Source organism: Pinus tabuliformis, chromosome 9 (genome assembly GCF_031772625.1).
Source record: "Pinus tabuliformis cultivar Carrire ecotype Pingquan chromosome 9, CPIR1, whole genome shotgun sequence".
NCBI classification, from domain to species: domain Eukaryota; kingdom Viridiplantae; phylum Streptophyta; class Pinopsida; order Pinales; family Pinaceae; genus Pinus; species Pinus tabuliformis.
In genome coordinates, this window is record NC_142307.1 from 2,005,688,896 (window position 1) to 2,005,760,984 (window position 72,089).

Genomic DNA, 72,089 nt, shown 5'->3' on the forward strand with positions numbered 1-72,089 from the left:
AATACATAAGGCTGCCAACTATGCTCTTGTACAAGCTAGGATCAAAATTCTTGCTGCTATCCTCTTTGCTGAGTTTTAATCCCATTACTGTGGGAGTGATTGTTGTCTTGCACTCTTGCATATTAAATCTGCCCAACACTTCATTTACATATTTAGCTTGTGAGATGAAAATTCCATTTTCATTTTGATCTACTTCTATTCCTAAGAAGTATCTCAGCAAGCCCATGTCAGTCATTTCAAATTCTTCCTTCATGACTGATTTGAAATTCTCAATGAGATAAACATCATTGCCTGTGAAAATAACATCATCAACATACAACACAACAATTAAAATTTTACCATATTTTTCTTTGATGTAGAGGGTGGGTTCTCCCTCACACTTTTCAAATTCTTTTTCCAGTAGATAGGAATCTATTCTACTGTACCATGCTCTTGGCGCTTGCTTCAGTCCATAAAGAGCTTTCTTCAATCTGCACACTTTGTGCTCTTCACCTTTCTTCTCATAGCCTGGAGGTTGTTCAATGTAAACCTCTTCCATTAACACTCCATTTAGGAATGCTGACTTCACATCCATTTGGTAAACTTTCCACTTGTTTTGTGCTGCTATGGATGGCACTGCTCTCACCGTTTCCATTCTTGCAACCGGTGCGAAAGTCTCCTCATAGTCTCTCCCATACTGCTGCTTGTACCCTTTGACAACCAGCCTTGTCTTGTGTCTTTCTATTTTTCCTTCAGCATTACTCTTAGTCTTGTAGACCCATTTAACTCCAATGACTTCTTTAACTTTTGGTAGCTCAACTAAATCCCATGTCTTGTTTCTCTCTATGGCATTGATCTCCTCATCCATAGCTTCTATCCATTTCTTATCTTTAATTGCATCTTCGAAATGAATAGGATCATCAACATGACAATACAAAGCAAACAATGAATTCATACCTTCATCATAAAAGTCACTTAGATTTCTAAACTTCTTACCTCGTTCATTTGGTGTGCAAGTGCTTGAAGATGCACTTGAATTTCCTCCTTGTGGTGTGCTTGGAGAAGCACTCTCATTTCTCCTCAAGGGTGTCCCTTGCTGTCCTTGTGTTGGCGCTGCTGTTTGGGGATGTATTTCAGCCATCTCCCCATCATCTTCATCATGAGACAAACAGTTTTTAACATTCACTGTTTTCTCTATGCTTCCATCCCAAGCTTCCTCCTCAATAAATTGAACATCTCTGCTCACAAAAACTTCTTAGTGGATGGGATATACAACATGTAAGCCTTAGATTCTTCACTGTATCCAATGAAAATACATTTCTCCCCTTTGTTGTCCAACTTCTTCCTTAGCTGATCTGGAATGTGTGCATAAGCCACACAACCAAAAACTTTCATGTGGGTGACTCCTTGCTTTCTCCCACTCCATGCTTCTTCCGGCACTTTGTTCATCACTGCTTTTGTAGGACACCTATTCAAAATGTAAACTGCACAATGTACAGCTTCAGCCCAATAATCATTTGGCAAATGCTTTGCCTTTAGCATACTCCTCGCCATATCCATGATGGTCCTATTCTTCCTTTCAGCGACTCCGTTTTGCTGCGGAGTGTACCTTGCTGTAAACTGTTTGTGTATTCCATTTTCTCTACAAAACTGTAGGAATTCTTTGGAGATATACTCACCTCCTCTGTCAGTTCTCAAAACTTTGATGTGCAGCCCACTTTGATTTTCCACAAGTGCTTTGAAATTTCGAAATTTTTCAAAAACTTCACTTTTGTTTTTCAAGAAATAAACTCATGTTTTTCTAGTAAAATCATCAATGAATGTTAGAAAATATTGGCTGCCTGCTAAAGATGGGGTTTGCATTGGTCCACATAAATCTGAGTGGACAATCTCTAAGGGTGCCTTTGCCCTTATGCTGTTCCCTGATGGAAAACTTTCTCTATGTTGTTTCCCCAAGATACAACCTTCACAAAGGCTGTCCGGTTTCTCTATCAATGGTAATCCTCTTACCATTCCTTTTCTACTCAACAAGTTAAGACCTCCAAAATTGAGATGTCCAAATCTCAAGTGCCACAACCAATTTTCATCCTTTGGTACACTTTGGAAAGCTTCTTGGGTAACTGCTGCAATTACTTCTTTGTTTTTCAAATCTGCCCTTATTCTAAGAGGGAACATCCTGTTCCTCGTCATCTTCACTTCAACAATGCATTGTTTGCTGGGTGCTCTATCCATGATGGTGCATACATCATTCACAAAGAAAACATTGTACCCCTTTTGAACAAGCTGTCCAATACTTAAGATGTTACATCTCATTCCAGGAACGTAATAGACATCTGCTATGGTTTTCCTTTCTCCTTTCTTTGTAAATATTTTAACTTCTCCTTTTCCCATAACAGAAATTTTGCTATCAGTTCCAAGTGTGACTTGTGACTTCACACTTTGATCTAAAGCAGAAAACAGGGCTATGTTTCCTGTCATATGGTTACTACAACCGAAATCTAGAAACCATATGTCTTCACTGTTTGTTTCAGCCATGTTACAAGCTAACAGCACATTATCTTGGCTAATATTTTCTCTAGTAATATTTGCACTAGATCTATTATTCATATCATGCTATTTCTTCCTACATTCACTGGAATAATGCCCATATTTTTTACAGTAATAACATTGGACATTGGATTTTTCATGCCTTTGTCCTTGAGCATGATGTTGTCCATTTTGTTGGCTGCTGCCTTGGCCTTGGTTCTGAATTGGATTGCTGCCTCTTCCTTGAGCATTTGCTGGACTATTCCTTCCACCTCTATTTTGGCTTCTGCCTCTTACTCTCTTGCTTCCTCTGCCTTGACCTCTTCCTCTTCCAAAGGACATCTGGGTCTTGAAGGCTTGCTCTAGAGATGAGTTCTCATTTCTACTCAACCTCTGCTCATGTGTTATCAGTGATGCATGAAGTTCATCAACTGAAAAGTTTGAGAGATCCTTTGTCTCTTCTATGGTGGTGGCAATCACATGGAACCTTGAGGATAGGACTCTCAATATTTTCTCCACAATCCTCCTTTCTTCAAGAGTCTCTCCATGAGTCCTTATCTGTGTGACCAAACCAATTACATGTGTGAAGAATGAGTCAATATTTTCTGACTCCTTCATGCGCAAATTCTCAAAATCTTTCCTCAGCAACTGTAGTTTTGTTGTCTTCACTTTCTCCATGCTTTGATAGGCTGTCTTGAGAGTTTGCCATGCTTCTTTGGATGTCTTAGCTGCTGCTATCCTTGGAAACACACTCTGGTCCACTGCTTGATACAAAAATACAAGGGCTTTTGAATCCTTCTTCCTATTGCTCTTCAACAGATCTTTCTCTGCCTGAGTTAATCCATTAAACTCATTTTCATCTTTTGGTTCTTCAAACCCATATTCAACAAGTTCTCATAGATCTTGTGAGGAAAATAAATCTCTCATGGTTATTGACCAGTAGTCATAGTTTTTCCCATTAAACTGTAGGAGCTGGGTGTTAAACATACCCATGCTAGTGCTTGTGCTGGCCATTCCTTGCATTCTCAGCTATGCTTCAAATATTGGACTGTGTATTTTAAAATAATGATCGTTTTTTTTTTTAGCAGTAACACAAAAAAAACTTTGAGGAATACCTGGATTCTTTTGCCTGAGACTTCACTTTGCTGGAGAAGATTACTGCTGCAACAAAAAACTCTTCCCTTCAGCTTCTTTAACACCTTTAAAGAGCCTAAACTAGCTCTGATACCACTGTTGGGAATTTTTCTGGTAAAATTCCAAAAACAAATAAACTAAACACAAAGACAATGCTCTGTTTTCTCTAGGATCTTAGCACAGGGAAGCTTTAATTGATTTCTGAGAACAGAGTATTACACACCCATAAAAAGCTTTGTATTCATTAAAATATAATGCCTGATACAAAATTCATCCTCTTTCACTCAGAGGGATTCACCAAAACATTTCAACAAAATTACTCTGTCTCCTTTAAAAAAAATTTACACAGCTGTGTGTAAATTTTTGTTTACATTTACTGCTGTAAAAGCTTTTTACATATACTGCTGTAAAAACAATTTTTTTACATATGCTATTATAATACCCAAAAAAAATTTCATTATGCGCTCCCTGCATATTCCAAAACCTCCAGCGCACAAGCCATTACATGCTCTGTTCTATTTCATTTCATCTTCGCACAGTTGTGCGTATCTCCTCTCACAATACAAAGTCAACAACTGAAAAAAATTTTAATCACGCTGCTGCGTATTTTCAATTACATATTCTCAAAAGAAATACATACTGTCTTTGTCTTTGCCTTTGCCCGCGCACTACTGTGCGTTCTACTGCTTCATTTCATACAATGGTCAACTAACAAAAACATAACACATACTTTGCGTATGCAACAACAAAACAAAAAAAATTACATTGCGTATATGACCATACTCCCATACATATTAAAAACATTAAAATTTAAAAACATTTACCTATGCCCATACCTCCGTAAGAAAAAAAACATTAAAATTAAAAACCTTTTACCAATACTCTACGAACACATTTAATTTCAATTTTAAAAACCTTTTACCAATACTCTACGAACACATTTAATTTCAATTATATTTCACCGGCGGTCAACCAAAAATTTACGCAATGTCATAATTCATTTGCTGCAGGTCTGAAATGTCCAACAACCGTTGATCTGCCCTCAGGAAATCGAACGGTTGAGGTGAATATCGGAAGGCCTTTATCTGCTGAACGTTATGTCCCGATGCAAGAGTGGTTTTGAAAACGTATAGTTGACACGCGTCCAAAATTGATTTCATCGGATGAGTTTGTAGGAATACCTCTTGCAGAGCAAAAGCCGTCCGATAAGCTCATGGCGATTTTGGCATGCATTAAATGCAGCATGGCAAGTAGAAATTAATATTTCAACAATTACCATACATTATTACTTAGTATCGGAATTCTGTAGACGAATTAATAAGTTTGAGTTGTGTAAATGGGTGCCTTTACTCTCAGGTAACGCTTTTGAAATGGGGAGGCTTCATATTAGGTTTGAGTTTCTGCCACTGTGTGACCAATGGTGCTGGAATCACCCAATTTGTGAAGGCTCTGGGTGAAATAGCGAGAGGCGCGTCAAGCCCAACGGTTCCTCCAGTTTGGAACAGAGAAATGCTTCGACCGAGAGAGAAGCCAATGGGGAATCACCCCGGGGTCCGTGAATATTATGATTTTATGAAAAAATATGAAGAATCAATGATGCAAGTGGCGGCAGTAGGAGAGGAAATGAGATCAAAATCATTTTATTTTGGTTCAAAGGAAACTGCAGCTTTAAGAAGGCAGGCATATTTCCCTACTACGGCCGTTCTCGAATTCGGCCACCTCTTCCACGGGGCTACTATGGGAATCTGGTAGCCACCGTGTACGCTATGACAAAATCCAGGGATATCACTCAACAACCATTGTCCTTCGCCATGGATTTGTTCAACGAAGGGAAACGAAGGGTGACGGAAGAACACTTGCGATCTGTCATTGATCTGGCGGAGCTGAATGGGCGTCCACTCGATAAACCCGTTGGTCAGACGTGTTCAAAGAAGTGGATTTTGGGTGGGGAAAGGCAGTGTATGCTTCTCCTATTTATCCGCCAGAGCTAAACGTTTCATTTTTAATAAGGCTTTTTGTGAATGCCTTTGAAGGATTCCTTGTTCCTGTTTATTTGCCGTCGACTGCTATGCAAGTATTTGAGCAAGAAATAAATAAAGCAATCCATGAATGCCTGCAGCCTCAGTAACGTTTGAACGTGGGGTGGAGACCGAACCAAAGACATCTTAACGTTCGAGATCGAGATTAAATCAGATAAGTACTTGTGTTAGGGTTGAATGCGTTCTAGCTCGTTGTGTTAGGGTTGAGTGAAGAAATATTAGAAAATCGACTTCTGTCTCTATTTGGCACGTAATAACCATGGACATTAACATATTTAAATAATGTTTATGCAATTATTAATGGAGAATGATATTTAGATATTAATTTTGTTAATATGTTTATTTTATCTTAATAGTTTTTTAAACTTTTAATTTAATTACGAATAACAATAAAAAAAAATTAGATGGTAAGTGAGGATACAAATATGAGATTATGCTTTTTTACGTTTTTTTAAATATAAATATAATTAACTTTATATTAATTTCTTTTATAATCAGTTTATATTTATTTTAATCCCAGCTTTTTCAAGCATCCAGAGATCAAATCTTTTGAGGTGTAAATCTTTTTCTTTAGTGCAAAACTTGAAAGGTTTGCACCTTGAGAGATTTGATCCCTCTCAGAGCATGATAGATCCACGGTTAAGATGGATCTAGGCTGGTTTCAGTGGTATGTCATCATATAAAATTTGTTAAACATCTAATTATTTTGATCATTTTAAATATGTTAAATATGTCTAAGATTAATTTGGTCAATTTAATTTTAAATTTGCTTAGTTACCTCAGTTTTTTTAGATGAGAGAGACTATTAATAACTTGAATGATGAAAAATGATGAAGCGAAAATTTTGAGTGCAAAGTGACAATGTAACAATGTTGAATGATAGAAAATGTGAATAATAAGAATATGGTCAATTACAAACAATCTTCATTGCGATCGAAACTATTTTCTTCTACTGTTTGTCACACTTATTACTTTTGCCATTTTTTGATATCAATCATTTGAAAAGGGTATTTGAAACTATTTTTTTCTGCTATTTGTCACACCTATTAGTTTTGCCATTTTCTCATATCGATCATATGAAAAGGGTATTTGAAAGCATAGACCATTCAAATACTTAACTCAAGCTATTGTCGTAAACACCATACCTTGTTTTTGTTGCTCTCTAATATTAGTAGTAGTTTTCTCCAAAGTCAATCATTGTGACTTATGGAGTGTTAAATCGCAAATAATTTCAATGGTAGTTATTTTCTATTACCGCATTTGAATGCAAAGTGATTAACAATGTTGAATGATGGAAAATGGGAATAATAAGAATGTAGCCAATTACAAATAGTTTAAAGTTTCAGGAAGAAAGCATTTCGGGTAAGTGAACATTTTATTTGGGATGAAAATTCAAGTATTATTTATAGTTGAATTATTGTAACACAAAAGTCAATTCACGTCATAAATAATTTTATGTGCTTACACTGAGAGAGAGTGTGTATTTTTGGGGGTGAGAAGGAGAGACAAGTGGAGATAGAGATATATATGGAGGGGGGGAGAGAGGGAAGAAGAGAGAGGGTAAGACAAGGAGGGAGGAAGATATATATATATATATATTTATAGAGAGAGAGAGAGAGAGAGAGAGAGAGAGGGGAAAGGAAGGGAGAGAGAGAGATAGATAGATATGGAGAGAGGGTGTGTATATTTGTGGGGTTATATAGAGAGATAAAGAAAGAGATACAATGGGAGATAGAGATATGGATGGAGGGGGCAGAGATGTGCTTACACTGAAATGAATGCACAATATTAATCTAATTACTTTGAAATTGTTGTACACCATACATCTAATTGCATCACATTAGAAATCAACATCTACACTAAAATCAAGGCATCTAGTACAAATAATCAAATAGGATTAGAAATCAACATCTACACTAAAATCAATGCATCTAGTGCAAGCAATCAACTAGGATTAGAAATCCATAAGTACATTGAAATCAATGCATCTAGTGCAAGCAATCAAATAAGATTAGAAATCAATATCTACATTGAAACAAATGAATCTAGTGCAAGACAACAAATAGAAGTAGAAATCAACATCTACACTGAAATCAATGCATCTAGTGTAAGGTATTAAATAGGATTATAAATCGACATATACACTGAAATCAATGCATCTAGTGTAAGGTATTAAATAGGATTATAAATCGACATCCACATTGAAATCAATGAATCTAGTGCAAGTGATCAAATAAGATTAGAAACCAATATCTACATTGAAACCAATGTATTCAATGCAAGCAATCAAATAAGAGTAGAAATCAACATCTACACTAAAATCAATGCATCTAGTGTAAGGTATTAAATAACTTTAGAAATTGACATCTACGCTAAAATCAACGCATCTAGTGCAAACGATCAATTAGTATTAGAAATAAACAACTACACTAAAATCAAAACATCTATTTTAGTGAAAAACCAAAATATGCATGAAATTCTAGATCTAATTTCTATGCTTGTATTTTTCTCTATGTGTCTCTTTATTATTTTGTCTCTCTACATTCCATTATGTGTATATCTCCCTCCCTCCCATCCCTCTCTCTCTTCCCCTCCCTTTCCCTCCCATCCCTCTCTCTCTTCCCCTCCCTTTCCCTCCCATCCCTCTCTCTCTGCCTCTCCCTCCCTTTCTCTTCTTCCCTCACTTCCCCTGTCATCTAGATCTATTCCTTCCTCCATATATCCTTATTAGTATCTCTATCTCAACCCCCTAAACACATAATTCTCTCTCTCTCTCCATGTCTATCTCTCTTCCTCCCTCCCTTTATTTTTCTCTCTCTTATTCCCACTTGCCCCCTCCATCTATATCTATATCTCCCTTTGTCTCTCATTTATCTCTCTATATCAGCCCACAAACATACACTATCTCTCTCTCCATATCTATCTATCTATCTATATATTCCCCCCTCTTCCCTTCCTCTCTATATCCACCCCCCCTCTCTCTCTACCCCCTCCATGTGTATATCTATATCCCATTGTCTCTCTATCTCAATCCCCAAACATACCCACTCTCTCTCCCTCTCCCTCTCCCTATCTCTCTCTCCCTCCCTCTCCCTCTCCCTATCTCTCTCTTCCCCTTCTCTCTCTCTCTTCCTCTCTCTATCTTCCCCTTCTCTCTCTCTCTCTCTCTCTCCCTCTTCCACTTCTCTCTCCATATATATCTATCTTCCTACCCCCTCTCTTCACCTCTCTCTTCTTCCATCTCTCCCCCCTCCATCTATATCTCTATTTCCCCTTGTCTCTCCTTCTCACCCCCAAAACATACACTCTCTCTATCTCTCTCTCTCTATATATATATATATATATATATCCATCTCACTCTCCCTCTCTCTTCCTCTCCCTCTCTCTCTTCCCCTTATCTCTCTCTATCTTCCCCTTATTTCCCTCTCTCTCTCTCTCTCTTCCCTCTTTCTCTCCTTTCTCCCTCACTATATCTCCATCTCTCCTTTGTCACTCCCTCTCCCTCTCCACCTTTATCTCTCTATGTCTTTCTTCCCCTTCTAACTCCATCTCTCTCCCTGTCTCTCCTCTCTCTCAAGTCTTCTCTCTCCTCCTTCCTCTCTCTCCCTTTCTTTCCCACCTCCCTCTCTCTCTCCCCCATCACACTCTCCCTCTCTCTGCACCTTACAACATTGTCACTATCTACCTGCATCTCTCCTTCTCATTCTCCCCCTCTCTCCCCCTCCATATTTATGTCTCCCTATCTCTCTCTTCCCCTTCTTTCCTTATCTCTACCCTCTCATTTTCTCTTTCATCCCTCATCTCCTCTCTCACTCATTCAATCTTCATCTCTTCCTTGTCACTCCCTCTATCTCTCCACCTCTATCCTTCAATTTATTTGTTCTTACCTCCCTCTCTTTCCACCTCCAAATCCATCTCTCTATCCCTCCCTCTCTCCTCCTCTCTCCCCCGCCTCTTCTCTCTTCCTTCCTCTCTCTCCTTATCTCTCCCACCTCTATGTCTCTCTCCCCCACTCTATTCCCCCTCCATCTCACTGTCTCTCTTACATATGATCCCATTGTATTGTATTTAAGAAAGTGTCTAAAAAAAAAAAAAACAAACAAACAAACAAACAAACATAATTGGTTATAAAATATTAATCCTATATTTTGGATCAATCATGTCAAAGAAAATACAATAATAAAAAACTTCAAAGAATCATGTTCTATATTTCCTCTATCATTGTTAATCACCTTGCTCTCATGAGGATGGAGGGTTTAGATATACCTCAAAAGTAATTATAACCTTTTTTCTTTTAGATTTAATTAAAAAATGTTATAAAATTAAATTAAAATAAAGTATTTGTAAAATATTTTGATTTTGAAATAAGTTATGGTTTTTGGGCATGTGGTATTGATAAGTTATGGTATTGGCCCATGGTATTGTAATAGAATAATTAAAAGCCTAGATCCATAACATAATAATCAAAATCCTAGATGGCCCATGGTATTGATAAACCATGGTATTAGCCCATGGTATTATGATTTTCTTCCCTCCTCTCCCTCTCTCCCTCCCTCTCTCTATCTTTCTCTTCTAGGTATTGGCCCATGGTATTGTAAAAAAACCTATTTAGAAGTTAATAATAATATCCATAAATATTCGTAATTAAAAATATTGTTATATTGTAAATATTAAATTTGTATCCACTTATTAATTAAATTTAAAAATGGTTATGGTAAAATGAATGTTAATTTATAAGTACTATTTATATGTTATATATTTTAATGTGATATGTATATTATATTTTCTTTTATCTAAAATATTGTTCGTAAATTTATTAATAAAAGACAAAATTACAATATAAAAAAAGTTGAATTTAAAAAATCCCACATCTAACGCAAATGATCACACATCTAACACTCACCCATCCACCCTATACTGGGCTGTAACACTCACCCATCCACCCTATACTAGGCTCCACCCTATACTGGGTTGTATAACTTCTGTCGATGCAATTAATAATAATAGTAATATGATTTAAAATAAAATTATAATTCATTAATTGTATAGAGAAGTGTTTAGACTCTATTACTGGGAGATGTTGAAGTATACTTATAATATAAGTATGTTAATATTTTTTAAATGTCAAAAAAATATATATAGACAAAAAAAAGAGAAAATATTAAATGTCTACTTTATATGTTTTAATTAATATTCATTGTAATATAAAATGTAAAATGAAAAATGTAGTATAATTTAAAAAGTAACATAGAGAGCTACAAATTTAATTATATTATTTTTTAACATATTATTTCTTTATATACTATTATTGGTATATTAATTAATAATATTGATTATTATTATTCCAGTATATTTTAATAATAATAATTTCTTTATTGTAACTAGTATTATATCAAACATTACGTATATTATTGATTACATAGAGGGACAATTCTTAATCATATGAATGGAGGTGGGAGATAAACAAAAAGAGAGAGACAAAGAGAGGAAGAGAGAGGGAGAGAGAGGATAGAGGAGATAGATGAGGGGAGAGAGATAAGGAGAAAGGGAGGGAGAGAGAGAAGGAGCGAAGAACAAAGACATAGAGAGATAGAGGTGGAGAGAGAGAGGAAGTGACAAGGGAGAGATGGAGAGAGAGTGAGGGAGAGAGGAGAGAACGACGGAAAAGAGAGAGAAGGAGAGGAGAGGGGGGGGGGAGTGAACGGGAAGAGAGATAGAAAGATGTAGGGGGGAGAGAGGGGGTGAGAGAGGGGGAAGGAGATAGTGACAACATTGGAGGGAAGGGAAAGAGAGAGAGTGAGAGATTTGGGGGAGAGACATAGGGAGGTTGGAGAGAAAGGGAGAGAAATGAAGGAAGAGAGAGAGAAGGAGTGAGGGAGTAAGGAACAAAGACATAGAGAGAGAAAAGTGGAGAGAGAGGGGGAGTGACAAGGGGAGAGAGAGAGATAAATATTATGGAGAGAGATTGTGTATGTTTGGGGGTGAGATAGAGAGACAAAGAAGAAGAGATAGAAGAAGATAGGCATATAGAAGGAGAGGGGAGAGAGGGAAGAAGATAAAGATAGAGAGAGGGAGGGAGGTAAACATAGATAGATATGAAGAGAAAGGAAAATTTTAAGGATGGAAGTTTATCGTAAGGTTTAGAAACATTGACGAATCTTACTAGTCCCTAATATGCAAACTGTAAAATGTTTGATAATATTTTTGTAAAAATATTCAAATTTCTATTGATTTCATAGTCTCTATAAAAATTTTGCGAATTTTAAGGTAAAATAATTTTATACTATAAAATTTAGTTGAATCAATTTTAGAAAAAATAGAAATTAGCGAACCTATTTTTTGGGAAAAGCACAGAAAATTAGCCCATCTACAAATAGTAGCCCTTAAAATTTTCCTTGATGGAGAGAGAGTGCATGTGCTTTTGGGGGGCTGAGATAGCAAGAAAAAGAAGAAGAGATAGAGGGATATATATATATATATATATATATATGACATGGGGATAGAGAGGGAAGAAGAGAGGGACAGGTGAATAGTTGGAAGGAGAGAGAGAGAGATGGGAGAGAAAGGGAGAGAGATAAACACACAAATGGATTGGGAGAGAGAGGGAAGAAGAAAGGGACACACAAAGAAAAATACAGGGAAGACGATACGGACAAAGAGAGGGAGGGACAGGTGAAGAGTTGGAAGGAGAGAGAGAGATGGGGGAGAGAGGGAGAGAGATTGTTGGGTCCCTATAATACTAGTGATTACCCCATTACTATTGTAGTTATACCCCTTATTTATATTGTTGTGCCCCTATTACCCCCATATTATTATTTCTGTGCCCCATAGAATCCCTCTATTGTTATTTTTGTGGCTTTATATTATTATTGTTAGGTCGGCTGGATTATATTGTGACTCCTTAGACTCCTATATATAGAAAGGAGGTTTTGTCATTTGTATCATCCAATAATTGTTCATTTATGTAATGTAAATGAGGTTTCCCCCTCGAAGAGGCTGAATTCTAAGGCGTTGATCTATCTTTTCTATCTTTTCTTGAGCTGGTTTCATAACATTTGGTATCAGAGCTTTGGATTCTAGGGTTTCGCTGCTCCAAACAGGTCATCGTGGAATTTTCACTATAACTTTTTTTCTGTGACGTTTCAGAAGTCACAAAAAAAACCCATTTGAGAAGAATTGGCGTTGAACCTTGGGTCCGAATTTCAGAGCTTTTCGCACGATATATTCAGAGATATGATCTGAGGAAGTTGGTCTTTTTGCAGACTCCTGAATTACATTCAAAACAGGTGACCTGGGGAAAATCGTCATAACTTTCTCTCTGAGGATCGGATTGAAATTTCATAAAAAGGTACAGAAAGAGGACAGACTGTAGTTTCTTGTGGGGGTTTTTTTAGATCCAAAGGTCAAAACAGTGACTCGCGGCACGTTGTACAAGTTAGCTCTACTGAACTAGTCTATAATCAAGTCACTGTGGGAGATTTCGCATAACTCTTCCTTGGAGAATCCAATTTGGGTCAGACTTGTGGCATTGGAAAGAGGACACAGAGATCTACTACAGGTCACAAGTTCAGAACTAGATGACTGGAAAGTACAGAGATACATCAGAGGCAATATCGAGCTCCTACAAAGTGAAAAAAGGTGTGTAGATTTTTTTTAAATTTTTGCTTAAGCTTGGTTTGAAAATTTATTTTGAAGGAATTCAAAGGGCATAGTAGAGCATTATTATCGGTAACTGATGCCCCGAGGAAAGAAAATGCAAACACCTAGTAAGGAACCTGAAAGCTCTAGCATGACTCATGAAGAAGAGGAAGAAATGCTACATGATATATCAAAATTACAAGAACAAGTGCAACAAATGTCACGCTCACAAAAGTTAACAGATGCTAAGATAAATGGCGTGGAAGCTAAGATGAATGGCATGGAAGCTAAGATGGACAATTTGAAGATAGATTTGAACACAAATTTGAAGACAGGCATGGCAGATTTGAAGACAGATTTGACTAATTTTCTACAAGAAATACTTACTAATGGTGAAAAGGTAGTAAAGGAAACTCATGATGAGAACAAAAGAAATGTTAATCATGATTCCATAGACGCTAATGTTGGATCGAAGAATCACCATATTCCAAAAATCGATATGAGGAAGTTTGATGGCAAGGATCCCGCCACATGGATATTACAGATGGAGCAATTCTTCGATCTCAATAATGTGCAAAACACACAAAAGGTACGTATGGCAACTTTATATTTGGAACCAAATCAGTTTGTATGGTATCAATGGCTTTGTTCTCGTAAACAATTTATCACTTGGGCAATTTTTACGGAAGAATTGATAGCACATTATGAGGATACAAAAAGCAACACTTTTTTTAGCCAATTGATAAGTCTCAAACAAAAGGGTTCAATAATGGAGCACATTGAGGAGTTCCAAAAATTGAACATAAGGGTAAAAGATATTCCAGAGGAGCATAGGATTGATGTGTTCATAGGGTCTTTAAAGGATAATATCCAACATGATGTGCGCCTTTGGGAACCTGATTCATTAGAGAAGGCATTCAGGTTAGCAAGAAAAATGGAAAGCAAAATTATGGCAACTAGGAAGCATACCATTCACAACTATAAAGACGGAAGTGTTGTTGCCCATAGTCTTCCACAACCTACAAGGTTGACACCACAACAATTGGAAGAAAAAAGAGCAAAAGGGCTTTGTTACAATTGTGATAGCAAATACACAAAAGGTCATAAGTGTGCTGAGAAGAAATTATTCTACATAGATTGTGAAGAGGAAGAAGAAAAGGAGCAAGAAAGGTCAAAAGAAGAGGATATATTCCAGGAACAAAGCCTAGATGAAGAACAAATAAATCCGACCATATCTTGTAATGCATTGGCGGGAATTACCACTCCTCAAACCATCAAGATAGAAGGACAAATCAAGAAGAAAAAGGTAATAGTGTTGATTGATTCAGGAAGCACCCACAATTTTATTCATTGTAGGGTAGCAAAAGAATTGAATTGCTTCCTATATCCAGCACCAGAGTGTCAAGTGATGATTGCAAATGGAGGAACAATAAATTGCTCTGGAAAGTGCCATAATATCAAGCTATCCATGGGAGAATATGTATTGACTAGCCCAATGCTTTCCATTCCAATGGGAGGTGCTGATGTTGTACTAGGAGTCCAATGGCTACAATCCTTGGGTACAATAGCTTTTAATTTTCAAGAACTTTTCATGAAATTTTCTGTGGAAGGAAAGGAAGTTGAATTAAGGGGTATTGCAGGGAAACCAGGAAAGATAATCAGCTCTAATGGCATGACAAAGCTTCTAAAAAAGGAGCAAAGAGGTGTAATTGCACAATTATGTTCGCTAGATGTTTCCACATTGGAATCATCTATTTCTCCAGATCTCCAAAAAGTCCTGGACAATCATTCCAAGGTATTTGAGACTCCCAAAGGTCTCCCACCTATGCGTGATCATGATCATGCTATTCATCTGATTCCAGGAAGTGTTCCTCCAAACATCAGGCCGTACAGATATCCATATGTCCAAAAAAGTGAAATTGAACGTATGGTTGCAGAAATGCTAGAGGCTGGTATAATTCAACCGAGTCAAAGTTCTTTCTCAGCTCCAGTAGTATTGGTGCACAAGAAGGATGGATCATGGCGCATGTGTCCAGATTATAGGGAGCTCAACAAGCTCACTATTAAAGATAAGTTCCCCATTCCTGTCATTGATGAATTACTGGATGAATTGCATGGATCAATTTACTTCACCAAGTTGGATCTTCGTTCGGGATATCATCAAATCAGAATGAAGATTGAAGACATTCCGAAAATGGCATTTAGAACTCATGAGGGTCATTATGAATTTTTGGTCATGCCTTTTGGCCTTACCAATGCACCTTCAACATTTCAAGGTTTGATGAATTCAATTTTCAAACCATTCCTTAGAAAATTTGTGTTAGTATTTTTTGATGATATACTAATCTACAGCAAGTCTTGGAAGGATCATGTTGAACATGTTGACAAGGTGCTACAACTATTGGAGGAGAAACAATTATATGCAAAAAGATCCAAATGTTTCTTTGGAGTCCAGGAGGTGGAATATTTGGGTCATATTGTATCTCATGAAGGAGTTAAGGTAGACCCTAGCAAAATTAAAGCCATTAAGGAATGGAAAATCCCCACATCCATAAAGCATCTGCGAGGATTTCTTGGGTTGACAGGGTATTATCGCAAGTTTGTTAAGAATTATGGGAGAATAGCAGCACCTCTAACAACATTATTGAAGAAAGATTCATTTTCATGGACTCGGAAGCAACAAAGGCCTTTAAACATCTTAAAGAGGCAATGTGCCAAGCACCGGTCTTAGCTACACCGGACTTCACAAAAACCTTTATTGTGGAATGTGATGCTTCAGGAAATGGAATTGGTGTTGTTCTAATGCAAGATGAAAGACCCATTGCTTTTGAAAGTCGTCCAATCAAGGGAAAGTTTTTAAGCAAAGCTATTTATGAGAAGGAAATGTTGGCAATACTCCATGCACTTAAGAAATGGCGACCCTACCTAATGGGAAGACACTTCAAGGTAAAAACGGATCATGATAGCCTTAAATACTTTTTAGAACAAAGATTATCCTCTGAAGAGCAACAAAAGTGGGTCACAAAGATGTTGGGTTATGACTTTGAAATCATCTACAAAAAAGGGAAGCAAAATGTGGTGGCAGATGCACTCTCAAGAAAGGATGAGGATGTGGAAGCATTGTTGTGTGCCATTTCTATTATCCAACCAGATTGGATAAACGAAGCAAAGGAGGAATGGAAGAATGACGAAGAAGTGTGGGCACTTATTCGAAAGCTACAACAAGATTCCAGTACTCCTGATACATTTAGCTGGCAAAATGATTCGTTATGGTACAAAGATCGCTTATACCTCTGTAAGAATTCCCAGCTAAAACAAAAGATTCTTATGGAATTGCACACTTCTCCCTTAGGAGGGCACTCAGGATTTTTAAAAACTTACCACAGGGTTAAGAAGGAATTTTTTTGGGATGGCCTTAAATCAGATATTCAAAAGTTTGTGGCGGAATGTTTGGTTTGCCAACAAAATAAAGTTGAAACAATTAAGACACCGGGTCTATTACAACCTTTATCCATTCCAAGCCAACGTTGGGAGGAGGTTTCAATGGATTTTATCACAGGTTTACCCAAGTCTGAGGGAAAGAGTGTCATCATGGTGGTAGTTGACAGACTTACCAAGTATGCACACTTTTGTGCATTATCACATCCATTTAAAGCCAGTACAGTTTCTACTGCATTTATGGAAACAGTTCAAAAGCTACATGGAAACCCAAAGATTATTGTAAGTGACAGAGATCCCATTTTCACTGGAAATTTTTGGACATAATTATTTTCTTGTCTTGGTACTCAGTTAGCTCATAGCTCATCTTATCATCCTCAATCTGATGGGAAACTGAGATAGTAAACAAATGTTTGGAAGGATATCTTCGTTGCTTTGTATCTGATAAACAGACACAATGGGTCAAATGGTTGCCTCTGGCTGAATGGTGGTATAACACTTCCTTCCATACAGCAACAAAAATGACCCCATTTATGGCACTTTATGGGTACCAACCACCATCAATCACATCATATTTAAGAGAAAATTCTAAGGTTCAAGCAGTGGAACATCACATCGAACATCAACAACAAGTCCTCCAACTCTTAAAGGATAACCTCGTGTTGGCACAAAATAGAATGAAACAACAGGCAGATCAACATCGCAGTGAAAGAAGTTTTGATGTAGGTGATTGGGTATTCCTACGGCTACAACCATATAAGCAAATGTCCCTAAAGCAAGCTAAGAAGGATAATAAATTATCACCAAAGTATTATGGTCCGTACAAGGTGTTGGAAAAGATTGGTACTATGGCATACAAATTGGAGCTTCCTGCAGCTTCTCGATTGCACCCAGTTTTCCATGTTTCATGTTTAAAGAAGGTTATAGGCGACAAGCTCCCAGTTCAAACAATATTGCCAGAACTTGACGAGGAAGGAAAAATTATATTGGAACCGGAAGCAGTCACAGAAACAAGAACTCGACAGCTACGAAATCGATCAATTTCAGAGTATCTTATCAAGTGGAAGAACTTATCCGCTGAAGATTCCACATGGGAGGATGAGAATTTTATGCAGAAGTATCCAGAACTACTCAAGCGTTGAGGACAACACTTTTTTGAAGGAGAGGGGCATGTTGGGTCCCTATAATACTAGTGATTACCCCATTACTATTGTAGTTATACCCCTTATTTATATTGTTGTGCCCCTATTACCCCCATATTATTATTTCTGTGCCCCATAGAATCCCTCTATTGTTATTTTTGTGGCTTTATATTATTATTGTTAGGTCGGCTAGATTATATTGTGACTCCTTAGACTCCTATATATAGAAAGGAGGTTTTGTCATTTGTATCATCCAATAATTGTTCATTTATGTAATGTAAAGGAGGTTTCCCCCTCGAAGAGGCTGAATTCTAAGGCGTTGATCTATCTTTTCTATCTTTTCTTGAGCTGGTTTCATAACAGAGATAAACACACAAATGGATGGGGAGAGAGAGGGAAGAAGAAAGAGACACGCAAAGAAAAATACCAATATTCTATAGTATTATATAATATTGAACATTATTAACCATAGAGGAAGGTCAAGTAAGACTTTTGCAAAAGGTAAAATAAGTTGGATTTAAAAAAACCATGAATATTTTGGGTTTTCATTGAAATAGATGCATTGATTCTAGCTCAGATGTTCATTTTGAATTCTATTTGATTGATTGCACTTGATGCATTGGTTTCAGTGTAGTTTTTTCATTTCTTATCCTATTTTATTGCTTGCACTAGATCCATTGATTTTATTGTAGATGTTGATTTCTAATTATATTTGTTTGTTTGTGCTAGATGCGTTGATTTTAGTGTAGATGTTGATTTTTGTTTTGATGTAACTAGATGTATGATTTACGTTAATTTCAAAGTAATTAAATTAATAGTTGCATTGAATTCAAATTAAGCACAAATAATTTATTGATAATGTGCATTGATTTTGTGTTACATTAATTCAACCATTAATAAAATACTTGAATATTCATCTTAAATCAAATGTTCACTTACCTGAAATATTTTCTTCTTGAAACTATGAACTATTTGTAATTGACTACAATTTTATTATTCCCATTTTCCATCATTCAACATCGTTAGTCACTTGCATTCAAATGAGGTAAGAGTAAACAACTACCTTTGAAAATTACTTTGGATTTAACACTTAATCAGTCACAATGGTTAACTTTGGAGAAATCTACTATTAATATTGGAAAGTAAGAGAGACAAGGTATGATGTTTGCCAAAATAACTCAAGTTAAATATTTGAATGGCCTTCAATTTTAATAACCCCTTTCATATGTGTGGGCGTGGAGCTTGATTATCTTCCTAATTTAGGGGTCTTGTTTTAGCCACATTTGTTAGAAATAATGTTTACTACTAGTGGGGGGGATTCAGTATTAAGGATAATTTGTTGATCACTGGTTGTCATTGATGTCAACCCAAGCAGCACCAAGGGCTACCCCGATCTTGCATGGGAATTTTGACTTGACAAATTACTCTATTATGAGTCAAGGATCCTCTATATGGATTCTACTCATCGATATGTTTCTATTGATACATGGCACGCCATGTAATTCTTCATAGTTTGAGAGATATTCGTGTTTGAAGTTAATAACCCCAGTTAGTGGACTAAGACCTTATGGGGTTGTGACATGGAACTCATAATTGGTTGTGGTAATTCAATAGTAAATAATTAATAATATTTTTTTTCCTAAAATCCCTCCAACGGTCTCTTGTTGGGGACCTCTCAACTCAAGACATTCATATAAATAGTGACCCTCATATCCTCCTCTAGTAAGGATTTTGTGGCTTCAAACAGGTCCTCGTGGAATTTTCACTATAACTTGCTTTATGCAAATATTTAGAATCTGAAATTAAAACTAATTTGAGCTGAAATTGTGGTGAACCTTGTGACCAAATTTCAGATCTTGGTTTGATATAGGTTCAGAGCTATGATCTGTGGAATTAAGGGTTTTCACAAGCTCTCAAATTCCATGTCAAACAAGTGATGTTGGGAAAATCGTCATAACTTTCTCTCTGAGCATTGGATTCAAATTTCGTAAATAGTGACAAAAAGAGGATGGACTGTAGTTTTTTGGTTATTGTTTTCAATGCCAAAAGTCGCAACAGTGACACGTGGAACTTCGTACAAGTTTTCTCTATTGAACTAGTCTATAATTCGGCCATCGTGGGAGATCAAACATAACTATTTCTTGAAGAATCTAATATTGATTAGACCTGTGGGGTTGGAAAGAGGACTAAAAGGGATACCACAGGATGATATTTTAGACCCTGGAGATCCTAAATTACATAGATACAATATATACAATCTCGAGCTCCTAGAAGGAAAGAAAAAACATGCATTTAAGGATCATTGCAATAAGGACCACACATCAACAGTCAAGGGTAAGTCTCCTACAACAAGGTATGTATGATTAGTGTTTACATTTGAATTTTGAGTATCATCTCTGACATATGTTTTTTCAGGACAACGTAAGTATATATAGGGTCTCGATTATATCCCTATGTCTCTATATGTCATAGTTAGTTTTTCAGATATCCTATAATTGATACTACACATTTGATGCTACATATTCTTGATGCTACACCAAGTCTGCTAAAGCTATATGATGTTGTAAGTTCATGTTACTTGTCTTGTCATAGTTGATAAACTGGGCTCTATTGTTGTACTTAGAACTTGTTCCATCACAAGTCTAGGGTTTGTCATCAGTTTTTATTGTATATATCTTTAGGTCAGTTTTGGATATAATCTTGTATGGAGTCCAGGCCTATATCAAGAGTGGGAGTCTTTGTTTACTCCTGCAACAAGTCAACAACAAAATTGACAAGTACACTTTAGGTACGAATTGTAATTTTAATTTTAATTTATTCATTTATGCATTTACATGTGTTTTGCATGTAGAGGTAAGTTAAAGGGTATTTTGTTTTGTTTTGGGATTGGTTTCTTTGGGAAAGTTTTGCATGCAAGTAGAAGAAGATTCAAGTACAACATCAAGAAAGAATTCAAGAGTAGAAGTATCAAATCAAAGGAAGCATTGCAGCGAGACATGCTTGAATACATGAGAGCCATCCAAATATCATCAAGTATTGTTAAGGCCAAGAGTCATCATTGTAAAGTTGTAAAAGAGTCATTTATAAAAGAGTCATCATTGTAAAGTTGTAAAAGAGTCATTTGTAAAAGAGTCATCATTGTAAATATTGTAAAAGAGTCATTTGTGAAAGAGTCATTCTACCTAGAGTCAAAGAGGTAGTGTTGGGAGGTATAAGAGTCATTGTTGGGATGATGTCATGGTTGGGTTACAGGTCATAGAGTGATTGGGTATTTGGTCAAGTACATGAAAATCATTGTACATATTATTGTATCATGGATTGTTGTCCCTGGTTTGGGAATCCACAGTCTTGTCTTATTTCAGTCATTATAGGGTGGCAGGGAGGTGCTAGGTAGGTGTATGAAGTCACCTACAGGTTGGGGCCTATGAAAACTTCAGGGTGGTAGGGTGGTGCTAGGGCAAGTTGTGGCTCGCTAGGGTGTTGAGGCATCCATTCAGTTGATTATTGAAGAAACCAGGGCACTGGGGCATCCTTCCAGTGGGAGTTGGAGAAGAATGATTTTATATAATTCTAGGAAGTTGTTGCTTTCATTTCAGTTGGGGCTGAAGATTAAAGAATTTATTAGAAAAGCGTTCAATGGTTTTTTACCCACAAGGGGTTTTACACCTAAAATTTTTGTGTTTATTGTATTCTTTTATTTAGAGTTATTACTACATAAAAATTAATAATAATTGAATATTGTTAGCCTCACTCTCACATTAAAACAATTCTAAGTCCAAATAATTAATTTAATTAAAATCATGAAAGTTAGGATTTAATCCTACCTTTCTAGATTGAGTTTGTTCCTCATGGTTAGGAGTCAGTTTATGCTTAGTTGGTTGAGAGATTCTCTCCAACTAGTTAGGCTCCTAGATTAGTGTGTTGTTGAGATATTTTCTCAACCAAGTTTGTTCAAGATAGATGCACTATCTTGAGACAACTTCCTAATGTATTTATATGTATCATAAACATTATTTTAATAATGAAATTCTTGAGAATGAGAGACTACAGGAAAGTCTCTCATGCCTTTTCCCCCATGTCTGTTTCTTCTATTTGTCTGATATTTATTTTATGAGTGTGAGTGTGTATTATTTATTTATTAGTTTTCTTCATGTGGTATTAGAGCCTGTTAAGAGCTACTATGTGCAAGGATTATGTTATTAAAACCTATGGAGAGATGGCGTTGAATGTCTGAAGAAGTCTGTCAGAACCTACATTGAGCCAAGAAGACTCGGTGAAGGTTACAATGAAATTGAAGTGATTGTGTGTACAGGTGAGCAAGGAATTGAGCGTTGGCATTATCCCAGCGGAAGGGGCACACTCTGAACTGCACAATGACAAACTTCTTTGCAGAATCCTTGAGATTTGAGTATGCGCTAGAAAAGGGTTTTGGAGAATTGATCAATTAATTCTTTAGGCCGGCAAATTGTGCAACGTCTTATAATTCAAGTTATTTCTGGGTTTTCCACCATCATGTGGTTTTGCAGAAGTCATTGATTCTGATTTTTTGTGAAATGGATATGTATGTGATCTCAATATATTTCAGACTTACATAAGTAATCCTTGAGGATGGAAGGCCTGCGCTGGAACCCGTATTGAGCTATAGGTTTTCTCTGAAACTCTGGGGAACTGGTCTCGAGCTCTCGAATTTTTGAAACTAGCGGCAAAGAGACTGCAATTTACATGTGGCAGAAGCTTCAGATTCTGATTATGCTAGTGTCGACTTTAGCAAAGTCTTACAGTGTGGGATTTGGTATTCGTTTAGAAACATCAGAGTTGATAGAGAGAACAAAGGTATTTCATTGCATGATCAGTGTAGCCGATATCGAGAATCCGTAATCCAGCCATGAATTTATTCGAACAAATTGTTGTGTCGTAAGGGAGGCCGATTGATATATCTAGTTGGAAGCCCATGAAGCCATATTATTTCGTGGAGGGCTGAAAGGCCATTGTTTTCCCAAGCCTGCGATGTCGAGCAGCTGACTGTATATCGCTGTTGCGGCAATCTCAGTGTGGGGAATCTGCCACCTGCATGCAACCTGTAAAAGAGCCAAGGCCGCATAATCAATGAACTCATCCCTTGTGTAATCGATGGGCTTTATTTGTATGACCAGACAGCGAATCGGTGGCATCTGGGGACAGATCCAACAGTCGAAGACCAAGAAATCACTACTACGTGATGATTGTGGGAGATGTTGCTGTGGAAATCACTGCATAAACTATTGGTGCAATTAATAGAGCAATCCGCTCCATCAAATTAGCTCTCAGATAGTCGAGCAAGCTTTTCCGAAGGCTCTAGCCTTAATTAGGCTCGACTGATAAATATAATTTCAGCGTATGTAGTCAGAGATCCTGTGACTTTCACACCATTAAAAGCTTTTCATTGCACCTTTACGGATGTCCTCATAAGAGTCAAACTTCTAATAACCTATAGGAAGTGGGCCATTTCACAAAAAGAAAAAATCATCTAGGAGAAGGGTGGAGGAGGTAACAACATTTAAAAAAAAAACTTGTGTTGAGCGTGGAGGAGGTATCTCCAAAAAAAGGTGCGCTTGATGAATTATTTAGTGTGCTTTGATCTTTCAGGAAAAAAAAAGGAGATTCGTTCACATTCACTTTATTAAAGGGACTCCATAAAATTCTTTTAAATGGGAGTTTAAAAGAAATTAAATTATTTTATCAAAGTTTATTAATAAGAGTGATAAGTTTTTTTTTGCTTAAGAAAGAGTGGAACCTTCTATTCATTTATTTACAAAAAGAAACAAAATATACACAAAGACCAAGGAGGTATGACCCACCAATAAGACAGGGAAACCAAAGCCTTGTTCCCGAGCCATAATCTCAAACAACGGGACGAGGGCCCATAAAACAAAACACGAAGTCCACCTAAGACTGTTCGATCCTCCTCAACAGATCTAGCGGCTAAGACTCATTTCAGGTGACTTTCAAGCACACCCTTTAACCATCAATTCAGACCCGATGAGCCCAATGAACCATATTTAATAAGTATATCGGGTCCGTCTGGGGCTCTAACCTTCAAGCACTTTATCTGCCCAAAATCCACCATTTGCGCGTGATCTCGATGAGGCTGTGCGATTAGCACAGAATTTAACCTTTGATTTAGACTGGAATCTGGATTAATCTCCCGCCTATATAATTTTGGGTCCGATTTCCTCGTTATCCTTCTTGCTGTTCTCCACGTGAAATGCATTGGATTGCTGCGATTTCGTCGACCTGCTTCCCTTTTATCTGCATCTGTGTCCCAATGAAACAGGGTCCATGTTCTAATCTTGATGTAATTAGGGTCCATAAGTATATCTTTGGCCCACCTAATCTTGTTTGTATTCTCCAGCCTGAGCACCATTAATATATATATTTCCCGCCCAAAGGCCCAATGGATACTTACCCTTCTTCGCGCGCTTTGCCATAAACTAATTTTCCCTGTGGACCAAATTTCTTTGTCTCCCACAGTCTTCATCCTGCTTATTCTCCTTGCTCTGATAGAGCTCTCTGTCTAAGGTCGCCTGTCTGGAACATTCTTCCCTCAAATGTCCTTGGGGAGTCCCTGTCCAGTCATATCTTACATTGGTTTTTGAACAGAGCACACCTTCGTTTGCCAAGATATCCGCTAATTTATTGGTTGTTCTTCACACATGGATAAAACTAATGGTTCTCATGTTTTGCAGGTGGGATTGAATGTGTTGATAAACTTGCAGTAACCTCCAGTGTCTCGACACTTTGTCTGGTGCTAATCCATTACCAATTTTCTTGACCGAATTAATTATCAATTCAGAATCAACTTCAATTATGATGTTATGTAGATTTGAGTCCTTTAGGATTTCTAGGCAATGTTCCATGGCCATGAGCTCTGCCATATTGTTGGTGGCCTTCCCCAAATGACAGTGAAAGATGGTTTTTATGAAACCTCTTTCATCTCTTATGACTCCTCCATACCCAGCCGATCCCGGGTTTCCTTTTGAGGCTCCATCTATATTGCATTTCATAAAACCCTAAGGTGGAGGTTGCCAGAATTCCTTATCAGTTGTTATATTACTTACTATATTGTTGTTACCCTTGGGGGAAAGCTCCTGCAGTCCCAAATTTAGAAGTATCTGCTCATCCTAATCTTGAGGTTGGTTATCAAGGAGATTTTTTAAAATGGTTCCTATAGTATCTTTGAGTTGTCTTATGTTTTGATTCATGATTCTCTATGGTGACCCAATATTGTCCTTGAAGATTCTATTGTTGTGCTCTTTCCAGACATCCCAGATTATGAATCCTGGAACCAAAGCCCACACTTTGTTGATTATTTCATTTGCTGAGAAATTTTTCCTCCAATTCTTCAAGGTCTTGGTAATGCTACCAATGTCCCTGTTTGTTTGTTTAAATATTGAAGCCACCCAATTCCATAAGGTGGAGGTGAAAGGGCATAGGTTGAGAAGGTAATCCATAGTTTCTTCCTATAATTCACATAGTTGGCACCTGGATGGTCCAACTACCCCTCTTTTCCTAAGATTTCCCAAGTCAGAATTCTTTTATGTTACACTAACTATTACACAAAATATTGTCACCATGACTATTTGCAGTCAGTATGGGTCTATCATCATTCATACTGTCCTCCTAAGCAAGTCTCAAACCTCAGCTCTTCATGTCAAGCTTTGAAAATGAGAGAAAGACCTTAAAAATCAATAAAGCTCTGGTTCCGCACTTTCTCTCACTGTTTCCTGCGGTCCCGCACCCCCTGTACATGTTACCTGTGGACCTACCCGCTCTGTCTCTAAAGGAGTGGGTGCGGACCCCTATGAAAGTCAAAAAGGCGCAAGTTTATTCTTAAAAACTCACTTTGGGTTAATTCTAGATGATTCTAGAAGGAATCTTGACGTGGATGGTTCGCTCCTAGGTGGTTCATGCATCCCAAAAGTGAAGGAGCTAATCCCTTGATGAGAGGAGCTTATCCCTTTGAAGGAGGGCTTTATCCCTTTGAAGGAGGACCTAGTAACTTCCCTCCATTGCACTATAAATTAAGGCATTGGGCTGGTTGCTAGGGAGGTTAGAAGCTGAACATTTTTTAGGGTAAATGCTGGTGGAATTGGGACTTCCTAGTTAAGCTTGAGAGGAGAGATCACATACCTTTTGGCTTCATTGGGAAGAGAGTGAAACTTGTCAAAGTAGAGGAGACTTCTTGCTGGACCCTGGGAGGAGCTTGTACAACATCAAGGCACAAGTTGTAAAGTTCTTCTTTGATTTAAATTAATACAATCAGATTCATTTTTCTCAACAAATTGTCTTATGTGATTTGTTTCATGAATTCCTTGATCATCATGATAAGTATGCTTTATTATATTGGCTTTTCAGGTGCTATTTAATTTGTGTGCTTGTTTGTGTTTGCAGATTCTCTACAAGGGAGCTCATTTGGATCAACGGAGCGAGGCTTCCACAAACTTGCATTGGACCCAAGGTAGGCCTAAAACACTTGTTTGCCTTTGTTTATAAATTGCATATTTAGAGAAAGATAGAATTTGATTGGTTTGCTTTTCGCTAGATATCATTAGATACTAGGGAGGTCGGTCTTGTCCACAAGAACGACTCATTCCGTATGACACTAACCACATGAACAGTTTAATTTTAATCCAGTTTTGGTTCTACCATAGGTCCTTCCATACCTTATCAGGGTTTGGGAAGTCTAGCCCCAGGGTTATTTTCTTGGACTCTTTGAGATTAAAGTTGCCTTTATTGTTTTTACCCCATCATAGTTGATCTAGAGATGTTGATATTAGAATCTTTCTCTATTCCAAGATGACTATAAGAGCTTTTGCCTGGGATTTCAATGGGGAGTCATCTCTATAAACTAAGTTCTTCGATTTTCTCCATTTTCCATCACTTCTTTCCCAATCCCAAAAGTCATTTACTTTCAGTAACCCTTTATTGTCAGTTTCATTCTTGAGATTGACAAATTCTTCTTTTAACAGTCTAGGTTCCTGTTGCCAATTATCCTCCCAAAACCAAGCGAGGTTTCCATCTATGATTTTGTTGAAAATGCAACAAGATGATGGATCTTGGTGGAAACGAGTCGCCTTCACTAAGTGGGCCCTCAGGCTATTTTTGGCGCAAAGTCTATTTTTAGACTATGTCTATTTTTAGACATATGGATCATGGTCTATGAGTTGCAGGATGCTGTTTATGGATGATTGGTCATGTCGGGAAAAAATAGACGGACTTCTATTTTTGGTTCACAACGGAGTGATCAGAGTCTATTTTTACACTGCCAGGCTAAAAATAGAAACAATCAAATATTATTAGCCCTTAGTAATATTTGGACTATAAACATTATCTTATTCTCTTGGAGCACTTCAGTTTGAGCTACGGATGTGGCACATGCAGCTGACAGAAGGAATCACGTGGTTTCTTATGTGTTAGTTGAGCTATTTCATGTTGGACTTCAGTTAGAACTCATGCATGTGAGTTCTGTGGAGTTGGATGTGGAGTTGATGGAGTTGTGTTCAGTTTGACTTAGTTGAACTAGTTGTATTTAGTCTAACTAAAGAATACACTAGTGATGAGTTGTGTGAATTGATTGTTAATTAATTCACTAATTATTAACTCGTAAAGCAACTAAAGAATACATCAGTTAACTCAGTGCATGGACAGTTCAACAGAGATAGGTGTTAGAGGTAAGTGAAAGGGTGAGTTGTGACTATCAGTTGTGCATGAGACTTTGCACATGCATGGATTGAGTTATGCCAATGAGGATTGCGCAGTGTGGGCCAATATCAAGGCAATTGTAGCATGTTCTCATGTGATTCTCTTGCAGGATTGTGCAGTGGAGGAAAGCAAAGCAACGGAGGAGATTTGAACCTGTGACTTGTTCGGATCTGAGCTAGTTTTGTGTGTAACAGGTGGAGATAGTACTAAGTACTTGTGAGGAGTATTGTACTATGTATTGTTACATGTTCTCAATCATTATAATATACAGATAGTGTGGGGTTTTTAGCTGTATGCTTTCCCCGGGTTACATACTGTGTTAATGTGTGCATGCGATTGATGTTTCATGGTTTTTAATGCTGCTAAATTGATGATCAACATAGAGGAGGTTATGTATTATGCATGTATTCCGCAATAGTGTATAATTAGGATAATCTTTGTGAATAAGTGTCATATTATTCAAAATTTCTACATGGTATCAGAGCTAGTTGATTTGTAGAAAAAGTTCTACAGGATATCAAAGCGGGATTGATCATCAGATCTATTATTCAGAAAGTGTTTACATTTTATTTCTTCAGGCAGAGTCTATAATCAGGCCAGGTAGCCTCTGGATTCATCCTTCCTTTGGAAGGTGAGAAATCCGGTAAAAGCCCATAAGTCAATCTCTGTACGAGAAATACTTTGTTCTCACGAATTTTAGCTCAGAAGCAGTTGAGTTTTGAGATGGTGGAATGGCGCTCAAGGATAAACTCAGAGACATCAAAGCTGAGAATGGAGATGCCACAGATTGTCCACAGAAGAAGAAAAATAAGCAAGCTGTTGGATCTGCAGCGGGAGAGGCCTTATCCTCACAGTTTGAGCTGGATTTTTCACTAATCGCATGCTTGGTATCAAGTGTGATGGATCGGTATGGTTCTTGGACAGTGGTGTGTCTTCTCACATGACAGGAGATCGAGATTTGTTTTCTGATCTGGATGAGAAAGATCTTGGAGTGCACATCGAGATGAGCAATGATGGTAGATACAGTGCGACCGGTATCGGTACCATTTCCTTTGAGAGGGAGTCTGGTAAACCCTTAAGATTGAAGGAAGTGATGCATGTTCCAGGATTGAAGAAGAATCTTATCTCTGTGGCGATGTTAGAAGACAAGGGATATGATGTTGTCTTCAGCGAGGGAAAGGATTTCCTGTGCAGCAAGACAACTGGAGAAACCCGGAAGATAGGGGTTCGAGTCAAGAACCATTTTTAGTTGCATGTAGATGCATGCAAAGCCTTGAGCAGAAAGGAAACTGATGGAGACTTGGTGGTTGAGAGGGAGGGTATATTACCTCTCAACATGTAGAGCCAGAAGAAGTCTTAGACGATTGTGGAGGAGCCACGATTGGTGAAGTAGCTTCAGGAGGTTGTGGAGCAGCCATAAGAAGGGAAGTTGAGAGGAGATCAAGTAGAGACATCTACTCATGCAGAGACCTCCAGTAGGGGGAAACTTCGAGCCAGGTGGGCTGAGGGATCGCATGCATCCATACCTCCAAGTAGGAGGTGGGGTGATGTGGATTGATCGTCCCAAGGAGGAGGGGCAAGATCCATGAGGTACCCAACCTCTTGGATGAGACCTTGCTACGAGAGACCCGATGTGGAGTAGCAGGAACTGATTGATTGGGTAGAGACAGATGCAGATGGAACAACAGAGAGAGTGATAGTGTAGGGAATCCTAGGACAACGCGTAGCTAGCAAGAGGCACGAGTGTTTTGCACAGTGCTAGGTGGCACAGAGAGGTGTGTAATGGTGCGAGATGCATGGAGATGTTGCAGTAGCGCAGGTGTTAGAGAGGGAGCACTTGTTAGCAGCAGGTAGAGCTTCAACATCAGAGTATGTTCCTAGCCCAACAGAGTGGTCAGTTGGGAGTGTTTTTTTTCTAAGTGTTGTTGGAGCGAGTGGACCGGGCAAATGTGTTGCATGCAGAACATTCCAGAGTTGCAGGATAGGGGTTGCAGATAATCCATATCTTGTTGAGAGGGAGTGTTGAAAATGCAACAAGATGATGGAGCTTGGTGGAAAGGAGTCGCCTTCACTAAGTGGGCCCTCAGGCTATTTTTGGCGCAAAGTCTATTTTTAGACATATGGATCATGGTCTATGAGTTGCAGGATACTATTTATGGATGATTGGTCATGTTGGGAAAAAATATATGGACTTCTATTTTTGGTTCACAGCAGAGTGATCAGAGTCTATTTTTAGACTGCCAGGCTAAAAATAGAAACAGTCAAATATTATTAGCTCTTAGTAATATTTGGACTATAAACATTATTATTAGCACTTCAGTTTGAGCTACAGATGTGGCACATGTAGCTGACAGAAGGAATCATGTGGTTTCTTATGTGTTAGTTGATCTATTGCATGTTGGACTTCAGTTAGAACTCATGCATGTGAGTTCTGTGGAGTTGGTGTGGAGTTGATGGAGTTGTGTTCAGTTTGACTTAGTTGAACTAGTTGTATTTAGTCTAACTAAAGAATACACTAGTGATGAGTTGTGTGAATTGATTGTTAATTAATTCACTAATTATTAACTCATAAAGCAACTAAAGAATACATCAGTTAACTCAGTGCATGGACAGTTCAACAGAGACAGGTGGTAGAGGTAAGTGAAAGGATGAGTTGTGACTATCAGTTGTGCATGAGACTTTGCACATGCATGGATTGAGTTATGCCAATGAGGATTGCGCGGTGTGGGCCATTATCAAGGCAATTGTAGCCTATGCTCACGTGATTCTCTTGCAGGATTGTGTAGTGGAGGCAGGCAAAGCAGCGGAGGAGATTTGAACCTGTGACTTGTTCAGATCTGAGCTAGTATTGTGTGTAACAGGTGGAGATAGTACTGAGTACTTGTGAGGAGTATTGTACTATGTATCGTTACATGTTCTCAATCATTATAATATACAGATAGTGTAGGGTTTTCAGCTGTATGCTTTCCCCGGGTTACATAATGTGTTAATGTGCACATGCGATTGATGTTTCATGGTTTTTAATGCTGCTAAATTGATGATCAACGTAGAGGAGGTTATGTATTATGCATGTATTCTACAATAGTGTATAATCGGGATAATCTCTGTGAATAAGTGTCATATTATTCAAAATTTCTACAGATTTCCCAGAAACTGTGTTTTTGAACTATAGCTCTATTTTCCCAATCTTTGTTCCAAATGTGGGAGCCTTTGATGAGTCCCGTCTTCCTAATGTAATCCCTTTCTTGCCAATTTCTTGCATATTTATGTTTCCATACTTTGGCCCAAGGGGAAACCGATTCTTTTAGCCATATCCACCATAGTTTCACCCCCAGGACTTTATTTAGTGTTTCAGGGTCATCAAGTCCCAAACCTCCATGTGTCTTAGGCTTACATATTGAAGTCCCCTTCCAGAATCCAGGGGATACCCGGATGTCTTCCTCTTCACTCTTCCAATGAGGTTAGAAGTTTGAGTTTATCTTCCATCTTTTGTGGACCATAAACATTAGTGAGTAAATAAACTTCCTTGTCCCCCAAAGGTTGGATGACCACTGATAAATAGTTCTTGGATGCTTTAGCATCTAGGATACCAAGTTTCTGAGAGTTCTAGAGTGTGAGAATCCCTCCTGTTGCTTTGTCTGCTTTAACTTCTAGATATTCATATTTGATAAGCCATTTCTATGTATCTCTCTTATTTTTTCTACTGAACATTTTGTTTCCTAGATGGAAATCATATCAGGTTTTTCTTCTTTCATTCTATTGCTAAGATTCCTTTGTTTCCTTTTACTTCCTAGACCCCTAACATTCCATGTTGTGAGCTTCATTAAGAAAGATTTGTAAATGAGTAACTTGTTAGGTCTTTCATCTTACCTGAATCGATCATGAGTTTTCCACACTCTATCAGTAGCTCATTCTGTTTTTTTTTACCTCTTTTCCTACTTGGGTTCCTAGGAGCTAGTCCTGATGTTGCCTTCATTGTTTTCACCCCTTCGTTGTCCTGAATATCATGGTTTCTTTTGACTCCCGAACCTTTTTCCTGAGTTCTCCATAGGAATAGCTATTTCACTCTATAAAACTACTCTTGTGGTAGTGAATCCATTCCTTTGGTGGTACCCTGCTCCAGGAACTTTTCTAGATCTAGATGTTCCCTATCAAGAATATCTTGTAGTTCATGATCCTCTATTCCAACCTCGCTCGGGGTCATCTCTTGGTCCCTATCAAGTTCCATGGTGTTTAGCAGATCCTCCTTTTGTTGGTTGTTTTCATGTGTATCCTCCATGCTCTCTTCCTTTTCCTTCTCTACAGAGTTGTCCTCCAGTTTCTGGTTTGCTTGATTTTGCTCCTCTTCTTCTAATACCTTGTACCTATTCTGACTTAGCTGCTTTTCCTTTTTGATTTTCTTTTGGCACTTTCTCCCTCCTTTACCTCTATTCCCCACTTTGTTAAAGCTTTCAGTTTCTTTCCCTGAGGTAGCTTTAGTTCTGCTTTCCATTTTGTTTAAGGGGAAATCTTTGAATAGATGCCCATGTTCATGGCATTTGCAGCATCTGAAAGGAACATTCTCATAGTCCACCACTTGCACCCATTCTTCATCAAAAACTTCCATAATTACTTCATCTAGTAGAGCACTAGAGAGGTCCATCTCTATGCATATATGGGCAAAGGAGGTATACTTTCCCCGCATAGTGGCCTCTGATATTTTTACAAAATTCCCTAGTTTATTTCCTATTGCTTTTAATGATTATGGCTACCAATAAAGCAGAGGTAGGGAATAGAGCCTGACCCAAACTAGGACCGAAGTGAATGCCTCACACTCTGGGACAAAATTCATCACCCAAGGCCGCACATAGAGGCCTGCAGTAGCATAGAAGTAGGGCCCCCCTTCAAACACCATGTCTTTATCCTCAATGTTTGTAAAAACTATAGTGAAGAAACCCTTGGATCCAAGGTGTAGATCTATATCCCCCTTAGGTTTCCAATGATTCTTTATCCATGCCTATAAATCCTTCTCCATTGGCCATAACCCCATGAATTTACAAATGACTGCATAAGTCACCATGTGTTCCCTATGCACTTGTAGCGCTGGATCACTTAACACCACTCGGGGTGTGATGGTTGCCCTAGGCTTACAAGGTCCAATCCAATTTCTGATGTCAGCATTCTAATTTTCTTTTCTCCTTCTATTAACTTTTCTCTTCTGACATCTTCCTGTGTATTTTCCTTCCCCTGTGAGCTTTTTTTTTCCTGTTTACCTCCTCCTAAAACTCCGGTTTCAACCTCCAGAGGTTTCTTGAATCAATTAGAGACTGCCTGACTATAGGAGGGAGTGGAACGCCCCCCCTCTCACCTCTCCATGGTTCCCAACACTGAACTTCTGTTGCAAACCCTAGCTCTGCTTGTTTTCTACCAGTGCCCACTCAATCAATCATGTCAGCTTCAAAGAGTTTCAATTAAAGGCTATTAATAAGAGTGATAAGTTAGTGGAATAATAAGATATTTTTTAAAATGAAATATTCTTTTGGAGATATAAGGGGTGCTTTAAATTTTTGAAATCAATTCACTTATAAAGTGATTTCATAAAGTTGTTTTAGAAGTAAAGTGAATATTGTGTAATGGAGTGATAAGGTGTATTAATTCTCTTTTGTTTTGAGAGATATAAGGAGTGGAGAAATAAGTTATATTTTTAAATGTGATTTTTGGGAGAGATAAAGAGTGGATAAAATATTTTTTGGAGTCATAAGGGTGAAGATTGGGATTAATTATGTAAGAACGTTGATGTTTTTAAAATTATGTGGAGAGATAAGGAGTATTTCTAATTCTTTATGTAATGGAGTAATAAATGATTTTGTGGAGTCATAAGGTACATATTTTGTAAATTTGGAGTGATCAGTGAATTTGTTTGAGTGAAATTCATTATTGTAGTCCAAAGTAATATTTTACTTGGAGAGCGATTGAGTCACTACACGTAGTTTTTGAATACAATTTGCTTCCAAAGTTTGCAAGTGTGACATTCTCATTGAGAAGTTTCCATGACAAAGTTGTGACATTGAAGAATGATGTACTCCAATACTTAATAAAATCATAATTTTTTTGGTGCTTGTGTCCTAGATCTACCTGAAACTGAATAAGGGGATTTTAGGTACACCCTGTGTAATGAATGTGTGTGCATAACTTGTGTTCAGATTATCTCTTTGTATTATGCTTAAACAACTACATGCACATAAGCAAGCTTAAGTATAAGAACTCTTAATCAAACTCCTGTAATCAAGCTTAAGTACACAAGAAGAAAGCGTCACATCATCAACATGATAAGATGATCTTCCAAGCAAGAATTTTTCACATCATGTAATCAAAGAAATCAAGTTAAGGATGCTACAAAATCAAGCATTTCAATTCAAGATGACATCAACAACATCAACACTTTTTGTATCACTTGCAAATAAACATTTTTTAATTGAATTGTACGGGTGCATTCTCGGTTGAAACCGAAACCCAATCTTTGAATTGATAGGGAATCAATTAAACCAAGTGAATCCATTGTTTTTTAACTGAGTCATTCAAATCATTGTAAGCATTTCTCTTTGGTGCATTTTCGATAGTATTCAACACCCTTCTTTTGATCAATCAAAAGTGTGAGTTCAAGCAAGTGCAAATCTCACAACAATACAAGTGAGCCTAAATTCAAAGTGAGCATGGCGACACACATTCAACTATCCAAAATTCTTAACAATTTGATTTTATCATCAGCTGGTGACGTGGTGAACATCAGCAAAACAACTCTTGTTGATATTCAAGTGCATCTTCAACATGCACATGAAATGATCAAGTTTCTTCAACTGGAGTCGCAACTTCAAAGAGATGAGTTGCAACTGAAGAGTGATGTTTCCAAATCTTTCATCCATACAGATGAAGATAAAGATGTTAATTCCAAGTCACGAATCCAACCAACTTCAAGTGTCGAAGTGGTCCCTGATCCAATTCAACTTTCTTCCAAACCAATCATCAAGTCACGGGAAGAACTTCAAAGTAACAAAAATCGACAAGGATTAGGATATGACAAAGATTAAAAAAAACTTGCATATCCCAAATTATTCAAGGCCCATTAAGTTTGTCAGTGTAGGGATTCTTGCACAAATCACATCGGCTAGTTCTGAGAAACTTGAAGACACACAAACTGAAGTTGTAGTCAAACCAAAATGCCACAGAACCAATCATCTGGAAGATCACTGTTTTGATCTCCATCCTTGTCACCATTGTGGAAAGTCAAATCATTCATCAACACAATGCAGAAAACAACAATAATCAAGTAGATTGAAGATCAATTATTCATGGATTGATCCCTGGGAATGGTCATCCATGGTCAAAAGATTGTATAAGTTTTACAATTGAATTCACTCACACATAATGCAACCAACAGTAAAAATGAAGATGGTACTCCCGTGCAGTTGAATGAGGGAGTACACCAATGAAACACTCCTACACCTGAAGGGGGGGAGTTCAACAATAATTTGAAGAATATTGTCTCTCCTTTTAGCTGACAAAGGGGGGAAAATGTCAATTAAATTGACAGTGGTTGTCAAACTGAAAGTCTTGACAACATCAATGAAGTAGCGAGTGGGCATTTTTAGTGGTTGTCAGACTAAAAGTCTCGACAACATCAACAAAGCAGCTAGTGGGCATTTTAATCAGTGCGTGAGCTTCAACAAATTTGCCAGTGGACGATCGACAACAAATTCAGCCGTGAGTAGTTTTCAAACACAGCAAAAGAAACAGTGAGTTGTTTGGCAATCATCATCAGCAGATACGCCAGTGGGTGTTCATCACATTTTGTCACTGGACAAAGGATGATGATTGAAAGCAAAGGACAGATGGATCCTTTTGAAACTTGGCACATGATGTAGTTGTCAAGCGACATTTAGAGATGAATCAGACATGCAAATGACTCATGTTCTCTTCAGATTTGAGTTTTTTTCAACATCCAGCTTTGGCAGTTTTTCAAGAAAATATTTTTTGAGGATCAACAATTTTAGCATGAGAACTTGGAAGATGGTTCCTGGTTCTTAATTTGGACTTACCATTGAGGGGGGAATGTTAGCCTCACTCTCACATTAAAAACAATTCTAAGTCCAAATAATTAAATTAATTAAAATCATGAAAGTTAGGATTTAATCCTACCTTTCTAGATTGAGTTTGTTCATCATGGTTAGGAGTTAATTTAGGCTTAGTTGGTTGAGAGATCCAACTAGTTAGGCTCCTAGATTAGTGTGTTGTTGAGATATTTTCTCAACCAAGTTTGTTCAAGATAGATGCACTATCTTGAGACAACTTCCTCATGTATTTATATATGTCATAAACATTATTTTAATAATGAAATTCATGAGAATGAGAGACTACAGGAAAGTCTCTCCTACCTCTTCTGCCATTTCTGGTTTTCTATTTGTCTAATATTTATTTTATGAGTGTGAGTGTGTATTATTTTTTTATTAGTTTTCTTCAAATATTAACTAATGCTCTGAAAATATTTAAAAGTTCTATTTGCTAAGGAATACTGATTCACCCCCCCCCCCCTCAGTATCTCCAAAATATGGTATAAGAGTTTGGTTCCTTCAATAACATTCTAACAACTATAAGGAGATCATGGAGTATACTAAGAATATATTTCCTTTGTTCAATGGAAATAACTATGCACTTTGGAGTGGAAAAATGTAGGTTCATTTGATGGCGCAAAGATACGAAGTATGGGAAATCGTTGACAAAGGCTTCACACCAACCTAGGATGAACAAGGTAAGAAAAATATGGTATATGATGCAAAGGTCTAAGATATTATTATCAATGGGCTTATCAAATATGTTTATCTTAAGGTATTGAGTTACAAAACTGTTAAAGAGGTATGGGGCAAGCTTGAAAATATATATGTAGGTGACTCCAAGGTGAAAGAAGAAAAGATTCAAATTTTCAAGGAAAATTTTGAGAAACTCAAAATGAGGGAAGATGAAGATATTTCTGCATACTTTTAGTTTTTTTGATGAAACAAAAAATACATTGGAAGGTTTGGGAGAACTTGTTGAAACAAAAATTGTTGATCGAGACATCCTCAGAACCTTGCCAAACAAGAGTTAACCCTAAGGTATTTGTCTTGGAAGATTGATTGAATCTAACCGATCTCAACATAAATGAATTGCATGGAATTCTTACAGCATATGAAATGAGGATTGAAGAAGAGGATGACGCATCTCACTTAGAAACATCATTTTCCATATCCAAGAAGAATAGTAAGGACAGGCAGAATCTGAAAGAAAAAACTTTCAATTGTAAGGATGAGGAAAAGGAAGAAGATGAAGAAGAATTCTCAGATAAAGAATTTGCCTACTTCACGCAGAAAATGAGAATAGGTATGGGAAAATTCAAAGGTAAAATTCCATTAATATGTTTTGATTGTGGTGAGGTTGGGCATTTTGCAGCCAAATGTCCTCACAAAAATGAGGGTGTTACGAAAGGGAAGAAAAGTCCTAAGAAGTTATGTTAAACATACATGGAATGTAAACAACTAATGTGGAAGATAAGCATTAGATTGCATATGTTATTGACATGATATAAATTTATAGTACATGGTGTGACCCTTAGATTCATATGCCAAGTGGTCTCTTGGACTCCAGTGGCTATTCACATTCCACAACAACCCATAGAGGATTAGGTGTCCAACATCCCCCCCTTAATCCGAAGGGGTATGTATGAGTCCAAGAAGAGAGCTGTAATAAAAAATGTGAGAAAATTCATGACAACACTAGGCTGAATGTTCTCTTTGAAATGTTGGTATAAGGGGGTGGTTTAAGGATGACCACCAACACTGGAACGCTTAGTGCAGTTCCAAGAACTCTTCCAAATTTGGCATGAAGCTAAGGTCTTCTGCTAGAGGAAATTCTCCTCATGTTTTGAAGAGGGAAACCTTCAACATTGAAAGGGGGGTCTCACCCCGCATAAAAAGGGAGAACCTCAACCTGAAAAGGGAGGTCTCAACACATGATGGTTTAAGGATGACCACCAACTCTGGAATTCTTAATTAATTCCTGGAACTCTTCCAAAACTGGAAAGAAGCTAAATTCTTCTGCTAGAGGAAGTGTCCCCAATTCTCTGAAGGGAATTCTTAACCCCACATAGGTGGTTTAAGGATGACCAACAACCAAAGGCATTCTCAGGGGCATCTTTGTCTCTGGCTACAACTCTGAATCTGGTACGGAGGGTCGTGGCTTAGGCCCATTTGATGTGGCTTTGAAACTTGTAGATGACCATAATCTACCCCTATGTCAGATACAAGGTGATATGATGGAGAAAACTCAACTGTGAGATTGTTTAATACTTTAGAACAAGTTCTGACATATGACTGAAATATCTTTTTGGTTGTTGAATCCCATTGCCAAGAAGCGATCCATCCAAGATGAATATTTGTTCTTGTAGGAGGCTTGTTTCTAAAGCATCTGTGTGAATAATGAGTAGTTTTATGACAGCGCTTACATGGATGAAGATAAAAAAAATGATCTTTCATATGGCCAACTTGGTCATAGTGTTGGCATTTAACAAATTTTGGCTATGAATATGGAGGAGTAGAGTTTAGAACATGTGAAGGTGAACCATCATGAAGAAACCCAACACTTTGAAATTGAATGGGCTTGGAATAGTCTGGAATATCAAAGGACACCTCCTTGTAATATCCAAGACTTGTTCTATGCTTTCTGTTGATAAGCTCTTCCTAAGGTCTGATGATGGGCTTAGGAAGCGTATGTTGAGTTTCTACTTCTGCATGAAACTCTTTTCTTGCACTAGGCTCTAAATGTGAATCAACCTCAATCTTATTTCATCACTTGCTGGATATTCATTATCCTTGAACATAAGATTGTTTTGGGTAGAAAATAATTTCGAATGACAAATCTACTGAAGCTCATCTTGTTGGAACTGAGATTCTGGTTGCAAAAAATCAATCTTTTCCTTGTATCCATCAAGTGCACTTTGCACACAATACGAAATCTCCGCAAACACATGCTCTTGCCTGATCTCATGGCTAAATACTTTGTCAAAAATAAATGAGTTATTCTTCCAAGGATTGTGTATCAAATCAATGTCTCGACCAACTAACTCAATCGATGTAGGATATAGCACAACCGAGGGCTTGCCTGCACATTCATCTTTGGGTAATAAAGGGCCTTAACCTACAAAAAACTCTTATGTTGCCTTTCAGTTCCAATATAGTGTTATGCAACTTCCTCTGTAACATCTCTTATTCAAAATTTTGAAGACCAACCTTTGAAAGGTGACTTTCGAGTTCCTCTACCTTTTTATTTTGCTCAAAACATTGTGTTTTATATTGCAATGCTGATGACTCTGCAATTTCTAACTTCAGATTTGCAATGTCTAGCTGTAGCTGCAAACTTCTTATTTTTTCGTTCTGGGAGGAGAAATGTTCCTCCAAATATGTTGTCTTGTTTGCAAGCTGAGATTCCAACTCTGTTGGCTTGAAGGGGCCTAACCCAGGTTCAAAGTTAATTAGCGAAACAAATCCCTATACTACTGGCCCTTTCGGCAACAGCCTATGGAGCATGGACTAAGGTATCACCTGAAGGAGTATGGGGGGATGTTGGAACCAAGTTTCTGCACCCTTGAGATGTCTGAGGGGTCAACTTAGTCCAACTAGGAATGCCTTCACGTAGGTCACTTCATGCACTGCCCTAACCTGCAAGACCTTCGCGATCTATTATAATCACCTTCGTGCAACCCTAACCAAGGGCCGAGATGCTTTTGCACTGCTAAGGTAGCAATTTGCGCTATTTCCCCAAGTAGACCGCGGATCTTACTTATGTTCTTATAACTATTACTTAACTTTGCGTAAACAGATACTTATCTTATATTCACTTTTTCAACACATTCATATGAGTTCATGCAGCAAATAAATAGTAAACTTGTAATTCATACCCAATATACTTTAATGCATAAAACAGGAAAAAGATACACAAAATGATAATAAACTTCTCTTTATTATTTATCCAATGGTTACAGAATAGACTCACCCTGAGCACTCAGTTGCAGGGGTCCGCGCACTCAATTACGGACTACTAGGCCTCTGCGCACTCAACTGCAAAGCCTTCTCCTAGTCTATGACCCAAAGACACAACTTTACACTTCCACTCAGACTCAATGCTTCTTCTTCATTATTTTATTTTTATTAGATTTGATTATATTTTCCTTTACAACTTAAAGCCTCACTCTATTTATACAATTCCATGGTCCACGGACCATAGGTAGAACTCTCAAGCTAACATTACATTACAAAAGTAAGGGTGAACAACTCTATGACTCAATTACAACTTTGCGCTTTGTGCGCACAAATCACGGAGTCTTTACATCAGACTTAGTCAAAACTTGGGCTTTAAGCCCCAAAATTTGCCTTGGGGGATCCCATGCCCAACAGGCTCCCAACACAAATGTTGTGACTTGCCCTCGAGTCACTCTATCAGTGCAAAGACCTCCCAACTCTGATCAGACTACTACAAGGTCGGCAGCGAACTAAGCAGCTGCCTGTTGTATCTCCTAGATGCGTTGTTCAGAGACCGTGGTATATAAACTACTTCCCTGTATCTGCTCCTTCGCCCCCTACATCTGTGCAAGCTTGCCTTCAATCATTTCTGTGATGATGAAGGTCTCGTCAATCCATGGTTGGACGCACGCCTTCAAAACCGCTTCTTTGTGTCGCAGTGCGTCTACTTGTTCCTTAAGTGCTTTTTCCTGTTGCATTCACGCAAGCCTCTATGTAAGGGCCAATGTTTGCGTGGTCCCTTTGATGCCATCATACTATTGCTGTAGCTCACGTACCTCTATTTCCAAGCGTTGTATGTTCAGGTCCTTCACTGTACTGATATTCTCTTCTATGCCTGTTGTGATGGAATTGGCGCGTTGTTCCCTCACCTCTGTAGGAGTTGAAGGTTGGACCTTCAATCATAACTTTGTTATCTGAAGGTTCAGCTCCAGCTCAACCTTGGCCATCTCTTCTCATGCCTTTCGCGCCCCTGCTACTAACCTGTGGATGTGCGACTCTGCTGGGATGGCCAACTCAGGGACCATCTGGCAGGGCTCTCAACCACCTGCAACATCTTTCGGTTCTGCGCCACTATCTCATCATGCTGCAGGCTCAATTATTCCATGTTGATTCTTTGTTCACTCAACACCTATAGTTTGCGGCCCTCCCTAGCCCATAGTTCTGCAATAACTCCATCCTAGAGAACATAGAGTGGCTCCAGAGGGAGCATAACCATGTTGATTCCTACTCCTTTCAATGCACTGGTTGTAGGCCTGTCAGCCTCATTCACTGTAGCCAGTGCCCCCTCTGGGAGAACTATTGTGTTGTTCATGCAGGTACACAGCATTTCCTTAGCTGCGACCATTCCTATTGTAAGGCTAGTCGAGAGAGTACCAGCCTAAGGAGTGCTCACCTGCAACTCTTGAATCTACACCCAGAGGGCCCCCAACAAAATATGATTCTCATTCGCCAACTGCTGGAGGGCCTCCTCGGTGATGTCATGCACCATCTCCCCTATATCGTGCAGATCTCCCTTAGTGAGGGTGATCAGGTCGAAAGAAGTCTTAGACACTTTCGACTTCTTTCATGGCCCCACCTGCTCTCTTGGGCACTGGTGCTTTAACTGTGTCGACATTGTTTGTAGGTCCGTGCCACCCTCCTCTGTCTTTGTCTCCATCTATTGTTCCTGCTTAGGTGAAGGCAAATTTTGGCCCTTGCGCTCCTTCTTTGCTACCTTATGTACTTCTGTTGTTGTCTTCGCAGTGTCCCGTACCTCCTATGCCTTTTCTGTTGCTGTCTCTTTTCTTCTCTTCTCTGCCAACTGCACTACCCATAGTTTTGCCTCCTCCTTCTTTTTTTGTGCAGTAGACTTGTCTGTGTCTACCTTGGAGGTGGTTGGAGCACACCACTCCGGTGGCCACGCCTCAGGTATGTCGAAGATAACATCATCCGTGGCTAGGTATGGTAGTTCATTCCACTTCTTCGCGGGGTACTTGCGCACCCTGATGTAGACATGATGGAAGTCTACTTTAAACTCTGCGAAGCTTTGTAGGTTTTTATAAACAGTGGATGATAACTATGGCTTGCGGTTAATCCCTATTCTGATTTTCATCCCCATGAACACCCAAAATATTTTACTGTCTCGGATCCTGTGTGCATCTTTAGTGGCCCACAGTGAAGCGTACTTTGTGGCATCTAGGAGATCCCTCGTAATTATGGGGAACTGGCTATCCTCAGAGAATTCCCCAGCCACCAGCACTATGGACAGTAGAAGCCATGCATAGTGGAAGGTTTTTCCCTGTTCTTGTGCCTCGCGGCAAGTCTCCAGGAACTCCTGGCACAAGTATTTGGACCAATTAAAGTGGACCCCCTCTACGCACTGCTCAGCAAGTGCAACCACTAGCATGGGCACCTCATTCGCACGGTACTTCTGCATGACCTTACCCACCAGTATCTAAGTCACAACTCTGACTGCCTTGTTGTTGATATTGGAGATCATGTAGCCCCTCTTTTTCTTCTCTAGCTTATATTTCTTTTTCATGGCCTCCGTGATGGCCAAATCGCTACTTTTACCCTGTGAAATGTCTTCTAGGTCTTCCCCTTTACAAGGGAGTCGGGTAATTCTATGGATCGGGTGGTCCATGACGGGGATGGGCTCCTACAACCACAAACACCCATCATGCACTAGGGAGAGCAGCTGCGTGATGACAAAGATAGTCTGCGCCCTTGGTTTCTTCCTCCATGTCTTCATCCTTGTCCTCTTCTATCAGGTTGTCATCAAGGTCTTCCTCCTCCTCATTGGTTTCCAAATTAACCACTTACCCTTTCTCTTCCATGGTCAATTTAGTTTGCAGCAGGTTTCGAGGGGACACGTGCACCAGAATCATGGGCTGCTTATTTTTCTTGGGTCTTGGCATGCGCGGTGATGTAGGGATTTCCCCAAATATCCCGGCGCTCTTAGGGGCATCTTCCACTCTCATGGCATGCACAGCCTCTTCGGCGGTCATTTCATCGATTTTCCTAGCTTCTTCATATGCTGCCATTTTGTTTGTCCAAAAATCTCTCAACTGCTCAACCAGGTGCTCAAACAACACTCTCAACAGGTTAAATAGGTCTCGGTTTAGAATACTTTGGGCACATGACAACTCAATTCTCAAATGACCAAGTTTTTTTTGTTGGATAGCCCTTTGTAATTTATAGCACCTTTTGAATTCGAGTTCGACTGCTCCCCCCAAATCCGGTCCATTAATGCTCCGTTGGTAGCAGATTTTCCGAAATCTTGCCCATAAAGCTCACCTTAAATGCATGCTTCCCGCTCCATTTGGTCTCAAACCAAGCATCACATCATGAATAGTGACTATAATGGTCACTTTCCAGCCAACCCGCGCAGCAGCGCAGCTACCCTTGCGCTGTCGCAGACCCTGTGACACTTCGCTCCTACGCGCAGCCCTGACATTGCGCAGCTCTCGGGCAGAGTAGTTTATAGTCCCACGCCTCCTTTCAACTGCCTGGAGCGCTAAGATTGTGCTTCCCACGGCTAGTCAAGTGGCCGTGCCACTTGTATATGGTTTCAACTGACTATCATTTACATTCCCTGGGAAATGTTTGCCTTTTAACTTCAATACCTTGGTCACACACTTTACCAACTGCATCGCGCTACCATCTATGATCCCCTTAGTAATACGTGGTCCAATCCAAGGTATCAAACTGATCAGCTCTCGGTGGTAGTCTCCAAATTTATCATCGCAATCATGCACATCATGTTGTATCACCACAGTGTTTTATCAAGAAAATCCCTTTTTATTCCTTCCTCCAGCTTCTTGACTTCTTCTTCCACCATGGCGCTTTCCTCCCTTAAGCGAACATTTTCCTTCATGAGTTCTTGGAGCCTAAGATCACTCTGCTGGATCTCTTCATCAAGTCCCAAGCATTCTTCTTCTTCCAACTACACGATCCCTTCTTTCAAGGCTCCGCGATCCGTCATATCCACGGGTGCTGCTATGTGCGGACTAGGCATGATATACTTCATCAGTATTTTAGTGCTTGCTTCATAAACCAGCCTAGAAGGCGTCTGTCCCATCAGTTTCTTGCACGTCACCCTATAAGCCCATAGGATTGTTGGTACGCACAGGTCCCAATCACTTCGCTGCGCATTACATACCTTGTTCAGTGCTTCGCACACTTTATTAAAGGCTTCCACATGGATAACCTTTTTTGCGCTTGTTCTTTCCACATTTTATCGTTCCAATCTAAGGAGCCGTTTGCGCATTTGCCCCCCAACACATGCTTATTGATTGTATTTCCCATCGTGAAGTTCATGTGCATCCGCGTAGATTGTTTATCATATGCCTGTACCCACCTAGATAGATGCGCACATGGACTATCCCAACCATTGTATATATCCGCCGACCACCCTATAGGTTCCCCAAATCGTGTGCACATCATCCTCCTACATGTGCACCAGTCATCAAAGTTTCCTTTGTGCATACCCCACCACCTCGTGGGTGTAGCGCACAGTACCCAATTCAAGGCTTTGAAACGTTGTTTTTCCAGCACCTCCCTTTCAAATTTGTCCAAGAAAGCATCTACCTCACCTAATCCATCATAAGTAGGCAAATCTCTCATTTCTGTTGATGCGCATCGTAGTGATATTTTCATCATGTTACAGTTTAACGTGGTTACCTCGTGTAACCGGTTCTGCCACCACTCTATCTCCTCATCTAAATCTGAAGTACAGGAGCTTTCGCGCTCCCATGAAATTCGTCCATCCATGGTAGGATTTACCCTGTCTTGCTCTCGCACAGTTATTTTGTAGATGCAGTCCAAATCATCATCAATTTCATAGTCACGCACTGGCTCTATGTGGCACGATCCCTCAGCAAGGTCCAAGGGTATAACTACGTGCAGAGACTCCTTCTCAAAAATCATCTTGTGCTTCTTTAGATTAATCACCCCATTCATGCCAGTGGCCCAATCAATTCCTAAGAGTGAGGGGTAGGGATTGTTGTCATCAACAATCTCTATAACCTCAAAGTCGGCTAGTGCACTAACTCCCTGAATATCCACTGTTATTCCCTGCAATCACCCCAAGGGTATTATTTTCTATTGGTTCGCCATGTGCGGCTGAATAGGAGACCACTGCAGTGTAGGCCTCCCCATGTGCTCCCATTTCTGCTTTGGCAAAACGTTCGTGTCCGACCCTAAATCCAGAATTACTTGGTCCATCTCATATTCTCCAATCTGCATGGTTAACCTCATTTCTCTTTCTATTCTTGTCTTATGCTTTCCAATCTTCTGGACTACGTGTGGTTCTCCTGGCATGGTCACGGCGCATCTAATAATGAGTTCCTGTAATCCCTTTACAACCTTACTATCATGTAGTAACTTCATACGTATTTTTAGGAACATCATGAGCATCGATGGGTCCATTTCTGGCTCGAGTTTGCCTTTTCTTCCTGAAGTGGAGGCATCAGCGAAGCTCTTCTTCGCTTCCATAAGAGTTTCTCGAGTGCGCTCCAAATTAAACTCCACTTCTTTCGCCAGAGCTTTGTGAACCCAAGTGCTTTATCGGGATGTTTTCCTTTATCATCTCCCATCATAATTCCCTTTCAGAGCACAATATTCACATTTGGCTCTTCCTTGCGTGGCTCAAACCTCATCATTTGCAGGTTCTCAATCAGGGGGGGGTGGTAGCGCTCCCTTGTCGCATATCCTAGCTATCAGTGTAGGACAATATTTCGTCTCATGATCAAATAAGGTACAGTACAAGCATGCTGGACGCGTTGGATTCATACAATCGCATGCATAATGTCTTGGCCCTCCACAATTGTAGCATATTAGCTGTTCGCGGCCTCTTCCAGGTCCTCCTCCACTTCGGCCTCGTCCGCGCCCCTGGAATCCGGTTCACGCCATCCCTGCACCCTGGTCTAGGGGTTGCGTTTCGGCTTGAAACCTGTAGGTGGGGGTTCTATCCATCATGAGCTCATAACTTCTACATGTGCACTCTTTGTGTCCCACCAATCTATAGAAATTAGAGAACAGTTGTTGCGAATTTTGTGTGTACTTTTGCAACAAATGGTAGTTGTTTGTAGCATGCTTTCCTCCTATTTGACAAATCATGCACCACAGAGCAAGCACCACGCTTGGTCCTGCTTTCACTTTCGATATTAACAACATTGGTCCTCCTCCCACGAGTTAATTCGCGAACACCGAGCAATGGTCTTTATCATGACCTTGACCCTTGCATTTCACGCACCACACCTCTTCGCGCGCTTCTGGTTGAACTGTCCTATTTCAGACTCTACATCTCAAGGCATAAGCTTTTCAATTGTGCATGGATCTGTTGAAATCCCAAGTTAGGATCATGTATTGGGGTCTCATGCAGCCTCATCACGATTTCTAAAGCTTCTGCTTTAGTTGTTAACCTCTACTGCAACAACACGTTCCTCAAATGCGGCATTAATGATGCTACAAACCATTCATGGTGTTGTCCATCCGTCAAAGTCATATTAGCTTTGTGAATCATACACTTCAACCTCTAATCCATCTCCCATGGAGTCTCACCTAGTAGCATCATGATCTCCTTGAACCCAATGATTGACTGTGCCTCTGACTTTGGTCTGCTGAATTCTTTAGTTAGCGCAGCTTGGATAGCCGTGATTCCTGCGTTTGGATTATCACTTGAGTGCTTAATGTACCAAGTCAGTGTGCGATCTTGTAGAGCACTAACTAATTTCTCTTTCTTGAGATTATCATCTGTAACTCCCTGCACTTCCCATACAACCTTTACAATGAACCAAAACTGGTCCGGATCTTCATTTCCCAATCCTTTGAACACGGGCAGCTTTATTGTACTATCCATGTTAAAACGCGGTGGTGGTGGAGGTGGTACACCCAAAGATGGAGGTGATGGTGGTGAAACTGGCAGTGTTCTGGGTGGAGGTGGTATGCACAGAATCCTCTGCCTTATCAAATGAATCGCACTTCATGGAGAGACCCTTGCGAGCTCTTCCCTGTCCCCTCATGGAGGTGAAATCAAGGGGCTAGTCTCTAGTCTCGCACTTCCTTCATTACTATAAATTTTCCCACTTCCTATAGCCCCAAACATCAATGTAACTGCATAATCTACTTTTCACACAGTATCATTTTAATCCAAGTGTTCAGAGACTTTATGTACTTACCTCACGGTCCTTTGAGAAAGCATCGCTCTACCTCGCTATAGCTAACTGAAGTATCTACTACGAACTCAGTAATGAATCCTTCTATAATCTGATAGAGCCAGTGATCAATAGTGCACGCGATCTTATCCTTTGATGCTTCCAATCTACGCACCAATTCAGGGGTCCACACAATAGAACCATCGAGCTTCTGCGTTCCTTGGCTATCTGCTAGCTTCGCGATCCACTCGTACAACTCAGTAGGGAAAGACGTGAAGAAAATTTCGTGGATATCGATGTACAGGTAGCATTCTAACCACTCTTCCTTTGATAGTTACGGATTCCTATTCTCATGTGTTGCGAATTCGTGAATTTTCCTGTCCAACTACCCTTCAATCTCCTTCTTAGTTGGATTCCAGTGATGCGACATCAGACATTTCTATGCAGATTCCGGTCTCGGCAACGGAACTATTTATTGGCTTGATGGGGCCTGACCCAGGTTCAGAGTTAATTAGCCAAAAAAATCGATGTACTACTGGCCCTTTCAGCAACAGCCCGCAGAGCGCAGACTGAGGTCTCACCTAAGGAAGTATGGGGGGATTCTGGAACCAAGTTTCCGCGCCCTTGAGATGTCTAAGGGGTCGAATTAGTCCAACTAGGAATGTCTTCACGCAGGTTACTTCGTGCACTACCTTGACCTGTGAGACCTTCGCGATCTGTTATAATCACCTTCGCGTAGCCCTAACCAAGGGTTGCGAAGGCATCGATCTGTGTTATTTCCCCAAGTACAATGCGGATCTTACTTATCTTCTTATAACTGTTAGTTAACTTCGCGTAAACAGATACTTATCTTATATTCACTTGTTCAACACATTCATATGAGTTCACACAACAAATAAACAGTAAACTTGCAATTCATACCCAATATACTTTAATGCATAAAATAGGAAAAAGATACACAGAATGATAAGAAACTTCTCTTTATTATTTCTCCAACGGTTACAGACTCGACTCACCCTACGCACTCAGCTACAAGGGTCCACGCACTCAGCTACGGACTACTAGGCCTCTGCACACTCAGCTGCAGAGCCTTCTCCTACTCTACGACCCAAAGACATGACTTTACACTTCCACTCAGACTCAATGCTTCTTCTTCATTATTTTCTTTTTATTAGATTATATTAGATTTTCCTTTACAACCTATAGCCTCGCTCTATTTATACAATTCCATGGTTAGCAGACCATGGGTAGAACTCTCAAGCCGACATTACATTACAAAAGTAAGGGCGGGCAACCCTATGACTCAATTACAACTTCGCTCTCTGCGCCCACAAATTGCGGGGTCTTGACATTAGAATTAGTCAAAACTTGGGCTTTAAGCCCCAAAACTTGCCTTAGTGGATCCCATGCCCAACAAACTCCGTAGCAGATTTTCCAATTCATTATTTTTACTTTTCTACCTCAACAGACAAAGTCTGGAGTTGAGAAGCCTTCTGGTCTCTCTCATCTGTAACATGTTGAAGCTCTCCATGAAGACAGTCATTCTCTTCTACATAGTTTTTTATCTGCTTTTGAGCCTCTTGCAATGAAGCTTTAGTAACACGAAGTTGATCCTGAACTATAATAGAGTAACCTTTTAAGCTACTGATAGTTTTCAACATAGTTTATTTTTCTTTCTGTATTCTAGAAATGGTCTCTACAGCAGTGCCACCATCACTCCAGAGCTTGTTGTTATAATGATGCAAACTAGTATTGTACTCTTGTAATCTTTTATTGATATCCTGAAGCGATGCCACCTTCTGATTTGCACTTGAAGCCTCTTCTTGTGCTTTATCGCGTTCTTCTAACAAGTAATATTTTTATTTTTCTGCAGCTTTGCGAGCTTCTATGTCTTTCTTCTGAGCTCAAATGCTTTCCTCTTTATCAACTTCTATTTTCGTAAGTTTTTCCTCAAGAGAGGAGCATGTTTTCCTCAGTTCATAGATGGTCATGCTCAGCTCTATATACTTTTTTTTCAGTGCATCCTTTGTTTCCTTAAATTCCCTTCTCTCGTTTAACAACTCATTTTGTAGTCGCTCCTTCTGCAACACACAACCCTCTTCCACCTCCTGGAACCAGCGAATAAAAACTCAGAGTTTCTTGATATATTCCATCATTTGCTCACATTTCCCCTTATAATCGAACTTAGTTTTACCCTTCATCTTCAAATTCAAGAGCGCATGGATGTCCTCCTTAGAAAACTCGGCCAATTCATTATTTCCATTGGAGGAGCCGCTGGGAGTAGTAATGTGACTAATATTGCGAATGTCTTGCCCCATATTTACCAAGGAAAATGCATGGCAAAACCCCAGCTTTGAGTCTTCCAACACTCTAGCACCGAGCAGATCATGGCTTATCTTCTATCACTTCCTCATAAATTACTAGGGCTTTTCTGCACATTGCCGCATGGAGATTTGATCTGCCTTACGTTGGACTTCATGCTAAAAAATGAAACTTATAACACCATTTTCTTGGCCATTTTTGTCTTCAATTTGTTCAATTTTTTTCATATCCTAAAGGTCCCTAACTTTCTCTCTAAGATTTCATTAGCTATTGTTGCTCCTCTAGCTTTTTGATATCGATGTTGACAACAAATGTTTTCCAGTTGGGTACAAAACATACCAAAAACAGTTTTTCTGATTTCACACAAACAACGCTGAGGAGATTCTAGGCCTGCCAAATTCAGATAACAGACAGGGAATAAATTGGGTAGATAAAAATGACAGAAGGTCAGAACATTTTGAGGGCAGCACTCATATGGGAAGAAATGCATATCTGACTGGCATATGAGGCCACAAAACTAGTGGCTCAGACCTAAGCAGGGTAGGTATACACCTATAGCTCTGATACCGTGTTAAACATACATTGAATGTAAATAGCTAATGTGGAAGATAAGAATTAGATTGCATATATTATTGACATGATATACATTTATAGTACATAGTGTGACCCCTGGATTCATATTCCAAGTGGTCTCTTGGACTGTGGTGGTTGTTCACATTCCACACCAACCCATAGAGGATTAGGTGTCCAACAAGTTCAACAAGAAAGGCAAGATGAAATGGTTTAAGAAAAGTTTATTCTCCAAAGAAGATAGTTCTTCATCTTAAGAAGACAATGATAACAAAGAAGAATTCAACAGAAGAGTATTATTTATGGCCAAGCACAATAAACAAGAGGCACTTAATGAAGAAGGACATGAAGAAGAAGAAATGAATGAAGTCAAATTTAAAAATGAAGTTATCAGGGTTATGAAAGATCTCAAGGCCGAAAAGAAGCATGTTAATAGTGTTGAAGACGAATTGAAAACAGAAAGGGAACATGTCCTCAATCTTAAAATCAAGGTTGGAGAATACAAACGAATTGAAGAATCACTTAGGAAAGAAGTGAATGAAAGCAACAAGGAGAGAGAAGCATTGGAAGCTAAAATAGATTATCTGTGAAGGGAAGTAAAAAGTGGAAAAAATCTTCAAGACTACACTAACAGTTCAAAGGCTTTGGACGAACTCATCAACAACTAGCGATCATACAATGACAAGACTGGTCTTAGTTACAAAGAAAAATCAAAAAAGGAGTCAAGTCCTTCTATGACAACTGAAGAAGATGGATATGCAAAAAGGGTAGATCCCCCAGCTAGATCAAGATATCAAGACTTGTAGGAAGAACCTTGGAAGATAGTTCCTCGAAGAATATTTCCTCCCAGGTATCAACCTATCTTTTATGGTCACTGTTATTCATGTGGAAGGTTTGGACATACAACTATAGAATGTCACATGTATGAAAATTATTCCAAGAGATCATTCAGAAATGGATATTCCAGAACTTGGCAAGATATCAACAGATTTGATTATCTGAGAGATGATGTCGAATGTTACAAATGTAACAATTTTGGACACCTGGCTAAAGATTGCAGACTTGGAAGCTCTCCAAAGGAGTTCATGCAAAATCTAAATGAAAAAATATGGAAAAAGAACACCGAAAGGTTTACTCTCACTCTCAAGTCTCAAAGCAACAAAAACATGTGGTACATTGATAGCAATTTCTTAATGCATATGACTGAAGATAAAAATAAATTCATATCCTTGAAAGAAAATAAGGATGGAACAATGTCTTTTGAAAATGACGGGGCTTCAAAAGTCATAGGAACAGGTACAATCACTCTTGGAAGAAAGGATGCATTAGAAAAGGATGTGCTATTGGTTGAAAATATGAATCACAATTTTCTTAGTGCTAGACAAATGTGCGATCAGGGGCACACAATGCTATTCAACCCGAAGAAATGTTAAATCAAGAAAGGCAAGTTTGGTAAAATTGTGGCTACAACAAGCAGAGCTCCAAATGACATATACATTTTGGATGAGACACCTAAAGGGTGTTTCTTGGCAAAATAAGATGAGAGCTAGTTATGACACAAATGAATGTGACATATAAGTTTCGCAATTTGGTCAAGATGAGAAAAAAGGAAGGAGTTAGAGAAATGCTGAAAGTTTTGAAACCTTCCAATACGACATGTGAATCTTGTCGTCATGACAAATAGATAAAAGTCAAATTGATCCAGATCTTCGGGGGAGGCCCCCAAGATCTAAAAGATTGAAATGGATCTTGGGGGGAGGCCCCCAATATCTGAAAAATTGAAATTGCCAGAGGAAAAAGAGGAGAATGCCCAATAAACAAAACCACAAAGAAACTTTTTATTAAATTGGAGAATAACTGGAGAAGCTACATTGTGGTGGACAAACTATCCTTTTCCAAAATGTGACTTGTTACTTATAGTATTTTTCAGTTACAATACCACGGGTCAATTCCATGGGTGAATGAATAACATGGGTGGATGTCACAATACCATGGGAAAATACCATGGGTGTGTTATCACTGAAAAGTCTGTTGCCAAAAAATTTAGCCTAGCTTAAGGACAGGGTGTTTTTGCAGCGCATGAGTCCTCTTTTAACAGTTTCGCAGCGCAACATGCTTCAAGTGATTCCGTAGCGCGCTACGAAATTGGAGATTAGCTCTTTCGATATTCAATGGGAAGTTTGCTAAGGTAGGTTCAACAAATGGCACTCCTGGTTCAGTGAAACATGAAAAGACTGCTAGACAAAACTCCTTTGAAGACGGCCTTAGTGATGTAAAGGATTCAAATCATTCCTTGGAGGAAGTTGCTGGAATGGTACAGGACATTATATCTGTTTATGAAACAAAGGGAGAGAGCAGCAGAGTGTATGTTTGAAAGTCACAAGATGCCAGCCTTAGTTTTAGTAAAGAATGCGGTATTAACTTCCATGATCGACAACTGTTGCTGCAGTCCATGATGGTTATGTTCTTCAGAAGGCTGTGGTGTCTTCTCCCATTGGCGGGGAGGTTTTAACTGACTGGCTTATGAGGTTTTTGGAGAGTAAAGGGATTTTGGTCAAGCCTCGATATTCATTCAAGGGAAAGGAGGCCCGACCGGGAGAATTTCAAATTGTAGATCTTGATTTTCCTAATACAACTGCAGACGGACAGATATTAGAGTGTGGAGCTGATAGATTCAAATGTCCTGGTCTTATATTCAACCCGCCCCTACTTCAGGCACTGCTTCATATAGAAAAGATTGATAATTTAGGGCATTCATTTCGCGGGTTCCCCAGATGGTTATTGAGAATATAAATAAATGGGACGTGCATATAAGCCGAGAATTGTTTAGCAGCATTCTGCTTGCTGGTGTCATGGCATCAATGCAAATTGCAGATGAAGAGAAACGTGCAGCATTTGGAAATGTTACAGCGTTCAACCGGATTTTGTTCTATTCTTTGATTGTCCCGAGCAAGCGATGTGAGGTGGCTTCTGAATAGGAATCAAGGCCAAGCTGATGACAATTGGAAAGGGAGATCATAAAGTAAATTTCAACACCTGGTGGCGTGAAGAGAGACATTCAAGGGCTAATATTTATGTGTAACTCGAAAATAAAGGCGGATTGTTTCCATTATCGTGTTTCTGTTTCCGTTATCGTGTTTTTGGGTTGCCTAAGGCGCACAAAGAGCTTGTTGAGAAGGTAATAGCAGTCGAGTTGGATCCTCGTTTGGTGCTGGAATTGCAGCGCAGGGTACAAGGCACAAGTAGTGCCATTCGGCTGCAGTTCATTCCAGAAGATAATCGGGATGCTGGTATCTAATTCCCATTTTGTTTTTAAAAAGAAAAAAACAGAGCGTTAAACGCTAGAGATGGTGTTAAGCTAATTCGATTTGATCTGGCATTAGAGAGGGCTTTTCTGTATACAGTGAGCAATACATTAGTCTGTGATGGCCGTGAAGAGGATCAGGTTAATGTCAACAGAAACTTCCATGTATGCAGCCATAGCTAGCATTCGAATGGAATTGATGTAAAGATTGTAGCCAGATTAACTAAGGTTCCTGCCATGACAGCATCTCCCATCCGTGGATATTAGTATTGTTGAATTGTTGGGAATACTTCAGGAGAAGATCGTGATGCTTCCATATTGTTTTTCTTTTCAATTAAGAAAGGAGTGAAAAGTTTGTTTTCTTGCTTTCAACAAAGAGTTGGAGGCCTTTTGGTATTAACCTTGTTACAAATAACTCTTACTGTCTGTCTTTTCCAGATACACAGTTTGAAGAAGGAGTATGGTGGCATCTTGCTATTGTTCACAGTAAGTCGAAGGCCTTAGCTGGGCTTAATTGTATGAGAATGGAAAACTCAACAAACTGGAAAGCTGGACTATTCACCCTCTCCGACAAGGAAACCATTGCAAGCTACAAATGGAACATCACTTTCATCTGTAGAAGACACAGATCTTCTTCGGTTTATGCCTCATGAGGATTGTGGTGGTGATAGTTTGGCTATCCTAGAATTATCTACATATATAAATGCTCAATGTATTGATAGTTCCAACAAGCTGGGCATCAGTAAGCTAGAGGGTAATAATGTTATTTGGGACTGTAAAGAATAGGAAATGATTTTGGCATCTCTTATAGAAATTGTCAAAATGAAACCAAACGCAGATAGACAAATATCAAATTCAAACAGAGAGTACAGAGAAACTTGATGCATCTGCTGTGTCTGTGAAATTGACACACTATTTGTTCCATGTAACCACAAGCCTGGTATTCGGTGTATTTCAAGGAAGTAACCAGCACTGTTTTTTCTATAACTCCATTGTTTCTGAGGTTTGTTCTATGTCAAATATCCTTTCAACAGATGATAATCAGTATAGAGGCTCAAGTGGAACAGATACCTTGGTGATTTTTATAGGGGAATGTTAACTGCTTGGATGAAGCTGAAATGTCCAACCTCATCAGCGCCAATATTGCAATTTGAAGACATTGTAGCATCTGTTATGTTCTACAACCTTGTTTCAATGATTTCAAGCGGGAAAATGAAAGTTGTTTCAGGGTGATACAACAAACATGGAAAGTATTGGAGACATGCGGTGATAGAGATGAAGGGTTACAAAACCTTAGGAAGAAGTTTCGCATAGGCAGGGATCTCAAAAGCTCAGAGGAAGTACAAGACTGTGTTTTTTAAATCACACAGCAGTTTCGTAGCGCGCTACGAAACTGCTGTAGGTGATGTTTTCAATGCAGAATAAACAGTTTGACCAGGAATGTTAGTAGAGAGACACCTGTACATCAATACAGCCTACAGCTCATCTGGAGACATGGTATTTGGTGGAGACATGGTATTTGGTAGCAGCGTTCAATACTTTGAGTTATTAAAGATTTGGGAACATGCTGCTACATTTTCGGAGAATGTTGGGAGACAGAGACCGTAAAAACAGAGCACATCTTTTGGTCAATTAATGAGCCATTAGCGCTTCCAAGCATCCAAGGTTAGCTAGTTTATTGCATCTTTAGTTCAGCCATCTCAGCCTAACTGAAGGAGGACAGCTGTCAAGGATCCAAGAAGAATCATGTTACGAGGAGAATGAAATTAGTGTTTTAGTTTGATTAGGATTTTGTGTAATTACAGCTCAACACTTTTGTAATTAATGAATTAGTTAAATAGCATATAGGAGTAGTTAATAGAGCCTTTGAGCTCACTCTAGAGAGGGAAGAATGTATTCCTATAAATGGATCAGATTAGGATGTAATAGGGGTTGGAGATTTATATAAAAACAGAGTTTTCATATTGGCTTATGTAAAAGACTTTGACAGTAATAGAAAGAATACTTTTTCTTCCCAAGATTCATCTTGTGTCTCAAATGCTCAGAGTATATGTGGTTTGGTTTTTATTCATCTTGTTTTATAGTTAACTAAACATGCAATCACTCTGAATTCACCTAGTGCTTAGACTTCCTGTGTATGTTTTTTGAGTTGAGGTTCTTCTTGGTAAATGTTTTGAGCATTTAGACATTATATGCCTTGGTTTCTATGATTGAGTAGCCACTTGTTTACTGCAGAAGTGTATGACTCCATGAGCCCAATGGGAGAAGCCTAATTTTTTTGTTCCAACCAGCTTAAATTTCATTTACTGTTTAAAGAGTTAGCCATCTTTTCTTGCCCTTAATGCATATCAAAAATCTGTGAGAGAGCCCTCTCAGACTAAGGAGGCTAAGCCTTAGTTAAAAGCCTGGTTTGAAATAGTTGCATGAGATCTTGCTAAGTAGCAGCCCTTAGTACCTGATTTTGTGATAACAGGGTGAATGAATACCATGGGTTGATGTCACAATACCATGGGTGAATGAATACCATGGGTGGATGTCACTTACAATACCATGGGTGGACAAATACCATGGGTGGATGCTACTTACAATACCATGGGTGGATGAATACCATGGGTTGATGCTATTATCACTCAGATTTTCCTAGAAGTTGTAAGAAGAGGAAAGGTGCCCGAGGTAACCACAAACCAACTTTTGGGTACAAAATCTAGCCAATCTGTACCTAGAGAGGGCTCTCTCTTTACGTTTTAGCTTTGTTTTATAAGGTTTTAGGCTAGTTATGAAAGCTTTGGGATTTTTATTGGATTTGGTGGTGAAATTCAATAGCAGAGGGTAGGAACTGAATATTTCAAGCCATTGGGCTAATGGAGTCAAAAGAAAATGGCTCAACTGGATTTGGTTTCTTAGCAAAGGATGGTTTCACAGGGCAAGATAGCTAAAACATGGATCAAATGATAACTTGATAGGATGGGATGGACTTAAAAGGATGAAGGGCAATTAAGAATCCTTCAGCATGTTTTAAGAGAAAATAACTTGAATGATCACCAGTAAAGAGCAACTAAGAATTCTTTAATAAATGATCAAAATGAATAAACTAGGAAACAGGAGCAATTAAGAATTCACTGTTTATGCTAGTTCAGAAGAAAACATCAAGAATAAAAATGATTGAAAATAGATTGCACTAAAGCACTTTCTGAATTAAGATTTTTCTTTTAAGTATTCAGATATGAAACATAATTGAAACATTTAAACAAGAGAACAATAACACATGAGTTATAAGTACTTATTTGTCTGATGTATTGCACATGAATCCTGTGAAAATTCCTTAGTATTAATTCTTCATCCAGCGAGCCATGAAAGATTTGTCCAACAGCACTTTATTCCAAAATAATCAGTTTTACAGCAATGTCTAAGAATCCACCCTCAATACTCCAAATGAGGGTGTATTTATACAAAAAATTTACACTAAAATATCTCATAACAAAGTGAGATATATTCTGAGATGACTAACTATTCATTACATGAAAATAGAGACAGATGGTCTCGTAGGTAGCAGATAGAAGCAAACTGATGGTTTGTTGTCCCTATTCTTGAGAATGTGCTGGAGTCAGGTCCTATAATTTGGCATCTCGCTGTCTTTGATGTAATTCTATGATGGCTGCCCTAATTTTCATCTCCTTACCGATACACTTTATCCTGCTATGATACTCTTTACCTATTTGCTGTCTGTTCATCCTCTTTACCCTCATTGACTGTAGTAAAAATCAAAATTTACCTTTTACCAAAGACAAGTTACAAAATTTCTAACATTTCTTCCCACCATTTTGGTTGTGGTATTCTGGTTTTTTGAAGCTTTCTGAGGGTTTCATTTGTTTCTGTGTATCTGAAGAATGTAGGCTGAATTGGGAACAAGTGCTTTAGTTCATGCTCGACATAGAACAGGTTCTCTAGGCTATCATAGAGAACTGTGCTTATAGGGAGTGCTTTTATTCCTGATGCACTTGTTGATGAACTTGCTTGATTGCCTGCATATTGATTCAATTTATCCACATAGTCTATATGCCTCATTAATTTGTCATTAATCACTAAAGGACTAGGTAGCCCTTTACTCTGCAAAATGGCAAATTTCTCCATAAAAGCATTAATCTTTGCCTGCATGTCATGGCATCTTCTTTCTAAATTTTTCATCAAAGTTCTTTTGGTTAATACCCTTTTGATTTCTAAAATGGTCCCTGTTCTGTCTTCAATGCCAAGTTCTTCAAGCTGGTACTTATTCTTATTATTCAAAAAATTTATGAGCCTGGTGGCTTCCTCAAGCATTTTCCCTAATTCTGCTCTTGTCCTTTGAATTTCTTCTTGGGTTTCCTTTACTAAATCAATCTGCTCAAAAATTATTTGGATGGATGGCCAAACATCATTTATTGATTGAGTGATGTTTGCCCAAAGAATTTTTCTAATATCTGCCAGAGGCTTGTCAAACGTAAGGTCCTTTTCTAATGATTTCACTTTGTTTTCTATTCCTTTAATCTCCCTTGTCTTTTCTACAACATTTATCTTTGAAAGATCATAGCTCCGTTCCAAGTTGGCATACTATTCTTTTACCTTCTTTAGCTCTGAAACTTGCAGTTTCATGTCCTCCATTGATTTTATCAGTTTCTCTGTGCTCAAATTTGTAGTACGTTCCTGTGTTGTTCCTGCTGTTGCTGTACCTATAACTACCTCTGCTGTGACTGCTGGAATATTTGGTGCCAGAGTTGTTCCAAGGGTTGAAGGGACTGCAGTTGAGACTACTGGTATCATATTGGGAGGCTGAGAGGTCGACTCTCCCTGCTTGTACTTCAATGATTTTTCTAGTTCTTGCTTTGTCTCATTCAGTTGTTCATTAAGTTTTAAAAGTAAATCCATCAGCTCTTCTTCATATTTTTGCTTTATAATCTCAGCAGTCTGTGGATGCCTTGAAGGAGGCAGCTTTAGCTGCTTCCTCAAGGCAACAATATCTTCATCTTTATTTTTGATTAAGGCTTCTGCAGCCTTCACATCTTTTGGATCATGACCTAATCCAATCACTAGTTCTTCCAAAGATTTAATCCTGTTATCTTTAGCCTACGAGGTGGCTCTCTCCAGCTGCAATTGGGTAGTTGTATTATCCATAGAATTTTATAGCCTTTGGGCCATCATGGCCTTACAGTCAATGTAGAATAAATCATCTCCCCAGTTTGTTTGTGCAACTCAATTTGGTCCAAAGGATGGATGTCCTTTGCTAAGACATCAAAATTGGTTCTGAGATAGTCTGCTGCTGATTGAGGCTATTACACTTTAGGCTTGAAATAACTCATTATCATTTTACCTTCTTTGATGTCATAGCCTAACATCAGTCTGTTTTGATTTGTGGGAGCCATTTTCAAATATTGGTTATAAACCTAGAGCCTTAATGGATCATTCTTGCTTTTATTTCTATAAATGTCTTCTTGATATCTAAAGTGTCTTTTCTTGGTGGTCTGAAAGATGATACCTCTGCACTTTGTTGTCTTTCTAGCTCTTGCCTCTGTGAACTAGTGGATGTTCCTCTCACTGGAAAAGTTTGCTGGCTATCTACTCCTTCTCTTCTCTGACTATCCGTAGTCTCTTCAATAAATTCTTCTTTTGAAAGGGGATTTAGCCTTTGGCTTTTTGCACCAGGTTGTTTTGAAGGTCCATTGGCAGGGGTGGCTATTTCCCTGTCTCTCCTTTTATTTATTTCCTCATTAATAGGAGTTTGCAATATTGGAGGTTCTCCCACATTGCCCTGAGTGTGCATTTGGGCCTGTTCCTTGGAAGTTTCAGGTTTTTTTGACATTGTAGATTGCTCTATGGCTTGAATGCTGGTCTCTAGTTCCTTGCCTTTGGATGTTCCTGTGGCTGGTGTGCTGGTTTCTTGTGAATGTTGCTGAGAGGTTCCAGCTATAGAGGTACCAATTCCTGACCTTTGTACCTGCCCAAAAGAATCCAGGTCAAGTGTTTTCTCAAGATTTCTCATAAAATTCTCAATATTGACCTGTTCAGTATCATTTTCTACTAGGGTCCCTTCCCTCCACTCATCCATGTTTGCAAATTGTTCAATCTCTGGAATCCTATGGTGAATGTATGGTGACAATCTGTTCTTCATTATTCTATCATAAATAAAGTTATTAGGGTCATATGGCCTCCAACCAAAAATTTTGTGCAACTTAAGATGATCTTCTAGAATTTTCTCTGCTTCTCTCCATGCTTCCTTATTGTTGCAGACAAAAGGGCCTAACTGATTTTTGATTCTGAGTTGAGCTTTCTTTTTGGCTTTATGAAAATGGACCAAGTCTGAATGTATCATTTGTCTGAAATATTCCAATGCAAACAGTCTCATTGGAACGTATTTTGGTAACTTGAAAGGGCAGAGCTCACACCCATATATCCTGATTTCTATATGCTTCTTGTATAGGTACCAATCACCTATTTTGTGTTGCTTGGAAAGCTGTAGGATCCTCTTAATGTCACCACTGATTCTAGGAGGGGAAATCTGTTATGAAACCAACTCAAGAAAAGATAGAAAAGATAGATCAACGCCTTAGAATTCAGCCTCTTCGAGGGGGAAACCTCCTTTACATTACATAAATGAACAATTCTTGGATGATACAAATGAAAATACCTCCTTTCTATATATAGGAGTCTAAGGGGTCATAACATAATCAAAGCCGACATAACAATAATAATGTAAGGGCACAATAATAAAAATAGTGGGCTTCTATGGGGCACAAGAGTAACAATATGGGCACTACATGGGTACATCAATATAATAAGTGGGTTGTACTAATAACAATAAGGGGTTACACTAGTAGTATAGGGGCCTAACATGCCCCTCTCCTTCAAAAAGCATTGTCCTCAACGCTTGAGTAGTTCTTGATGCTTCTGTATAAAATTCTTGTCCTCCCATGTGGAATCTTTAGCAGGTAGGTTCTTCCACTTGATGAGATACTCTGAAATTGATCGATTTCGTAGCTATCAGGTTCTTGTTTCTGTGACTACTCCAGGTTCCAATATGATTTTTCCTTCCTCTTCAATTTCTGGCAATATTGTTTGAATTGGGATCTTTTGCAACTTTTGAATAAGTGGCCATACTTCTTTGTCCTTCTTCCATTCATCCCTTGCTTCGTTTATCCAATCTAGTTGGATAATAGAAATAGCACAAAACAATGCTTCCACATCCTCATCCTTGAAGAGTCTTCCCATTCGGTAAGGTCGCCATTTTTTAAGTGCATGTAGTATTGCCAACATTTCCTTCTCATAAATAGCTTGCTTTAGATGTAGCAGTAAAAATACCCAATCACCTACATCAAAACATTTTTCACTATGATGTTGATCTACCTGTTGTTTCATTTGATTTTGCACCGAAGTGGCGTTATCCTTTAAAAGTTGGAGAACTTGTTGTTGATGCTCGATGTGATCTTTCACTGCTTGAACCTTTTTCTTCTTGATATGTCCTTCTATCTTTAGAGTTTGAGGCGTGGTAATTTCTTCCAATCCTTTACAAGATATGGTCGGATTCATTTCTTGACGCTCGATGTGATCTTTCACTTCTTGAACATTTTTCTTCTTGATATGTCCTTCTATCTTGATAGTTTGAGGAGTGGTAATTCCGACCAGTGAATTACAAGATATGGTTGGATTCATTTCTTCTTTCTTGATGTGATCTTTCACTTCTTGCACCTTTTTCTTCTTGATATGTCCTTCTATCTTGAGAGTTTGAGGAGTGGTCATTCTTGCCAATAGTTTACAAGATATGTTCTGATTCATTTCTTCTTTCTCTAGGGTCGGGTCCTGGCATATATCCTCTTCTTTTGATGTTTCTTGATCCTTTTCTTCCTCCTCTTCATACTCTATGTAAAATAATTTCTTCTCAGCAAACTTATGACCTTTAGTGCATTTGCTATCACAATTGTAACAAAGCCCTTTTTCTCTTTTTTCTTCCAATTGTTGTGGTGTAACCCTTGTAGGTTGTGGAAGGCTAGGAGAAACAACACGTCCATCTTTATAGCTTTGAGGGGTAGACTTCCTTGTTGCCATAATTTTACTTTCAAATATGTCACAAAGCCTTTTTACTCTTTCCAATTGTTGTGGTGTTGCTCTATAGAAGGTGTTCCTCTTTGTATCCTCATAATGTGCTATCATTTCCTCTGTGAGAATTGACCACGTAACAAGTTGTTTACGAGAACAAAGCCCTTTATACCACAAAAATTGATTCGGTTCTAAATATGAAGATGCAATACATACCATTTGTAACAGTGGTACACCATGTAGATCAAAATATTGCTCCATCTGAAGTATCCAATTTACCGGATCCTTGTCATCAAACTTCCTCATCTTGCTTTTTCTTGATTTTAGGACCTTGATCTTGAAATGACTATAACTCTGTACTTTTGGATATTTAAGTTCTGAAATTGCTACCTGTAGTATCCCTCTGTGTCCTCTTTCCAATGCCACCAGTCTGATCCAAATTGGATTCTCCAAGAAAGAGTTATGCACAATCTACCAATATGACTTGATTATAGATCTTTCCAGAAGAGAAAACTTGTATGAAGTGCCACGTGTCAATTTTTCGACCTTTGGCTCTGAAAAAGATATGCAAGAAACTACAGTCCGTCCTCTTTCTATACCTTCTGACGAAATTTCAATCCAATGCTCAGAGAGAAAGTTATGACGATTTTCCCCAGGTCACCTGTTTTGAATGTAATTCAGGAGTCTGCAAAAAGACCAACTTCCTCAGATCATATCTCCGCAAATATTGCGCGAAAAGCTCTGAAATTCGGACCCAAGGTTCAGCGCGATTTCTTCTCATATGGGTTTTTTTTGCGACTTCTGAAACGTTATAGAAAAAAATTTATAGCGAAAATGCCACGATGCCCTGTTTGGAGCGGCGAAACCCTAGAATCCAAAGCTCTGATACCAAATGTTATGAAACCAGCTCAAGAAAAGATAGAAAAGATAGATCAACGCCTTATAATTTAGCCTCTTCGAGGGGGAAACCTCCTTTACATTACATAAATGAACAATTCTTCGATGATACAAATGAAAAGACCTCCTTTCTATATATAGGAGTCTAAGGGGTCATAACATAATCGGAGCCGACATAACAATAATAATGTAAGGGCACAATAATAACAATAGTGGCCTTCTATGGGGCACAATAGTAACAATATGGGCACTACATGGGTACAACAATATAATAAGTGGGTTATACTAATAACAATAAGGGGTTACACTAGTAGTATAGGGGCCTAACAAAATCCCTGTCAATAAGGTGGTTGCTGGATGAAAAAATTGATCAATGAACTCATTATAGGAGTAAGGGGATTCAAGGGTGTCATGGAAGATAGAACTCCAAAAAATAACAGACCTTGGATTGCCTTTAGTATCAATTTTCATGACAGGGAAAGGGAAGTTTTCTGACTGATGATACATCATGAGATGATATATGAAGGTAGTATACTTGAAAAATACTTCATTGTCCACTCTGAAGAACTAGTCATGAATTTTATTAGCAATATAGGAGGCATAATCATACTTAATAGTAGGGGGATGTCCAGGAGTAGAAATTGACAACAACACTAGGGTTACCTCATCAACAAACTCACCAGTATTGAATCCCATAATTAAAGATATCATATCAACAATGAGTCTTCCCATGTCTGTGAAGAATGTGTGTAGATAAGGAGGTGGGCCCTCAGGCTGATGTTTCTATAACATGAAAGTCTAGCAGATGTGATTCAATTCTGACTGGGACAATTGAGTGGATTTCTCGAGTAGATATCCCATGGAAATGGGAGTGAGAGCTTGACTGGAGTGGAATTGAAACATTTCATTTATGGATTGAGCAGTTATTAGGAAGAGGATTGTTTGGCTTGGAGACATAACTGCTCTGCAGTTAGGGTCATAATTGGCCTGGCATTGATGAATTATATTAGGGAAAACATGGACTGAGGGGAGAAAATACATGGGAAGGTTAGATTCCCATAGTCCTAGGATGTCAGAGCCATTCAGATAGTTGTCTCTACTTTGGCAAAAGACTTTAAGGTGGTTTTTATCAGTGACTAAGTCTTTTATCTGGAAGTCTTTATCCGCGAGAGGCAGATAGTCTAAATCTTTATGAGGAGCATTCATGGGTGCAACAGTTAGTGCCACAGGGGTTTCCATTTCTAGTTCTTGTGGATTCAGAAAGGGAATTCAGGTTTTCAGTGGGAAATGGGCAAAACAGAGGGTCTGGGAACTTATGTGACAAAAACAAAGACTTAATTGTATCGAAATTGGGTCTCTTTTGTCAAATTACGGTGGAAAATGAGAACTTGCAGGGTTTTTTTGGGATTTTGTATAAATACCTATGTTTGGGAAATGAACAGTGAAGCAATAGGTGCTGATAGTGGCTAATAGGCTCTGGGCTGCGTCGGCTGCAAGTCTTTTAGCAAGTTGACGGTTCAACACCTCGGGCAGCTAACCTCAACGTTTTTGCATGGGAGCGCAGGTATACAGTACAATGTGATGAAAATGAAATTGGTTTGTTTTATTAACAAAGTCAAGGTTGGCGGGGGTTTTTGGTTTTTGGGTGGGTGACGTCAGCGGGGAGTGAAGTGATGTTTTGTCGCATGCGGGAAAGCAGTGAGCGGTTTCATATCACACTGCTTTTGGGGATGGGTAGTAATGGGCCTTGGACCAGCGATTCCACAGATTGCTTGATGCGTGGCGGAGGCACTGTGTGGAAGCCGCTTGGTGATCGCGCGCTAACGCATGGTCACCAAGGGGTGCGCGATATCGTTAATAGTCGTCGGATGTGGGAGGTGTGATTGGATGGATGACGAGTGGCGCGATGGGATGGAGTTTAAAAATGGTGGGCCCAACACATTTAAGGTTTAATTAATTGTATCGAGGGTGATATGATAGGTCAAGGGGGTTCTTAATTAGCCGTGAGGGTTAATTAATCCCTTTTTTATGCAGCGGGGGGACTAGGCTGTTAACTAGTTACGGGTTAACTAGTTAATCCTACTTAAAATGTATTTATGGTTATAATTTAACCAAAGGGGCGGGATATATAGTATTTTCAGGGTTTTTAATAGTTTAAATAATATGGGAAAGGGTGAAATTGTGCAGGAATTATATAAAATAAGTTAATAATTAATATGGTAATGTAATGAAAAGCGCCAAGTAAAAACATTAGAATTGTGTATTTAACTTAGGCTTAAGTGAGAAAAGGGTTTTTATGGGATATTATGTAATTTTCCTACGTAAAATAGGATTTTACTTAGGAAAAGACTTATGAAAGTGAATGAATGACTTATGATTGGTTTTAAGTACCTAGGACTTTTAAATTATTGGGCCAAGAGTCCGGTCCCTCCAGAAGTTAGAGAAATGCTCTGAGCCCCTCCAATTTAGCAAATGCCTTAGTCCTTAGGGGAAATTAGGGAATAATTAGGGAAAATGAGAAGGGGAGTTAAACATTCTGACTTTGCTTTACTTGAGATGCTTTCAATGTATTGTTTGCCTTGGCCTTGTGAAGAAAGTGAAAGATTAACACATTTAGAGACATTAATCATCACATATAATTCTACAACATCAACTACCTACCCTACCTACTTTAACCTAGCATTTTTTCTTCTTTATTAGGGTGCACTTAGACTGGCAAACCTTTATCAAATCTTCCGTTTCTTTTACATGGCAAAGCCTATCTAAGTCTGCACTTACTACATCGAAGGGCTTAGATTAAACTGTTGAGCTTCTTTCATTTACTCTACCTATCTACTTATCTGCCAAGATTACACTATTTGGTCAGATATTTATTCTCTATTTCTACAACATAAAATTGAAAATGAATTAGCCAAATTTAAACAGTTTGACTATTCATGAATTGTGGCATAAGTGACAAGTTGCACACAATTGTTTATTACACAAAAATGAAAAAGTAGTGGCATTTAGACTTGCACACTTTCCTAGTCTATTTTTGTTTGAGGTTCATTTTCTTTCATTTTTTGACCATCTTTATTCTTTTTACCCTTTGATTTTTCTTTTAGGGTATACCCTCTTTACATTTTTTAAATTTTTTGATTTTTTGAAAATATGGAAAACCTTTGCAACAAGAAAAGTTATGAACATATTACATAGCTCATCAAGTCAATCATGACATATGACACCTATTGGTATACGGGCCTAACAGTGGCTCCACTTGGGGATGGCTTTCCCTGGTGGAAAGTCAAGAACAGTAGATAAGATGGCCTCTAAACGACTTTGACTGTATTTTGCAATCTTATTTTTCCTATTTCTTTATTATATGTATGAAAATGGTACTTCTGAAGCTTATGGCCTTCTCTTCAGGCATCAACTTCAAAAATCACTCTCCAATCAAAACTGTGACATTACAAAGGATATAGTATGTACATGTTAATAATCATGATAAGTCCTAATAAGTAGGATCAAAGTAATGTTTTAACATTCGACCATTGATTGGTCCTTCTTCTGCTTCATTGCCATCCAATTTTTTTAGAAAATATATGTTGTTTCCTTGTAAGGCATGGATAATGTATGGTCCTTTCCATAAGAAGTCAAACTTCCCATGTTTCCCCTTATATTCTCTTCTGTAATCCCATCTTAGCACTTTATCTCCAAGGTGGAAATCTTCTACCTTGGTTCTTTTGTCAAATATCTTCTTGAGCTTTTCTTGCCATATGTGGGATCTTTGGTACACCTCCTCTCTGGTCTGCTATAAATTGATGGTCTGATTTATTCTCCTTTGGATATCATTAGGTTCCACTTGAGCCTATTGAAATAATTTCATAACAGGAACTCCTAATGATGAAGGAAATGCAGCCTCCATACCATAAACTAACTCATAGGGACTGATGCAAATATATTTTTTGGTTGTCAACCTGTCTACCCATAGTGCATTTATTAGTTTCTTATGCCAAGTCTTTTTATTTTCTTCCAACAGTTTTTTAATGATGTTAATGAGACATTTGTTGGAAGATTTGGCTAAACCATTCCCTTGTGGATAATAGGCTATGGAATGGCCTAGGGTAATGTGGTACTTGTTGCAGAAACTGATCATCTTTCTTGATTTGAAAGCTGCAGCATTATCAGTTATGATTTTAGTAGGGCAGCCAAATCTGGACAATATGTTGGTTTCTAGGAAACCTATGATTACAGTGTCATTGGCCTGTCTGGAGGGGATAGCCTCTATCCATTTGGTAAAATAATCAGTAGCAGTGAGAATCCATTTATGCTGGCCAGAGGAGGGAGGATGGATTTCTCCAATGAAGTCAAGACCCCATTATTGGAAGGGCTTTTTAGTAGAGATTGGTTTCAGGGGTAAAGGTAATAGTTTTCTCTTGCCCTCAAAAATTTGGCATTTATGGCATGAAGTGACAAATTTCTTCACATCAACAAACAAGGTTGGCCAGTAGAAACCAGCCCTTAAGATCTTATCTGCAGTTGATTTCTAGTAGAGGTGTCCACCACAATCTCCTGCATGAAATTCTTGGAGAACCTTGTCATCTTCATCTTTTAACAAACAATTTAATAAGATTCCTTCATGATTCTTCCAAAAAAGAGCATTATCTAAAATACAAAACTTTAAAGCTTTCATCTTTAAAAACCTATTTTTTGTTCTAGATAACCCTAGAGGAGCCTGCAGGTTTTGTAACACATAAATTATATCAGCATACCAAGGTGAATCTAAAAAGGCTTGGCTGATTTGTGGAGTCGCCATCTCCTGTTCGTCATCCAATTCACTTATGTCCAGGGCTTAACAGTTTGTTTCTGCCATGAGTTTTGCCAATCTTTGTCCTTTTATCAGTTTTGTAGGTTTTATTTCAATATCATATTCTAAAATGGTAGCAATCCATTTACCTCTTTTGCCCTCAATTCCATCCTGAGTCAGGATATCCTTAACAATAGCATTTGGTACATAGGCTATCACATGAGAATATAATATGTAAACTCTAAAATCTTTAATTGCTTTAACAAGTGCAAAAGCTTGTTTTTCCATGATTTTGTATTTCAGTGATGCATCTCTTAGTGCTTTACTAAAAAAGGGTCTAGGTTTTTCACATCCTTGGTCATCCTTTTGTAGTAAAACAACTGCTATAGTGTGCTCTGAGGCAAAAGAAAAAATTATGAAATCTCTATCAAATTGGGGACTTGTAACGACCGGCGTTCTGGTTAAAGCCATTTTAATTTCTTCAAATGCTTGTTAGGCTTCTGCTGTCCATTTTATACTTGAATCCTTTCTTAATTTGTTATTAAGTAACCTAATTAGTTCTACTAAATTAGATATGAATCTTCTCAAAAAGTTTATCTTTCCTAAGAAAGCTTGAAGTTCTTTGATACTTCTAGGATGAGGTATTTGTAAAATTGCATCTATTCTGGCAGGGTCAATTCGAATGCCATCCTTTGAAATGATGTGACCTAAGAGCTTACCTTCTTCCAAGCCAAACAAGGATTTCTTAGGATTTAAAGAGATACCATATTTTCTGCATTTGAGAAATACTTGTCTGAGATGATCCAAATGCTGCTTATCTGACTTAGAAAAAACAGTTAGGTCATCCAGATATATGACAAGAAAATCATGAATTTCTTTAGCAAATGCAATATCCATTGCTCTCTGGAAAGTAGCTCCTGCATTTTTAAGTCCAAATGGCATTTTGATATACATAAATGTACCCCATGGTGTGGTAAAGGAAGTTTTTTCTTGATCATCAGGGTGAACTAGAATCTGGTTATACCCTGAAAATCCATCTAACAAAGAAATTCTTGAAGAACCTACTACCCTTTGCAAAATATGGTCCATCTTGGGTAAAGGGTAATTATCTTTCAAAGAAACCTTGTTCACATTTCTCAAATCTACACATAATCTGATTTCCCCTGTTTTCTTCCTAGTAGGTACTAAATTTGATACCCATTCAGAAAATCTTATAGGTGCAATTATCTCTGCCTCATACATACGTTTAATTTCTTTTTCAATCAATGGTAGTAATACAGGGTTGATTCTTCTGAGTTTTTGGTCTTCCTTCAAAGGTATTGTATGCTGAATTATTGAGGTATCATATGATTTCAAATCCTCATAACTCCAGGCAAAAATATACTGGAATTCTCTCATCGGTTAAACATATTTTATCCTCTGATCATGTGGTAAAGACTTTGATAGTTTGATCATCTTTGGATTATCTTCTATCCCTAAGTTATGTTCCTCAATATATGCCTTCAATGGTTCCATCTTTGGTTTCTTGGGAATGTCATTGGAATCAAAGAGGTCCTCTAGAGGGGTTAATCCCTTAGGCAGATGATTGTCTTTTAAATCAATGACCTATGTTTCTTCTTCATTTATCTCATCAAGATCCATCTATTTTAGGTCTAGAACTTCTTTCTTGGTGAAAGTTGTGGGATGAAGCATTTGAATTGAAATCTCTTCAAAAATGTTGGCATCTACATCACCTATTTTTGTATCCATATCTATATGACTATGAGAAAATTCTCGGTCTAAAGTCAGAAAATTATTAATCTGTTGATCACTTTCGAAAACTTGTCAGTTCTTCAAATTGTCAGGGATGGCTAGCCTGTGCCTAATTTCAGCAGTGAACTGGTGATTAAGTTCGAAAGGTAATTTACAGGTGCTGGCAAACATGGCCAGACTGTGAGCATGTAAGTTGTGCTTCCTAGGTACTACAGCAAGTTTAGTTTCCAAAAAAGTATTAAGTATCTCTATAACTGTTCCTCTGTAGTATCCTAATATATGATCCCTAGTTGAATACTTCCCATTGATTTGTTTTATGATTAACTCTGAATCTCCTATGATGGAAACCCTAATTACTCCTAATCTTTTTACAAGTTTAAGTTCTAGCAAAAGAGCTTCATATTTTGCCATGTTATTGGTGCACTTGAAATTTAGTCTGTAGGCATGGCCTTCAGCATGGTCATTTTCTAAGTTATGCACCCAAATTCCTGCTCCTGCCCCTAATTTATTAACTGAACCATCAAATTCTAAGTGCCACAGAATCTCATGGACATAATCAGTGTCAGGAGTGGTGGGAATTTGTTTAGCAGGGGGATTTAGTTTGTTGTTTTCATCTAGTTTTTCTTTGTTGTCCAAATCATCATTGGTATCTGAGATTTCCTGAATCAGAACACTTGTTTTTCCTTTTGTAATTTCTTTTGGTTCTGCTACTAAAACTTGTTCATTGTTGGCAGGATTGGTTTCGGCATTGTACAAAATGAATGAATCCATATCAGAGTGTACTGAGTAGATAGGAAAATTTTGTGGTTTTTCATGACTACTTACCACATATTTCATTGAAGTCTCTCTGTATACCTTCTTAGGTTGGCCGAAAACAGAAATAATAGCATAAGACATGTCCAATTGAAGTGATCCTTGAAGCTTGGCACCCCAGAACCTGGATAATAACATTCCATATTTTGGAGGTATATCTGCTACTACTATATCCATCAAGATTGTTTTGGCAGGGTATTGAACTAAAGAAACACACAAGTCTTTTATTAAAGCTAAACATCTCACTTGACTTGAATCAAAAGAAAAGAGATATTTATATGGTCTAGCGATATCAAGATCTAATTTCTCCATTACTAACTTGGGCATTAGGTTGTGATATGCCCTAGAATCAAACATAGCATTGTGAAGGATTTTATCATTAATATTCAAGCTCACATAGAAGGGAGGAACACTTCCTTCTAAATGTTTCCCATTTACTTCAAGACCAAAGATTAATTCTAGTTGGTCATCAAAAACATTTACAGAATCTTCAGTCCCAGTGATGTTCAATGATCTGTTGATTTGGCTTCGGTAGGCATCATGTTTGGCTAATTTTGACAATGGAACAGCAATCTTTAGCTTGCCTACTTCAGTTTCCAGATTGAAAGGTTTTTCTGTTTGGGCTTTGGTGTTTCGAACAGTGGGATTCTCTTTGCTTTCTATATTTTCTGTGTTTTTCTCCTTTTTAGGAGTAGGGTTATGATTAGCTGTTTCTTCTAAATCAACTTCTGGGGGTTCTTCCACATTTCCTTTGGGAGGAGGAGGAGTGGAAGAATGTCTGTTATTTTGTTGATTGTCAGAAACATCTTCAATTATAGGGTTAGATGGGTTATTATTTGATCTAGACAAAATTTGTACATGTGGAGGGACTACTTTACCTTTGATAGGTTGTTTTGGAGCTTTCTGTTTGTTGTTTTCAGGAACATCAATTCTTCTACTCCTTAAATTATACTGCTTGTGCACTTCATAGATAGCTGTGTCATATCCCTCCCTGAAGTCAAACGATTCTCCTGACTGAGTTTGAAATTGTTTGAGAATGTGGGCCTCTTGATCATCTTGAGTTAAGAAGACTTCTCCTTCATTGTTAAGTCCCATTAGATTTATCTGAGTGTCTTCTGGTGGATCTTCAGAGCTGGAAGTTTCTACATAATTTTCCTGGAAAGGAGGTCTAATGTTTTGATCTGGGCCAGTCTTTCCAGGGTTCTGGTTTTGGTTTTTTCGGAAATTTGGATTCCTCCCTGTGTTGGATGGCTATCCATCCCAAGGAGATTTTCTTTCTATTGTTTCCACTTTATCTCCCAATATTTCTATCCCTTTGATTATAGCATCCAGTTTCTATTCAACAGGTGAAGCTTCTTCTTTCAATGGTATCCTTCTTTCACTCCTAACCTTGGCACGTTTAGACATCAAGTTAGCTTCCACACTGACAGCTATACTTTGCATTTCTTCCAAAGTTCTAGGGGCTCTTTCCCTTAGCTGAAAATCCATATCCGAATCAAATCCATCTGGGAATTTGATTAGGGCCAAATCAGGTGGGGGTCTGAGGTTTTGAGGAATGGCATTGTAAACAGCATTGAACCTAGTGTAGTAATCTTGCATAGTTTCTTGGGTTCCTCTCTTGGATAAGATCTGCAGAGGATCTTTCTTTTTCTCCCAACAATTCAAGAATTGTGTATAAAGGGTTTCTAGGCTATCTATGTTGTTTGCTCTTAGAGCCCTAAACCAGGTTCTAACTTCACCAGTTAGACTTTGAACAAATATCCTCATTCTTACATCATCAATATCAATCTCATATATTTCAAAGTAGTCAGTCATTTTTTTGGTATGTTGTTGAGCTGTGTAGGTACCAGAACCATCAAAAGGAGTGATTTTACTTTGGTAGTCTTGAGGCATGGCACCTAAATTGGCTGGTAAAACCAGAGGGGTATACCTGTTTGCCATGGCTGGAGGTAATGATGAAACAACAGATGGGGTAGGGGTAACAATGGGAATGTGAGTTGTGGATGGAGGGGTAGAAGGAGGGGTCTGTGGTGGAGTGGTTTGGGGTTGAGATGTGTGAGGGAAAGGTGAGGAACTTGCAGAAGCAGTAGTGATTGTAGAGGGATCAGGTGTTCTTTCATAAGTAAGCTCAGATTGTATTGAACTTTGTAAATGTCTGTCAATTGAGGAACTAACAGCTTCAAATTGTAACTCTTCAATAAATACTGGGTCTGGAACCAAGCGGACCAATTCAGAGTCAGAAAATGTTACAAACAAAGAGGTCTCAAATTGTTCATCAAAGGGTTCATCCTCAAGATAAATCCACTTGACAGGACAAGACCTTGATCTGTAGATAGGCCGAGAACTAGCAATACTTTATTGTCTTTCCTGTCTCCTAAGAATTCTGGGAATCAGATTGGGGTTCTCAAACATAGGTGGTGGATTTGGATCAGGGTTTGATCTAGTGTAACCAGTTCTTTCTAAAGCCAGATTTATTGGTTTTGATTTTCTGAATTGATATCAACAACAACTTCTGTGATTTCTTTAAGATGTTTCAGATTTTAATTTTAAACATTCCTAAAGATTTGTTTGACTAAGGAACTGGTTTATGTTCAGTTCATAAACTAGACCAGAGATAGACTAAAACAACATTCATCTACTTATGCTCTTGCAAAGAAAGAGCAGTTTGAAGGCTACCTGGCTAACTTTAGGCTCCATCTATAGTTTATAAAGTAAACAATAA

At 38.5% G+C, this 72,089-nt stretch overlaps 1 pseudogene; it reads right to left on the reverse strand.

Annotated features, from left to right (window-relative positions):
* Nucleotides 1-38,564: 38,564 nt before the first annotated feature.
* Nucleotides 38,565-49,177, reverse strand: LOC149157079 (kinesin-like protein KIN-14D pseudogene; annotated as a pseudogene).
* Nucleotides 49,178-72,089: the final 22,912 nt, after the last annotated feature.